At 28.5% G+C, this 52821-nt stretch overlaps 1 protein-coding gene across 1 annotated transcript; it reads left to right on the top strand.

Moving 5' to 3' along the window:
- The first annotated feature begins 16840 nt into the window (after positions 1–16840).
- LOC111622809 (protein argonaute-2-like) lies at positions 16841–33871 on the top strand. The gene is made up of 3 exons (XM_023365232.1): positions 16841–17276; positions 22383–22582; positions 32716–33871. The coding sequence occupies exons 1-3, from the start codon at positions 17079–17081 to the stop codon at positions 32822–32824; spliced, it is 507 nt and encodes a 168-aa protein (XP_023221000.1). The 5' UTR covers positions 16841–17078; the 3' UTR covers positions 32825–33871.
- Positions 33872–52821: the final 18950 nt, after the last annotated feature.

Genomic DNA, 52821 nt, shown 5'->3' with positions numbered 1-52821 from the left:
TGCTTAAAATTATTGTATGTATTAGCTATATAATAAATGATGTAAAAATTATTGTTTTTATAAATCATTAAATTCACTAAGAATAAGCTTAAAAGTGATATACCATATGAATCTTTTATATTTGTAATTTTTAATTCAAAATGGTCTTGGTCATCTGTTTTATCTGCATTTTTGGTTATCCAAGATAGCATTGGATCAGGGTTCTACTGTATTGTAAATAGAATTGTATTTTTAATCAAATATAAAAAATGAAGTTAACACATTCTTTACCATCCTTTATGAAATGAATGCTTTATGAACACTATAGGCTGTTTGAATGATTGCAAATGCTGTTTTTTCATATGATCTATAGTTCATTTGTTATCTGTGCAGTGAATCTTTTTGTGTATGTACTGTACAATTCATGTGAGCAATATAATATCACTGTGTTATCCAATAACAGATGAGTGCACAAAATTCAAATGTTTAAAAGAATATGAGTTAGATGGTTCAAATTTAAGTTTCACAAATGAGCACATTTTGTTATTGTCATGAAAATTCTCATTTTCAATTCACATTCTCAAAATTCTTTGAATTAATTAATTCATAGCTGCCCAGTAAACACACTTCAACACAGCAAAAATTTTTAATAGACATCAGATAAACTCCTAACACCTGATATTCCATTAAATTTTTGCTGTGTTTTAAGGTTGTTGGAGTGTGTACTTTACTAGGCAGTTGTAAATTAGTTATATTTGGCTTTGCCTGCCAAGACACACTGAAAGTTGGTGTTGAAGATTTGTAGGAACAATTCTAAACTTGCTTTTCTATTGGAACGCTAGGCATTAGGAGTTTATCTGAAGCCTATTAAAAATATTTGCTGTGTTTTAAGGTTGTTGGGGTATGTTTCCTTTGAATTAATTGGATTAAAGTCACTATAAATGACAATATTTAAATGTTTCAAAAAATTGTTTATGTACAGTGTTTAATTAAATATAATGGAGGTAATTTCTTGTGAGTAAAATAGTAGCTTCTGTATATGGAGTATGTGTAGAAAATATTCCACCATATTGCATTAGATTCATCCAACAATATGTGTTAGACAGCAAAAACTAATGCTAAATTACTAAGAAAGTATATACAGGAGTTTGGATTCTAGACATTTCAAGTAGATAGAAGTGTTCTTTATTGCAGTGTCCCACAACCTTTTTCTACTTGCGGCACACCCATGACTCAACATGGCACACCAAAATGTTATTCCCCTCAAAAACATATGATATGATATTATTAATAGAATTATGTAATGTCACTAACCTATTATTATTGTTATTAAAGGGGGGCGCTTCTGTCTGCCGAAGCTGCTGGCGCGTTTTACTACTCACTTCAATTACAGGTAAAGAACGTATCTTGTCAAATAATTTTACGTTAAATTTTTTGTTTGTGCTGTGTGGTAATATTATAAGTGTTGGAAAATTTATAAAAATAATTAATATGCAACATTTGCCAATTAAAAGAGGAAGACCACCACGTCAAAAGGCAAAATCAACTAGCAGAAAGGAAACTGTTTCGACCACTAATATTAGTTTAACCACAGATTATAGTGCGCACGTCGAAAGAACTTCTCCTGAACCACTCTCTGCAAATGCAGGTTTGAACCCTGAAACATCACTTCTAAGTTCACAAATATCAGGTGAGCCATTCGATTTTTTATCTTCTTCGCCAGGAAAATTGGAAGATTCGTCTGAAATGTCGAGTTTGGCACTATGGAATAAAATTTCCGAATTAATTAATGTTTCTAACATGAGAATATTAAATCAAATGACTACTATTAGAGAAGATTTGGACCAGATTCGTAATAGTATCCAAGAAACTAAAGTCCAGAATCAAAAAATGAATAGCCAAATAATTAATCTTGAACAACAAATTGCTAATTTGAAAATAGAAAATGAAAGTATACAATATCGTATGGACAATATGGTTAATGTGCAACATCGCAATAATATAATGTTTTATAGATATCCTAGTAAAACCTGTCCTACCAAGTTAGAAGTGTTTAATATTATTAAGGAATCATTTGAATTACATGAAGTTACAATGGACGATTTAATAGTGATTATTCCAATAACTAAATCACAGTATCCAACAATTAAATTAAGTATTAAAAATTCTCAAACAAGAGATCATATTTATTCGAGTTTTATAAAAATGAAACAGCAAAACCTATCGAACCTATGGAAAGAAACTCAAATCTCACAGGACCTCACTAAAAGATCTAGATTAAGACGAAAACAATTTAATTCCTTTTTTAAGCGAGTTAAGGAAAGCAGGTAAATATCCTAAACTCTGAGGTGATACTATACTGTTGGGCAATAATTCTTTGACGTATAGCTATGTGTTGAAGGAGCTGGTATACTTGGATTCTTTTACTCCGTTTACTACTTCTGAAAATACTCCGCAATGACATAATATTAATTTAAATACTCCTATCAGAGACTCATGCTTTGTGGAGTCTCAAATTTTAAGTTTCTTGCCTGCTGCATATAATAATAATGAAAGTTTACTCAATATTGCGTACAATTAAAAAGTCTCCCATTTTGAAAAAATGGGAGAAATTATATATTCCCAAAAAAGAAATAATTACATCATTGTTTATTTATTGATTAATAAATTAGAGATAAATAACCTGATAGATAAAATTTTGGTTAAAATTTAGGTATATGTACTTCCTGAACAATAGCAAGAAGTATTTTGTATATACGAAATTTTTGAGAAATTCTATTCTTTTTGATATTATGACTGGAGATTTAAATGCTCGTATTGCACAGTCCATGGTTTTGCTATATAAAGGATTGAACGTTATAATTTAAAACATTCGTAAATCCAAAGATGTTAAACAGAATAAAATGGGTTATAACTTTCTAAAATTAACGACTCAAGCTCAACTATATATTTTTAATGGCAGAATTGAAAAGGTCTATCCTTCTGAATTTATTTAAGCATTTACTTCGGGAAGCTCTACTATCGATCTGTTTATACGTTCAATATTTTTAGTGGATTTATGTTTGGAAATTCAGGTGTTAAATTGTGATTTATTAGACCAAATTCCTGTTAGTTCGTACTTTGGATTGAAAGTTTCGTATCATATTGATTGTGTTATACTGAAGTATCAGATAATTGACTATTGATATCAATGATATTAAGTCTTCTGAAGAATTGGATTTATCAATTCGTAAATTTAATATGAATACAGCTCCTGGAATGGATATAATTACCACTAAATTTATTAATCTTCTTCTGCCAGCAGATAGGCAAGTTCATCTTGATCTCTACAACCATTTTTATAAAATATTTGTTAATTTTTTCACTGAGTATACAAAGTCTGTTGAAGTGCAATGTAAATTAAATTAATAGAAACTTATGATTTAAATTAATAAGAAAATTTCAGAACCAATCTAGAAATAATTCTGTTGTGTAAGATGTATAATATTCATAACTTTTTTGTTCATATTTTAAAGATTTTGAAATATGATAGTGTAGAATGAATGATTGGTATGTTATGTTTATTGAGTTTTATGTAATAGGATATTTAAAACATGTTTAAATGAGTATTATTGTATTCTTGTAATTCTCTAAAGCCAACCCCCTGTAACAAGACTTTTCTTATTACAATAAAGCATTTGTAATTAATTATTGTTATTAAAAGACATCAACACCTGGAGCAAATTTACTTTACCTATAATTTCTTAGAATACATAAAGTGTGAGGCTTGTAATAAAGAATAAACAATCATGTAACTTATTTCATCAGTGCTGCAGTAGAGAATAAAATACAAGCTTAAGAAACACAACAACCGTGATAAAAATATATAAATAAAACTTGAAATTATCAGAATGTGTAAAAGTTCACATCACACCTTTCACCATGTGACAGCACACTGGTTGCGGAACACTGCTTTATTGTAATGTGTTCGACAAATTATTTTCTGCTAAAAATTGGTTTTAAATGTTGAAATGTCCTTATGGCAACATACAGTTCTATCAAATGAGCTCAGTTGAGCTACAGCTCCAAATTTTGTCAGCTCAGCTCTCAGTTGGAATCCAGAATTGCAGATAGTCTCACAGATCATCTTGATTTAAGGTGAATTTCTTCATGCTGACATGATCTGTTTCCTGTGACAACATTTAATTTCAATTGTTTTTTTTTGCTATTGCTACTGCACTGCTACAATGCACTATCACCATAGTATAACTGTGTCTCCCTCTTGAACAAAAAGTGGATTGTCCAATGAGGTCTAAAACTAAAATTAAAAGTTGTACAATGACTTCCTTTCACTTTTGGCACATGCTTGGAAAATCAACCCCCTTTGTTTAGCATGTTTCTTGGGGAAAACTTTAAATTTTTGTGAGTATTACGTCTTTGAATCAGTCATGCACAGAAACTAATAAATGTTTTCAATTTTGATATTGTGATTAATTCAGATTAGTTAAGAATCAAAAAATTATTTATAGTTCAATTGCTTAATGCTTAAGTATGTTTTATTTCAATGCTTTCACTTTAATAACAAATAAATGAAAACATATTTTAAGTGACCCAACATGCACTAAATGGGAATACAATGATGTTTTGAGTTAATGGTGTTGCTTTTTCTTAGTTATATAAATATCTTAAGTATATAAAGATATTCATTGATTTTCTATTCTGGTTTTTCTTCCTAGATGAATAAATTTCCTTTCTTTAGGAAATTTATTCATCTTTATTAAGTTGTGGAATGTCTTGAGGTTTATTTAAATTCAAATGAGAAATCCTGTATGTTCTAATGTAACATCCTGTGCAATGGCCATTTTTTTAAATACTAGAAAAGATTTTACTTAATAAATTTAGAATGTTCATTTTTTTTTTTTTAAATAGAAAAACATTGCGAATGAATATCTTTACTTTCTTTTCGTCACTTACACCAGTGACAGTCCAAAACAGAATTCTTATATATGGACATGTCCTTTCCTTTGAGGCTATGTTCTTGCAACTGGTGTAAATGACAGAAAGAATGCAAAGATATTTGCAGTGTTTTTATATTTTTTAAAAAAATTAAATATCATTGGCAAAGGTTTAAAATATTTAGTTTAGAATTTTTATATTTGTAAACGGATCTAAACATATGGAATGTGTTCTATTTATGAAAATTTGATCAGCAATATTCAATAACCACTTTTTGTCTTAAGATGAGCATTTAACATGTCTGAAAATGTTTGCATATAAAAATAAAAAGATTGCAGAGGAATAAGATGTCTTTGTATTAATAAGTAATTTTATAACAAATATAGTTTTTCTACCATTATAAACATGTTATCCATTTAAGAACTTTTTGAAACTATTGTGTGTGCTTGTTTTTATTTATTTGTGTGTAGTAAAACCTTAATATTTTTTAAACGTAAAATTTTTTATAATAGGTTTTATCACATGAACTTTTGGCTGTCAGAGAAGCATGCATGAAACTAGAAGGTGATTACAAACCAGGAATAACTTTTATAGTTGTACAAAAACGTCATCATACAAGGTTATTTTGTGCTGATAAAAAAGAACAAATTGGAAAAAGTGGTAATATACCAGCAGGAACAACAGTAGATGTTGGGATAACACATCCAACAGAATTTGATTTTTATCTTTGTAGTCATGCTGGAATACAGGTATCTTCCATAAAATTTTAGATTTTCTAATTAATTTTTCAAATATTTTTATAATTAATTTCAAACTGTTTTCAAATTACTATGAAATCAAGATCATAAAATCAATATTGGTTTTTGAGTAAGTATGCTCTTTGTTGGTTTTCTAACATCAGACAGGGTGGGTGAACTTAGAAAGGATATGTTCTTAATTGTAATGTTTTCTGTAAAATGCAAGATTGAAACATTTCTTATTTCCTCAATAATATATTAAAATATAATAAAACTTAATTTGCTTATCTATTGTTTAATAATGCCATTTTCAAAATAAAGTATGTATTTGTTTCTTTTTATATAAATTAAAATAAAATTTTTATACATATAGATAAATAGATTTAATGGTTTTGTAACTAAAATGTCAGCATTAATGGTGGAAGTTTATCTAATTAGTCCCAATGGTGGCACTTCCAGTCACTATCTTGTTTGTGGATGCAATGTTCACAAACAAGATGACGACGGCGCAGCTATTTACTACACCGACATTTAAAGAAATAATCTTTCATTCACCATTGACATATTTCTAATTCTTTTTCTCTGATTTTATTCAGTAAAAAACATGGTTTGGATGATTCTTTCGTAACTTTGTCCTTTTCCATTGTAGAAACTTTTTTCACATTCTTAACACACATGCCTATATCCTTCCTCTTATGATTTTCAGATTTATTTGGCACTTACTTTCAGGACTGAAGGTACAATATCTGGCTCTTTCCAAATTAAAACACATCTCGCTCCTGAACTAACACTTACTCATATGCTAAACAAACAGGTTGAACCTTTCTCCTAGTTTTTTCATTTTGCTCAAAACAATCTTGTCAATTTCGACAAGATTGTTTCTAGGTCCTTTCCAGGTCCATCCAATTTTCATTCCAGTAAAATTAGATGATGAAACAATTATAATGTGTCGTGTGAAATTTGCCCATTGAACAGCATTCAACTATGTCCACAGCCAAACAGGAGATGCTCAACATGCATTCTATGCAAATTAGATGCCAAATAAACAAAAAAGTAGTTCCCCAAGAAATTTTCCCAAATTTACTTTTAAAAATTACTTCAAATGACGAACTGTTCATCTTGCACTTGTGACATCCAAAAGAAACAGAATCGTGATCCTTTCAATAATTTAATTTACAGTGACCATCACATTTGAAAAAAACTATATCTGCAAGTTGCATTCCAAATTTTATGGCAAACATACCAACTGATGTATTTCTCTTGTCACAATTAAATTCCAAATATTCTGATATTATAAAATCCCTTGAAGCACACTTTTCCAAAAAAATTGTTGATGTTTTCCGAGCTCCACCATTACAACAATAAATGACAAAATATGAATTATAAACTTAAAAAAAAAAAAAAGGGACTACCTTTGGGACTACCTAGGTAAACTTCTACAGCATTAATTAGTAGTGAAATAGAATATAAACTAGAATACAGTCAAACCTTGATGTAAGTTAATTAATATTAATATAATTATTAATATTTGTACAAGATATCAGTCTAATTACATACTTCTAGGCTAGATTTTTGTTTTTTTATTGATTAAATATAATCTGAAAAGATTAAATGTTTTTCATTTGAAAAGTTATAAATAATAAAATCCTCATTTGTATCAAAATATAATAATGATTTTATTACATTAATTTTTGTAAAGAAGATAGAGAAGTTAGGTTTTAGGTAAATAACATAAAGTGAATATTTAAGTAAATACTTTAATTATAAATAACCCTTGTATAGCACAGTAGTTAGATTCCTATAAAATCTTGTAAAATCTAAAATTTATTCTTAATCCTGTTTAACATGGTTTAACACTGTGCTAAACCATGTTAAACAGGATTAAGAACAAATACAAAATGGAAAATTATATTCCAAATATGTGTATCTGTGCTATTCAAAATTTTTAAAAAATTTGTTTTGATATTTTTTGGAAGCTTCATTATCAGTTGATACACTTTTCCCTTAAATCCTTATGTTATGTAATGAGAAATAAATTTTAAATAATTATAAATTTTTAGTACCTTTTGTCTAATTATAGGGCTGTCTAATGGGATTTTTTTTTTTTACTGTTCTCATCAATCCAAATTTAGAGTTCTTTTTCTATTTTCTCAATTATTGATGCTGGGGATGTAATATATTTGCGGAAATGCAACAACACTAGTTCTAATTTTACGTTAATTTTTTTGTAGTCTTAATTCTTGCTTCATTTAAATTTAAACTTTTAGTAATGTATGATACTTTTTCCATAAGACAAAAATTGTATCTTTTGATTGTAGACAGTTTCTTTTGAAAAGGGCTGTTGTTACTTTCATTAGATATAAGTTAAGATTGGTGTTTAACTCAAAAAAAATAAATTATTCTAATATGTTTCTTAAGAACAAAGTTTAGTAATACATACCTGAAAAAATTTTAAACAATCAAATAAAAATCAAAAACATTAAGTCATAAACTGCACACATTTTGGTCATGACTTTTTATAGATTAAAACAGATGGTTAGATGGCTGAAGAGTAAGGCATCACCTTGTTATGTTACTCTAGGGCCTGGGTTTGAGTCATAGTCAGAATCTCAAATTTTCATGGGCAGTTTTGCACAGATTGTCTAGTTACTCCCATTGTAAGTCTGGCCAAATCTATAATGAGCAAGGATAAAGCTATCTTAGTGTTTGTGAGATAGAAAGAATTCAAAAATTAAAAGTAATGGACTCAAGTAAGCACAAGTCTAATATCACAGAACATAAAAACATTCACAGAAGCTGGAAATGAGAACTAATAATTTACCTAGCACTTCAATACTTCTTCCAGCAATTATTTTCTTAAAAAAACAAATGTTTTCAGTCTGTTGATTAGTCCTCTTCAGGTATACAAGCAGAAAAAAGGATTCAAAAGTTTCCAAAACTTCAATAGAATTTTAACATAGCTAATGATATTGGAGTGTTATATACATTTAGAAATTTAAATTGGGAGATATCCAACGAAATTCAAATATAGCTTTGAATTATTCAAAAGGTTTTAAAATACCTTCAAAATATTAATAATACACACACAGATGATGGCTTTTATATGTGTGAATTCCTTATAACCTCTGTAATTTTTGTCAATCCAGATGAAATTTTGGTTTTAGTCATCTTATGTTCAATTGAAATGCTTGAGACAGATTCTTGGTATCTCCCTTCAAGATCACATCACCAACAACGCCATCCGGGCCAGATGCCAACAGCAGCATCTGTTGAGACACAAATTCAACAGCAATGGCTGAGATGGTTTGGCCATGTGTGCTGAATGGATATTAACCGAATTCCCCACCAACTGCTCTTCCGACAACGTCCTACTCTGTGGAAAATCCAACACTCCGCACCTAAGAAAATGTGGACCAAACAGGTTGAGGAGGACCTCAGGAACCAACAGCTTGATCTGAGGCAAGCAAAAGCGGTGGCCATGGATCAAGGGCATTGGAGGGGCATTGTGGAGAAAGCTCGACTTCCTGCGGCACCCACAGCAGCATACTGGTTGCGCAGATGCCCACAACCAAATGCCAGCTAGGGACAAAAGATGATGATGATGTTCTGATAGAAAGTATAGGCTCTTTATTTTGTGAAAATATTGGCTATAGAATAAATGTTTTATTGATTTTAGATTGATGATCACACTTACATTGCAGTGATGTCAGTGACCTCATTTAGTTCATGCTTGATGACAGAATTTTCCTTAAATTGCATTTTAAAAGATTTTGGAAAATGGCATATTTTAAACTTACTTCATTAAATTTAAACTATAAAAAAAGATAGCTACATCATGTCATTTCTATAACAAACTTTTTAAAAAAGTCTTTCCATAGTGATCACATGACATTCTATTATCTAATCGGAAGTAACAAGCCCATTAGCTTCAATCTCTACTTTCTCATAAAAAGTATTCCATCACGCTTGATGGGGGAATTTCTAATTTTATATAAAATTCAAAAACTGGATCAAATAAAAAATGTGTGTACATATATATATATATATATATAAAATGAACATATTACATTACATCCACTTTATTCCTATATTTTATATATGTTTAGTAAGGTTTGCCAGCCCTGTGGGAGATTGTATAGTACAAATAAGGAGATTTCTATTTGTTCTTGCTTGTAAATTTCTATGGCCTCTGATGTTTTGAGTTTAGACTTGTCAAAGATTATTTTTAAAAGTTTAGTCTCACTCCAGTTTGGTATCACATCTATTTCACTGGCATATTGGACCAAAGTCATTGTGTACAGGAAGACCCCGCTTAACGTGGGGGATGCGTTCCTAGACGACAAAGCACTAAACGAAACAGTGTTAAATGAGGTCATTTTAACATTGAGTAAATAGGGATAGGGGAACACGCAACCAAAAATAAACAAATTTTACTTTAATTTTAAGTTATTTTTATATTGATTTGCATAATAATATATTTTAAATAACACACAAACATATGCACGCAGAAATGTAAAGTTCATTTTTTGTGACAAAGGTTCTGGCTTTTCTGAATTTTTTTTTTTTGCAATGAAGTCGTGTAGTTTCATTTGTTGCTTTTTTCTTTCCTTAAGCAAATATCGGTAGCAGAAGATCGCATCCAAAACGCCTCATTTTGCTTTTGCACTTTTTTCAAAATCTGAAACATTTGCTACAACTTTATCGATGATTTCAGTTATTGTTACCAAATTCTTACTAAGGAAATCCATAGAGAAATTCTTTGGATTCTTTGTTTTCAGAATCTATATTTTCCAGTTCTACATGAATTCCTTGTTCTGCCAGTTCTTGAATGTCATCGTTGGTAAGGTTCTCACCAGGAACCTGCTATAACTCCTCAATATCCTGTTCGTCTACATCTCCTAGTCCTGTATCGATTAGGTTGACAATTTCGTTAACCTAACAATACAGCGATAGGCTCTTCTCATTGAGAATTCTTGGATACCTTCAGCCATAACTTCTTCCACATTTTGTTTGTGCATTTATCAGTTAATTCTTGCCAAGCGAAGTCAATATTTCCTATGGCATCCATGATGTTATATTTTTTCCAAAATTGCACCAAACAAACATAGATTTAAAGAAAGTACACCTTTTTGCCACCTTTTTCTGATTGGTTTGTGTTTATAAATAATCGTATTATGTAGGAATCAATGAAATTCCACGATAATTTAAATCGGCATAAATTTTGAGCTTTTTTATAGCCTTCAAGCAGACTGCGTTATATCGAATCAGCATTAAGCAGGGTTTTACTGTACTACTATTTTTTAAATATTGTGCATGTGCTCATTAATTCTAGATGTTAGAGACCTACATGTAGCTCCAATGTAGGCCAGATGGGCATTAAATTTGCTGACACTTATTGATATTTTATATACTACAGGCCTCAGCCTGCTTATTGCATCTTCTTCATTTGTTAAAAACTTGAAAGCAGTAGGGCAGTGAGTGCAGATTATTTTACAGTTTATATTTCTGCAATCTTAGAGTAGATTCCACTTCAACGTCATTAGTTATGTTAAAATTCTATCAAACTTTTTGGAAACTTTCAAATTTTTTTTCTGCTTGTATACCTGAAGAGGGCTGATGAAGGATCAAAAATGTTTTTTTATAAGAAAATAATTGCTGGCACAAACAGAAAAGAATGTAGTTTAGCACATTAATTTCACAAATCTTGTCCAGACAATGCGCCATATGTCACAGAACTCAAATAATTGACAAATTCTCCCCTCTCCTTTCTCTTTTTTTTTGTGTGTGTAATGGCTAATAAATAAATAATGAAGATTCACAAATAAAAATTAACAAATCTTAAAAAATTACACTTAATATAATAACAGGGTTTTTCATGCAGAAAAGTATGTAACTATANCACTTAATATAATAACAGGGTTTTTCATGCAGAAAAGTATGTAACTATAATAATACATATTTTAATGCTTAAAATTATTGTATGTATTAGCTATATAATAAATGATGTAAAAATTATTGTTTTTATAAATCATTAAATTCACTAAGAATAAGCTTAAAAGTGATATACCATATGAATCTTTTATATTTGTAATTTTTAATTCAAAATGGTCTTGGTCATCTGTTTTATCTGCATTTTTGGTTATCCAAGATAGCATTGGATCAGGGTTCTACTGTATTGTAAATAGAATTGTATTTTTAATCAAATATAAAAAATGAAGTTAACACATTCTTTACCATCCTTTATGAAATGAATGCTTTATGAACACTATAGGCTGTTTGAATGATTGCAAATGCTGTTTTTTCATATGATCTATAGTTCATTTGTTATCTGTGCAGTGAATCTTTTTGTGTATGTACTGTACAATTCATGTGAGCAATATAATATCACTGTGTTATCCAATAACAGATGAGTGCACAAAATTCAAATGTTTAAAAGAATATGAGTTAGATGGTTCAAATTTAAGTTTCACAAATGAGCACATTTTGTTATTGTCATGAAAATTCTCATTTTCAATTCACATTCTCAAAATTCTTTGAATTAATTAATTCATAGCTGCCCAGTAAACACACTTCAACACAGCAAAAATTTTTAATAGACATCAGATAAACTCCTAACACCTGATATTCCATTAAATTTTTGCTGTGTTTTAAGGTTGTTGGAGTGTGTACTTTACTAGGCAGTTGTAAATTAGTTATATTTGGCTTTGCCTGCCAAGACACACTGAAAGTTGGTGTTGAAGATTTGTAGGAACAATTCTAAACTTGCTTTTCTATTGGAACGCTAGGCATTAGGAGTTTATCTGAAGCCTATTAAAAATATTTGCTGTGTTTTAAGGTTGTTGGGGTATGTTTCCTTTGAATTAATTGGATTAAAGTCACTATAAATGACAATATTTAAATGTTTCAAAAAATTGTTTATGTACAGTGTTTAATTAAATATAATGGAGGTAATTTCTTGTGAGTAAAATAGTAGCTTCTGTATATGGAGTATGTGTAGAAAATATTCCACCATATTGCATTAGATTCATCCAACAATATGTGTTAGACAGCAAAAACTAATGCTAAATTACTAAGAAAGTATATACAGGAGTTTGGATTCTAGACATTTCAAGTAGATAGAAGTGTTCTTTATTGCAGTGTCCCACAACCTTTTTCTACTTGCGGCACACCCATGACTCAACATGGCACACCAAAATGTTATTCCCCTCAAAAACATATGATATGATATTATTAATAGAATTATGTAATGTCACTAACCTATTATTATTGTTATTAAAGGGGGGCGCTTCTGTCTGCCGAAGCTGCTGGCGCGTTTTACTACTCACTTCAATTACAGGTAAAGAACGTATCTTGTCAAATAATTTTACGTTAAATTTTTTGTTTGTGCTGTGTGGTAATATTATAAGTGTTGGAAAATTTATAAAAATAATTAATATGCAACATTTGCCAATTAAAAGAGGAAGACCACCACGTCAAAAGGCAAAATCAACTAGCAGAAAGGAAACTGTTTCGACCACTAATATTAGTTTAACCACAGATTATAGTGCGCACGTCGAAAGAACTTCTCCTGAACCACTCTCTGCAAATGCAGGTTTGAACCCTGAAACATCACTTCTAAGTTCACAAATATCAGGTGAGCCATTCGATTTTTTATCTTCTTCGCCAGGAAAATTGGAAGATTCGTCTGAAATGTCGAGTTTGGCACTATGGAATAAAATTTCCGAATTAATTAATGTTTCTAACATGAGAATATTAAATCAAATGACTACTATTAGAGAAGATTTGGACCAGATTCGTAATAGTATCCAAGAAACTAAAGTCCAGAATCAAAAAATGAATAGCCAAATAATTAATCTTGAACAACAAATTGCTAATTTGAAAATAGAAAATGAAAGTATACAATATCGTATGGACAATATGGTTAATGTGCAACATCACAATAATATAATGTTTTATAGATATCCTAGTAAAACCTGTCCTACCAAGTTAGAAGTGTTTAATATTATTAAGGAATCATTTGAATTACATGAAGTTACAATGGACGATTTAATAGTGATTATTCCAATAACTAAATCACAGTATCCAACAATTAAATTAAGTATTAAAAATTCTCAAACAAGAGATCATATTTATTCGAGTTTTATAAAAATGAAACAGCAAAACCTATCGAACCTATGGAAAGAAACTCAAATCTCACAGGACCTCACTAAAAGATCTAGATTAAGACGAAAACAATTTAATTCCTTTTTTAAGCGAGTTAAGGAAAGCAGGTAAATATCCTAAACTCTGAGGTGATACTATACTGTTGGGCAATAATTCTTTGACGTATAGCTATGTGTTGAAGGAGCTGGTATACTTGGATTCTTTTACTCCGTTTACTACTTCTGAAAATACTCCGCAATGACATAATATTAATTTAAATACTCCTATCAGAGACTCATGCTTTGTGGAGTCTCAAATTTTAAGTTTCTTGCCTGCTGCATATAATAATAATGAAAGTTTACTCAATATTGCGTACAATTAAAAAGTCTCCCATTTTGAAAAAATGGGAGAAATTATATATTCCCAAAAAAGAAATAATTACATCATTGTTTATTTATTGATTAATAAATTAGAGATAAATAACCTGATAGATAAAATTTTGGTTAAAATTTAGGTATATGTACTTCCTGAACAATAGCAAGAAGTATTTTGTATATACGAAATTTTTGAGAAATTCTATTCTTTTTGATATTATGACTGGAGATTTAAATGCTCGTATTGCACAGTCCATGGTTTTGCTATATAAAGGATTGAACGTTATAATTTAAAACATTCGTAAATCCAAAGATGTTAAACAGAATAAAATGGGTTATAACTTTCTAAAATTAACGACTCAAGCTCAACTATATATTTTTAATGGCAGAATTGAAAAGGTCTATCCTTCTGAATTTATTTAAGCATTTACTTCGGGAAGCTCTACTATCGATCTGTTTATACGTTCAATATTTTTAGTGGATTTATGTTTGGAAATTCAGGTGTTAAATTGTGATTTATTAGACCAAATTCCTGTTAGTTCGTACTTTGGATTGAAAGTTTCGTATCATATTGATTGTGTTATACTGAAGTATCAGATAATTGACTATTGATATCAATGATATTAAGTCTTCTGAAGAATTGGATTTATCAATTCGTAAATTTAATATGAATACAGCTCCTGGAATGGATATAATTACCACTAAATTTATTAATCTTCTTCTGCCAGCAGATAGGCAAGTTCATCTTGATCTCTACAACCATTTTTATAAAATATTTGTTAATTTTTTCACTGAGTATACAAAGTCTGTTGAAGTGCAATGTAAATTAAATTAATAGAAACTTATGATTTAAATTAATAAGAAAATTTCAGAACCAATCTAGAAATAATTCTGTTGTGTAAGATGTATAATATTCATAACTTTTTTGTTCATATTTTAAAGATTTTGAAATATGATAGTGTAGAATGAATGATTGGTATGTTATGTTTATTGAGTTTTATGTAATAGGATATTTAAAACATGTTTAAATGAGTATTATTGTATTCTTGTAATTCTCTAAAGCCAACCCCCTGTAACAAGACTTTTCTTATTACAATAAAGCATTTGTAATTAATTATTGTTATTAAAAGACATCAACACCTGGAGCAAATTTACTTTACCTATAATTTCTTAGAATACATAAAGTGTGAGGCTTGTAATAAAGAATAAACAATCATGTAACTTATTTCATCAGTGCTGCAGTAGAGAATAAAATACAAGCTTAAGAAACACAACAACCGTGATAAAAATATATAAATAAAACTTGAAATTATCAGAATGTGTAAAAGTTCACATCACACCTTTCACCATGTGACAGCACACTGGTTGCGGAACACTGCTTTATTGTAATGTGTTCGACAAATTATTTTCTGCTAAAAATTGGTTTTAAATGTTGAAATGTCCTTATGGCAACATACAGTTCTATCAAATGAGCTCAGTTGAGCTACAGCTCCAAATTTTGTCAGCTCAGCTCTCAGTTGGAATCCAGAATTGCAGAGTCTCACAGATCATCTTGATTTAAGGTGAATTTCTTCATGCTGACATGATCTGTTTCCTGTGACAACATTTAATTTCAATTGTTTTTTTTTGCTATTGCTACTGCACTGCTACAATGCACTATCACCATAGTATAACTGTGTCTCCCTCTTGAACAAAAAGTGGATTGTCCAATGAGGTCCAAAACTAAAATTAAAAGTTGTACAATGACTTCCTTTCACTTTTGGCACATGCTTGGAAAATCAACCCCCTTTGTTTAGCATGTTTCTTGGGGAAAACTTTAAATTTTTGTGAGTATTACGTCTTTGAATCAGTCATGCACAGAAACTAATAAATGTTTTCAATTTTGATATTGTGATTAATTCAGATTAGTTAAGAATCAAAAAATTATTTATAGTTCAATTGCTTAATGCTTAAGTATGTTTTATTTCAATGCTTTCACTTTAATAACAAATAAATGAAAACATATTTTAAGTGACCCAACATGCACTAAATGGGAATACAATGATGTTTTGAGTTAATGGTGTTGCTTTTTCTTAGTTATATAAATATCTTAAGTATATAAAGATATTCATTGATTTTCTATTCTGGTTTTTCTTCCTAGATGAATAAATTTCCTTTCTTTAGGAAATTTATTCATCTTTATTAAGTTGTGGAATGTCTTGAGGTTTATTTAAATTCAAATGAGAAATCCTGTATGTTCTAATGTAACATCCTGTGCAATGGCCATTTTTTTAAATACTAGAAAAGATTTTACTTAATAAATTTAGAATGTTCATTTTTTTTTTTTTAAATAGAAAAACATTGCGAATGAATATCTTTACTTTCTTTTCGTCACTTACACCAGTGACAGTCCAAAACAGAATTCTTATATATGGACATGTCCTTTCCTTTGAGGCTATGTTCTTGCAACTGGTGTAAATGACAGAAAGAATGCAAAGATATTTGCAGTGTTTTTATATTTTTTAAAAAAATTAAATATCATTGGCAAAGGTTTAAAATATTTAGTTTAGAATTTTTATATTTGTAAACGGATCTAAACATATGGAATGTGTTCTATTTATGAAAATTTGATCAGCAATATTCAATAACCACTTTTTGTCTTAAGATGAGCATTTAACATGTCTGAAAATGTTTGCATATAAAAATAAAAAGATTGCAGAGGAATAAGATGTCTTTGTATTAATAAGTAATTTTATAACAAATATAGTTTTTCTACCATTATAAACATGTTATCCATTTAAGAACTTTTTGAAACTATTGTGTGTGCTTGTTTTTATTTATTTGTGTGTAGTAAAACCTTAATATTTTTTAAACGTAAAATTTTTTATAATAGGTTTTATCACATGAACTTTTGGCTGTCAGAGAAGCATGCATGAAACTAGAAGGTGATTACAAACCAGGAATAACTTTTATAGTTGTACAAAAACGTCATCATACAAGGTTATTTTGTGCTGATAAAAAAGAACAAATTGGAAAAAGTGGTAATATACCAGCAGGAACAACAGTAGATGTTGGGATAACACATCCAACAGAATTTGATTTTTATCTTTGTAGTCATGCTGGAATACAGGTATCTTCCATAAAATTTTAGATTTTCTAATTAATTTTTCAAATATTTTTATAATTAATTTCAAACTGTTTTCAAATTACTATGAAATCAAGATCATAAAATCAATATTGGTTTTTGAGTAAGTATGCTCTTTGTTGGTTTTCTAACATCAGACAGGGTGGGTGAACTTAGAAAGGATATGTTCTTAATTGTAATGTTTTCTGTAAAATGCAAGATTGAAACATTTCTTATTTCCTCAATAATATATTAAAATATAATAAAACTTAATTTGCTTATCTATTGTTTAATAATGCCATTTTCAAAATAAAGTATGTATTTGTTTCTTTTTATATAAATTAAAATAAAATTTTTATACATATAGATAAATAGATTTAATGGTTTTGTAACTAAAATGTCAGCATTAATGGTGGAAGTTTATCTAATTAGTCCCAATGGTGGCACTTCCAGTCACTATCTTGTTTGTGGATGCAATGTTCACAAACAAGATGACGACGGCGCAGCTATTTACTACACCGACATTTAAAGAAATAATCTTTCATTCACCATTGACATATTTCTAATTCTTTTTCTCTGATTTTATTCAGTAAAAAACATGGTTTGGATGATTCTTTCGTAACTTTGTCCTTTTCCATTGTAGAAACTTTTTTCACATTCTTAACACACATGCCTATATCCTTCCTCTTATGATTTTCAGATTTATTTGGCACTTACTTTCAGGACTGAAGGTACAATATCTGGCTCTTTCCAAATTAAAACACATCTCGCTCCTGAACTAACACTTACTCATATGCTAAACAAACAGGTTGAACCTTTCTCCTAGTTTTTTCATTTTGCTCAAAACAATCTTGTCAATTTCGACAAGATTGTTTCTAGGTCCTTTCCAGGTCCATCCAATTTTCATTCCAGTAAAATTAGATGATGAAACAATTATAATGTGTCGTGTGAAATTTGCCCATTGAACAGCATTCAACTATGTCCACAGCCAAACAGGAGATGCTCAACATGCATTCTATGCAAATTAGATGCCAAATAAACAAAAAAGTAGTTCCCCAAGAAATTTTCCCAAATTTACTTTTAAAAATTACTTCAAATGACGAACTGTTCATCTTGCACTTGTGACATCCAAAAGAAACAGAATCGTGATCCTTTCAATAATTTAATTTACAGTGACCATCACATTTGAAAAAAACTATATCTGCAAGTTGCATTCCAAATTTTATGGCAAACATACCAACTGATGTATTTCTCTTGTCACAATTAAATTCCAAATATTCTGATATTATAAAATCCCTTGAAGCACACTTTGCCAAAAAAATTGTTGATGTTTTCCGAGCTCCACCATTACAACAATAAATGACAAAATATGAATTATAAACTTAAAAAAAAAAAAAAGGGACTACCTTTGGGACTACCTAGGTAAACTTCTACAGCATTAATTAGTAGTGAAATAGAATATAAACTAGAATACAGTCAAACCTTGATGTAGCATCCTCCTAGATAGTGATACTTTGGCAAAGTGCCATCAAAAACTTCTGAAATGGATCTTTTTCATAAATATTAAGTAGAGGGCTCTTCAGTATCTGTAAATTACTAAATTTGTAATTTAATATTGCAGAGGACATTATCACCTAATCATATTTTCAAACTGTCAAACTCAAACTTGTGTGCAGACTTCATTAGCATATTTTTTTTTTTATTCAAAATACTTTGGTTTAGCACCATACTCTATTTAGTGTCAGTTTCAGAAATAAACAAGTAATGATGGTATATCTACAAAATGAATACTACCATTTTAAATTACTATAATTATGTCAATTATCTGCAAAGTATGCAATGTACACCAATCAATAGAGTAACCAAGTTTCATTATTAAGTTGGACTTTTTTTTAATTCTTGAAAAGAAGTCCAACTTAATGAATAGTATTTCATACAAGATAATTTCAAAATCTTTGAAATATTCTACCATCAAAACTGAACTCTATTGAGAATATCTAGTGTTAAACTGTTCACAAAATTTACTAGCTGGTTTCAGGGTTGGAATCCCTCAATACGTAAACTTTATAGTGGATTGTTTAATTTGGTGCACTCTTTGTTGGGTCAAGTTTTAATTACTGAATGCATGAATAGTGGAGAGTAAAACTGTCAGATGAAAAAACTCTGCTCAAAGAATCTTCTATCATTGAAAGAAATAACTGCAGCTCAAATTTGAAAGAAGAGAAGGAAGAGTTTCTTGCAAGAAAAATATTCTCTACATTTCAGAAACCAGATTCAAAAACACTACTTGTATGCATGTAAGTATCTTTTGAAAACTCTCCAGTGAGCACAATGATCCTAAGATCATTAAGGTGTTTGCAACCATATGAAGGAATTTTACAGAGAAATGTTGTACAGACATAACCAGGGTTGCAAAATGCTTACCATTTGATGTCCCAATAAAGTGCTTGACAAATGGAAGCTAGTTCAGTTAGAGCCTGAATCAGCTGATTAGAAGGAAACTAATAGAATTGACCATTACTGAAAACATTTTTTTTGGGTTGCAAAAACTTGCTGGGATACCAAAATACCCAACTGTGTCTAACATAATCAAAATTGAAAGAGGTTTCTCCATTTCTAGATGGGTTCTGACAGAAGACAGAGCAGCAATATCAGAATGAATGATGAATTCATTGTTGATAGTAAAAGATGGGCTTTGTATTTACAGCAATAATGCCTTTTTGATGCCAATTACAAAAAATTACTTGACTTAGTCTACAATGCACATGCTAGTTAAAAAGCCTTTTTGGAGAAGCACAGTCAATTTAAAGAACAAGAACAAAGAAAGTAAAGAAGAAGAAAAGAAAGAAAATTGATACATTTGAAGCTGAGTTGAAACAGAAAAAGAAGGAAGAAGAGATTCAAAGAAAAAAACAAAGGCTAAAATGTTTCAAGAAGCCAGTAATCAATTACAAAAGACAGTTAAAGAAAACAATGTTGTAGAAATCCATCTTGCTCAGGGTATGTGTGAAAAAAGTTTGATCAAACTGAAGAAGAGAAAACAAGAGAAGTAGAGGTTCCTCTACTTCTCTTGTTTTCTTGAACTTCAAGAAAAGTTAAACAAAAGAAAATCATATTTAATAACAAATTTCCTCAGTAAGAAACCAAAAAAAGTGACTTAGGATTGAAAATCTAATCAAGATATGTCAATTTCAGCAATTTTCCAACTAATCACATATTTGTTTTAATCTGAAACATGTAAAATGGTTACAGTAATAAAGGAAAGGTAACACACAACTTATTAGAATGTCTTCCTTTAAAATGCATGCATCTTGAGTCAACATTTTGGTTTTATATCCAAACTGAATTAAATATTGTAAAGCATGAAATGTGATGACATGAACGTGTACATGCACATTTTTGGTGTATGTTTTCATTAGTTTTGTAATAATGAGTCTCCCACAATATTTTTAACAGTACTGCTTTTTTTTTAAAATTTGGACTTTCTTTTCTTATTTATTTTTATGTCATAAGTGCTTTAAGGCCTGCAGGGATGTAATTGTAATTATTCTTTAACCATGAATTATTTCATGCATATAAAATGCATTCAAATTTTTTTGTCTTCATTGCTGTTTAATAAGTAGGCAAAAAATTGGAATAGTTTGTCAGCTGCATCAAAATAATGGAATAATGCAAATTAACATCTTGACAAATGGAAGCTACTTCAGTTGTAAATGTACCATTGCTATTACAAGGTATTTAAACAGCTTTATAAATGTGGGGTTGCTAAAATTTGCTAGGAAATCATATCCTTTTACCCACCTATTTTGATGTGATCTCTCAAATGATGCCAATAACCTTGCAATTTCTCTTCCCAGTGGTGGACATTCATAATGCAAAATTGCAGGAAAAGTCGACTCTGGCATCAACTGTCAGTGCAAAGTTCTCAAGAAAACTGATTCTTCAAAAAGAAGGAATTGTGATTAAAAGAAAATTGCAACAAAAGACAAGAATAAACATCAAGATTGCTTTTTATCTGTTGACTTATTAACTGTTTCATGCTAGCCCACTTTTCCTATAAATGTCTATAGGAAAAGTGTGCTAGCATGAAACATAGGAAATAAGCATTAAGTTTATACTTTTTTTCTTTTTTNTTTAAAAATAAATTTGCACAAGTGAATGAATTTGTATTTGTTAAAATATCAAAATAAACTTTTGAAAATTGAAAAGTAAAAAACAAACGATAATCACAGTTTCATATTATGTATGTTATCTGTTTATATAATTCTTTTCTTTTAAATTTATATTGTAATTATGCACTTAAAAATAGTTGCAAAAATAGATTCATTTGATCATTACTTATTTTTGACAATTATCAATATATGAATAATATTTTAGGAACAGCATTTAAATTTTGATGACAAAATCTTGGAATTTTTATTGGAAATACCATATCATAACCTATATAATCAGCTAAGAATATTTGCACAAAATACTTTAGGTGTATATATCACACTAACCTTATAATGCTTTGCAGTTATTTTGTAACAGTATTTTGTACTTTAGGTGCGTAAATCACATAGAAATTGTAAGAATATGCAACACAAAATTATAAAAGAATAATCAAATAATCACTGTTGTAAATTATGGTCTCTCAGACCAACAGCCTAACCTAATAAAAAGTTACTCCAACAATCCTCCTAAAATTAGATTTTAAAAAATAATTCATATTTAAACTAGTATTGTTGAATGATTATTAAGAAAATCTTTATTCTTGATCTTGAGAACAATATTTTCTATTGTACTTGAAGATACTTATACATATTTTATAAGATGAAAAATTAATGTATATTTAATTTCTTATTTCAGATATACTATAAAAGAAAATAATATAATTGGTAGCGATAGAATTGATAGTATATTTTTGTAAGCAAGAAGTTCTACACTGAAACTTTTTACTTACAAACCGGGCAAGTAGATAAAATAAACACACTAATCTTACATTTCACTCAGCAGAATGGTGAAAAAATTAACATAAACAAATGCTTTCAGTCTACTTATAAGACCTGCTTGAGGTTGATGAAATTGCTTCGATATTCAATAATGGAATGCACGGAAAAATAATTTTCTTAGGGAACAAGTAGACCATCACATTATCATGTATTATGGGATGATAACCAGTTTTCATCTGATGAACTTCAATGTTTAACATACCAACTTTGTCATACATATGTACGCTGTACGCGAAGTGTATCTATTCCAGCACCGGCATATTATGCGCATTTGGTAGCATTTAGAGCACGATATCATCTGGTAGAAAAAGAACATGACAGGTATTTATTTTTTATTTAAAAATAAATTACTGTGCTTGTTAAAAATTATGTAGTTAGGATTGAATTCATAAACATATTACTGAAATAACGATATGTTGTCAGATATAACAACCAGTGCCAGATTAACCAATAGACAAATAAGACAAATGTCTAGGGTCAATAATTTGGAGGGCCCAGCTTCAGTACAGAAAAAAATATAAAAAAATAAATACAGTAAGAACCCACTTAACACAGGGGGATGCATTCCTAGATGACAAAGCGCTAAACAAAACAACATTAAACGAGGTCATTTTAACATAGAGTAAATATGGAAAGGGGAACACGCGACCAAAAATAAACAGATTTTACTTTAATTTTAAATTATTTTTTTATATTAATTTGCATAATATATGTTAAATAACACATAAACATATGCACACAGAAATGTATTTTTTGTGATGAAAGTCCTGGCTTTTCTCAAATTCTTGTTTTTTGTGATAAAGTCATGTAGTTTCATTTGTCACTTTTTTTTCTTTCATTAAGCAAATTTTGGTAGTAGATCACATCCAAAATGCCTTGTTTTGCTTTTGCACTCCTTTCAAAATCTGGATCATTTGCTAGTTTGAGCAATGATTTCTGTTATTGTTACTAAACTTTTACTAAGGAAATCTGTAGCAAGTTCTTTGGGCTCTTCATTTTAAGGAACTCTATTTTCCAGTTCCACATGAATTCCATGTTCTGCCAGTTCTTGAAGGTCGTCATTGGTAAGGCTCTCACTAGAAATGTAACTCCTTAATATCCTGCTCATCTACATCTCCTAGTCCTGCTGTATCAATTAAATTGACAATTTGGTCAACCTAACAATATAGCGATAGGCTCTTCTAATTGAGAATTCTTAGATACCTTCAGCCATAACTTCTTCCAACTCCATTCATGCATTTATCAGTTAATTCTTTCCAAGCAAAATCGATATTGCTTATGGCATCCATGATGTTATATTTTTTTCCAAAATTGCACAAAACAAACATAGATTTGAGGAAATTACAGCACTACGATGAATTGCCACCTTTTGCTGATTGATTTGTGTTTGTAAATAATCATATTATATACAAATCAATGAAATGCCATGATAATTTAAATCAGCGTAAATTTTGAGCTATTTTTTTATGCTTCGAGCAGACCGTGTTATATTGAATTGGCTTTAATCAAGGCAGTGTTAAACAGGGTCATACTGTAAATACTTTTTAAATAAAAAATAATATAGAATATTTATGTTGTTAGTTTTAAATAATAAAAATAAATGTCATCATAATAATTCATGAAGTAATAAAATTGGATTTGGTGTACATACTATACCAGTGTATAGTGTATGTGAGTTTTTTATACACCATAACTCCAAATATGCATACTGTACCCATATGTTCACTGTTTATTTGTATGCAACATTTCTTGTTGCTATTGTAACAAGAAATGTAAAAATTTTTTCATTTATTCTATGAATTAGGACTTAACGAGTATAAACACAAACAGTTATGTTACAGTAGTATTCTATGAGTGAAAAGGTGAACATGTCTTTGTGATATTTATAATAATTATAGTGAATTAATTAGGGAAGAGGGCATTTTGGAGAGGGTCCCAGTTGTATTTAACTTTTTTTGGGAAATAAAAGAATAAGTTTAAACTTTATATATTTTTCATTATACCAGAAACTCTTTTATTATACAATTATTATTGTATTAGTATTTGTATTCTCTATATTATTAAAAATTTTAAGTGACATTATTTAAGATTTCTTTAGAAGCAACTTATAAATTGGGGACCTTATTTAAATAGGGTCCCCAATTTAAATTTTGTCTAGTGTTTGCTATAGACTTAATCTGGCACTGATAACAACATTTGAATGTGTTCATGAAATATGACGTTAATCTGCATTGCTATTTTACAAAAAAAAGCAAAGGTTTTCATATTCATCATTTCAAGGTGGCAGAAGAAACTTAACTCATGATTAATGTTTAGAATAAACAATTATGCTGAATCTATCAATTATCTCATCTATGTATTGATGATGATATAGTTTTTAAACTTATTAAATTTTATTCAGATTTTAAAAATAAATTTGCACAAGTGAATGAATTTGTATTTGTTAAAATATCAAAATAAACTTTTGAAAATTGAAAAGTAAAAAACAAACGATAATCACAGTTTCATATTATGTATGTTATCTGTTTATATAATTCTTTTCTTTTAAATTTATATTGTAATTATGCACTTAAAAATAGTTGCAAAAATAGATTCATTTGATCATTACTTATTTTTGACAATTATCAATATATGAATAATATTTTAGGAACAGCATTTAAATTTTGATGACAAAATCTTGGAATTTTTATTGGAAATACCATATCATAACCTATATAATCAGCTAAGAATATTTGCACAAAATACTTTAGGTGTATATATCACACTAACCTTATAATGCTTTGCAGTTATTTTGTAACAGTATTTTGTACTTTAGGTGCGTAAATCACATAGAAATTGTAAGAATATGCAACACAAAATTATAAAAGAATAATCAAATAATCACTGTTGTAAATTATGGTCTCTCAGACCAACAGCCTAACCTAATAAAAAGTTACTCCAACAATCCTCCTAAAATTAGATTTTAAAAAATAATTCATATTTAAACTAGTATTGTTGAATGATTATTAAGAAAATCTTTATTCTTGATCTTGAGAACAATATTTTCTATTGTACTTGAAGATACTTATACATATTTTATAAGATGAAAAATTAATGTATATTTAATTTCTTATTTCAGATATACTATAAAAGAAAATAATATAATTGGTAGCGATAGAATTGATAGTATATTTTTGTAAGCAAGAAGTTCTACACTGAAACTTTTTACTTACAAACCGGGCAAGTAGATAAAATAAACACACTAATCTTACATTTCACTCAGCAGAATGGTGAAAAAATTAACATAAACAAATGCTTTCAGTCTACTTATAAGACCTGCTTGAGGTTGATGAAATTGCTTCGATATTCAATAATGGAATGCACGGAAGAAAATGTGTATAAATTTAAATTCAAAGTTTAACCAATGGGGTGTCTCCACTTGTAGTTGATAGTTGATATAAAAAAAACTTTTATAATGACGTCATATATGGCCTGCCATGCGTGGGAAATTTGTTTTTCTTCTTTAAAGTTGATATGGGTTTCTTGCTTTTTTGCTTTAAAGATTTTTAGCACCTCCAATATCCTGAGATGTTTTGTTCAGTCCATTTTTTTTTTTTTTTAATTAATCTTGCTTGTTTTAAGTCAGCTTGAATATCATTTTCACTAGCATATATCAAAAGAGTGGTGGATTATGTTTGATTTTCTCTATCTGATTCATGTTCTGTTAAGCATCTTTTTCAAGTGACTTCTTGGTTGAACTTATGTATATTATGTCCTTTTGGAACCTTTCATCTTTAATAGATATTTTATAAATCCTAGGGTCTCTTTGGTCATCAATAGATGTCTTTTCTGTTGCAGAGAAGCTTAAAAATGTGCTGGTTTCTTTTGTATGTTATTTTAGCTCTTGTATAAGATCCAACTTCCTTGAATATATTTTGCATTTACCTTTATGATACCGTGTTTCCCCGAAAATAAGACAGTGTCTTATATTAATTTTTGTTCTCAAAGATGCACTAGGTCTTATTTTCAGGGGATGTCTTATTTTTCCATGAAGAAGAATTCACATTTATTGTTGAACAAAAAAATTCCCAAGTCTAACTTAAACGAGAGTGACGTATATCCGGTCGTGTCGAACTGAACTTACGAAGTTCCCATGCTGGAGTGGACTTCCCACTCTCGCTTCAACTTAACCTTTTCATAACGTGGACATCGGGCTCGATGGCCAATTAGTGCTTACTGAACCGTAGCACTATGCAAATGTCATGGGGCGTGATTCCCGGCCGACCAATTAGCCATCACCAGCCGTAACGTTATGCAAATCTGTGATTCCCAAGCCATAGTCTTGCAAATCATGCCGTGTGGTGTGATTGTCTGCTGACCAATCAGTGGCTGTACTTTCAAAAAGCCAACAGCCACTTTCAACCATCTGTCGATGACCGTTACGACTAGAAAAAAAAACTTTGCTAGGTCTTACTTTCGGGGGGGTCTTATATTTCGCAATTCAGCAAAACCTATGCTAGGTCTTATTTTCGGGGAAACACGGTAATTTAATCAACATAAAATTATCATTTATGAATAAATGACAGATTTTATGGTATATTAATGAGAATCTCCATTTGATGTATTGTACATGTGAATAGTGCTATGTGCTTCTGGTTCCATTGTTTTTTGTCTTGTGCATGTGGGCTAATATGTAAATTAAGCTCCTATGTTGTAACTATGTCTGCTATGTGTTCTAGTTCTGCCTTTGTATCTTCTATTTTATTACAATGGGTGTAAGCCCTTCTTTTGATGGTTTTAAAGGCAACAATTTTTATATCCAAATAGTCATTAGAATCCACTGGTATGTAATGGTGCATATAAAATATATACGATGAAGTTGGATTTTATTCAAGAACTAAAATAATGCACAAAAGGAACCCTCACATTTTTTATCTTCTCTGTAATGGAAAAGACCCTGTTGACTACCAATGAGCCCCTGGAGTTTATAAAATATCTATTAGGGACAAAAAAGCTTAACTCAAAAGTTATACAATCTAGTAAAAAAGTAGGTTTCAAAAGAACCTAATACAGGTACCCTTGATTAGCACAATTAATTAATCCCTTGATGCTACCACATATATCAAAATTGCATTAATTAAACAAATACTGTACATTGGTACCTTAGTACTCAACTGAACAATCACAATCTTCCTAGAACAAATTTTTAGTTAAAAACAAATACTTTTATTTTAATTTTGTCATCTGTAAGAAATATTCTATGATAAAAATGAGTAAGTTAAAAAGGAAAATGAAACCTTAGGGTTGCTTACCTTCATCAGATAAAATTATATTCTAAAGTTAGTTAGTTTTTTTCCACTTAATGCAGTTGGAACACAATCGTTATGTCAGTGATACACTAAGATTTGTTTGAGTTCACGAGTTGTTATTTGTCAATTTTTAACAATTTTTATCTGAAATTTTTCTTTGTCAACAGCTTTTGGACACCCTGTATAAATGTTTTGTATTCTTTAGTTCAAAACTTCCTGAACAAAACTTTCAAAACCACATTTGACATGTCTGACATTTAGGAGCATCTCTTACAGTTTGTATATCGTTTACAAAACTAAAAAGCATATGTAATATGCCTGATTTTATAAAAACAAAATGTGAAGTAAAGTTTTAAAATTATCTTCTAAACAAAGAATAAAATATCAAATTAGCAGTAATGTGTTTAATTTTACAACTATTATAATTAATAAATGTTAATTGTTTTATGACTCTATTAACAAATACTTTTTTCTGGATGGTAAATCTACTAATTGACAAAATTTTTATTTCATTTTATTCATAAGAATGTTCTCTTCAAAATTTAACAGATAGTTTTGTTAGATCTTTACATATTAACTTTGTTTTTCATTTTTTTATGTGATATAATCGTGTGTTAGCCTTAACTTGATCACCTAATATCAAAAATTGACATAGCTCAAAATAATACAGTAGAGTCGTTTATCCGAATCAATTGGGGACTGGGTTGTTCGGATAACTTATTTTTCGGATAACCAATTATGTACGAAAAAATATATTAATTTATCCTGTGTTGACATTTTTCTCTGTTGCGTGTCGCTTCGCGTTGAATTTTTGTCGATGTTAAGCCTAACGAAGACTATTGTATCGTTAAAAATTATTTTTTTTATTTTGTACAAACAAAATAAATATATTGAAAAATATAAAAACAATAAAAAATTATACTTCAGAAGTTAATTTAGTATCAAAAACGTAAAATATTTGAGTAGCCGAAGACATAGCCAAAGATTACAGCACCACAGCACTGGCGAAAATTTAAATTAGTCGACTGGAATTCTTTCGGATAACCGACATTTCGAATAACAGACCTTCGGATAAACGACGCTCTACTGTATAGAAAACATCAAAATTCTTTGCTGATAGTTTAGACCAGGGGTCACCAAACTGTGGCCCACGGGCCGGATCCAGCTCACAAGGTCAGCTCATCCAGCCCACTGCCACACTGTGCCACAAATGAGCTAAAATATAATTATTTATATGGAAATAGCATAGATTGTAGATACATTTACTATGTAGAAAAAAATTAAAATAAGTTTAAGTGAAAATGCCAAAATTGGTCCAATCTGATTTTTGCATCTGACAGTAATATAATTTTTAAGAAAATCAGTGAAATAAAAAATTTGGTGACTTTTTGCTACTTTTGATATCAGATCACTTTTTGTGTAAGTAAGTACCTGCAATGAAGTTTGTAATAAATGTGATTACGAGCTTGCTGCAGCAATTGTGTTTGTGAATTGGTAAGTAAATATGTTGGTTGTCTTCATTTGTGTATTCAGTGTACTGTATTGAACAAAATGGTTATGTGGCATGTGCTTATCATTCTCTCAATTATGTGGCCCACTGTGAAAAAAGTTTGGTGACCCGTGGTTTAGACAGAAGTGTTTTCTATGTATGAAATGAAGCAATCAAAAAATAATGGGTGGACCATCAAACATTTGGTAATTTATGACATGTAGCAGATTCTGTAAATTGTTCTTATAATAATATAAAATCTTTACATAATAATACTTAAAAAATTCATCCATATCAATTCCTGAATGTTATAAAAATGCAATTAGTAAAAATTTTACAATTTTCACAATTCAGATTATCATAATTTATTTTTATATTTTTTGTCACGTTGAGCTTTGCGTGACAAAAAGTAATGACACAATCAAACACAGCAATTTCATTTATAATTACTTGGAATTTAGCTCAGCCTGCCTTTTTAGGGTTTGATATAAATGCAGATTATAATTAAAATTATTTTTAGAAGATTAATTTAGATTACTAGATTATAAAAGAATGATAGTTATGCGACAATCCTGTTGCGTAGCTATCATTCTTTTATTTATATGTAATTCCATAATAATTAGGATCTAATTAGCTAACTTCTAGTTGTTTTATTCTGTTTGAACGAGTAAGCATTTTAGAATTGTCTGGTGGAAAATTGACTGCAATAAAAACTCTCCCTCTATGTAAATCAAGGTAAAGCTGTAAACAAACATTAGATAATTGCTATTTTCATCATTTTTCCACTCTAATTTAACTAATTTTCATATTTATTGACGTTATTTAAACAAATAAATGTTTTGTCAGAAACATTTAGTGGTAAAATTGCCTAAAAAACTAAAATATTTGTGGTTTAATTTTTCCTGCGGTTACTCAACATCAGGAAGTAATGAGTTTCCTGGTAAAATTTTTTGAATGGAAGCTTTTGATAAGACATTTTCTAGTCTAAGTAAAGTCAAATAACATGAAAACTAATTAAATTACAGCTAAAAAATGATGAAAATAGCCATTTTTATGTTTGTTTATGTTATGACTCTGTGATCTTGAAAGCCATTGGTTCTTCGCTGTAAAATCCTGAACAGATGGTTCAGAAAGAACGCTCAATCATTGAAATTAATTCAGTCATAATAGGAATTACCAATTATAGTATAAAAAGAGTATAAACATAAACTTTAAAGCCAGTTAACAGCAAGATCTTTCATAGACTTACTATAGGAAAATGGAGTTTTTCAAGAATATTTATTGCTAGATGGTTTTGAAAACATGTTTACTCCTCTAAACGCTGTCAAACAACATTTAATTAGCAATTTATAGCTCATAACACAATTAAAACAAGAGAATTTATAGCAATTGTTTAATTTGATTTTCAATATCATTGCTGAAGGTAGCGAGACTTTTCCTATCAATTTATAGCTAGACTGTTTTCACAAGTTGCTGATTGTTAGTATATGTAAAAAAAAATGCCAACCAGAACTTACATTGCCTAATATACGAGAAATAATCATAAATTAATAATAAAAGTGATAAATAAAAATTATATAATAGACATAAAATAATAATTAAAATAATTAATTACACATTACATTTGAAAACAATATTATAACAAAAAAGACAAAAATACCAAAATATAAATAGATAAATGATATTATAGAGTTTAAAAGACACTGTGCGACAAATTGAACATGATAAAAAAAATTGTGATGCTGTAAGCAACAGTGACAAACAGTGACTGATTGGTTTTTTTATCATAATTTGCATTGGGTCTGACCCAAAGTATTTTTTATTTAAATAAGCATGTCTATGCAAAAAGTTTTAACAGCATGTTTATTGGGTTGAAAAGTTGGAAGAACATAAATTTTTTTAGATTTTTTAAGGTATATTTAATATTTAAAAATCTTAACTAAAGACTGCACTGGGTCTGTGAAACCCACTGTGACTCACGGAGGGTTTTAAACTACATATCTATATCAGAAATCACCTTCAGCATGAAAATAGCAAATACACCAACACCCTTATTTGCTGAGAATAACATATATATGTTAAGTAAAGACAGCTGTTAAAGTTGTGATAATTAAAACCTCTGCTGCATATAAAGGAATTGCCACAATTCACACATTAATCAAATCCTGCATTAAGCAAGGGATACCTGTATACATGGGTTCAACCAAGAGGTCACTTAAAACAATGCATAATGGATATTGACAAATTGGACATAGAAAATGAAAGGCAATCTACCACCCTTTTGATATATGCTAGTGAAAACGATTTTCAAGCTGATTTACAACAAGCAAGATTAATTATAAAAAAAAAAATGGATAAAACAAAACATCTCAGGATATTGGAGATGCTTTAAAGCAGTGTTTCTCAACCTCTAAAGAATCGGCATCCCCTTCAATAAAACTGTTACGTAGTATCGCCCCCTTCACTTCAAAAATTCCGATGCTGAGGGACAGGGCTAACGCCAAATTCGTACTGCATTGAATAGACTAGTGACTAGTATAATGTTATTTGTTTAATTATTGTATGATATAACAAATAAAATATCTAATTAATCTTAATATAATGTTTTACTATATCGCTCAGAGAATTGTTTTTCGCTCCCAAAATATAAATTGTTACAAATCGCCCCCTCAACATGGGAAAAACACCCATATGGGGGCGATATTGCCCCCATTGAGAAACACTGCTTTAAAGCATAAAAGCAAGGAACATGTATCAATTTTAAAGAAGAAAAACACATGGCAGGCCCTAATATAACACATCACTATAAAAGATTTATTGCATCAACTACAAGTGGAGACACCCCATCGGTTGAAATTTTTAAAATTTATACAAATTTTCTTTGGTGCATTCCATTATTGAATTTCAAGACAATTTCATCAGCCTGAAGCAGGTGTTAGAAGTAGATCAAAAGCATTGTAGTGCTAATTATTTTTGCCATTCTGCTGGAAGAAATGTAAAGTTAGTATGTTTGTTATCTTGTAAGTAAAACTAGGACATTGCATGACTTTGTTGTATCATAATAGAATTCTGGCAAAACCAGAAAGAAAGAAGTGATTCTTGCACTTGTAAGACATAAAAGAGGCTATCCTTGCTCTTGTCTGACATGAGAGAGATGATCCTTATACCTGCTAGCCATAGGCAAGGCAATCCTTGTACTTGCTAACATGGAGAGGCAATCCAAGTGTTTTGTTCATTTTTTGCATCTATTTTCTGTTAGCATATGCAATGCTGTTTTTTTATTTGACCCCTAAATTCTATTAGGCACACTCAAGGAGCATGGACATTGTCACTTTGATCCCACAGTATATTGAAAATGAAGTCATGGACCCCTATTTTCTACATTTACATGGATTCTTATACATTTTGGACTCCTCATTGCAATTAATAGAAAATGGCAAAGTTTAATCAAAATTGATCAAACAAATTTTGAAATTGCAATTTTGTAAGCCACATTGAAGAGGCTTCACTAATGCTCTAGCTCAATAAATTTAATTAACATCAATTCCATTCTTTCTGGTATTTTCAAAAAATAGCCAAATCAAAATTTTCCAATTGGATATTTTTGAGAACTTATAAATAATATGTAAATAACATATAAAATATTTCATTTCTAATTTTTGAAATTTATTTTTCAGTGGGGATGGCAGCCATCAATCAGCTAATGGAGAAGATCGAACACCCACTGCAATGGCTCGTGCAGTCACTGTACATTCAGACACTAACAAAGTCATGTATTTTGCTTGATGTAATTTGTTACATAGTTTACAACTTTTAACCCCAATGGAATCTAAATCAAGATAAACTTACCAAGAATTGGCAATTTTGCCAAATATATAGTTGACCTTCACCAAGTTATCAGTCAATTTAATGCCATAGGAAAAGAAGACTGTCTCTTTTCATAAAATTTAGTGACTAAAAAATCTAAACTAAATGCATCTAATTTGCCTCAAATCTTGGTGAAGCCAATTAAAAAGTGAAAAAAATCATATTTTTAACTTATAGCTGCTGCACTTAGCAACGATCAGACTTTTACCTCATTGAATGTTGTGGAATTGAAATCTATGTCCAGTCATTTCATCAGAAAAAAAGGGTTATTAGAATAGTATGGTGGATACTCAATTGTGCACCTTTTCTAAGCATTCCTCATAATTGTTGCAGTTTTAGCTCTCATATTAATATTGTTATTATAGTTATTAGACTACATATCTATTCTTATATTTATCTTCATATGATTTTAATCTCATCAGAAGTCTTTGTCTAAAGCACATGTTGTCACATCAATTATCTCTGTTAGAGGTAGAAAGATATTTTATACATTGATAATTTAGGATATAAGAAGTCATTTGAGAAATTGTTTGGTTAAATTTTTTGAAAACAATTATATATGATTACTTGCAATATTAGTTGCATTTTATATTCTTTATTCCATTCAAAAAATGGAATAAAGTATATAATTGATGACATCATGTTTAAATTCAGAAAATAGTGATAGAATTATGAAGCTGAATCATGTCATGATTATAAAATTATACTATGGGCTAATCTGGTTCAATTTGGATTATGGCATCATAGTCTAATTTGATTGACTTTTTCAGAAAAAATTTAATATGATAAATAGTTGATATTATAGAATCTAGATTTAGTAATATTTTTAAATGCACCTTTTTATTTATGCTTTAAAATTTTAAGTAAAATATATTATATCTACACTCAAATATTATGAATATATATGAATATACATACACACATACTAAGAATTAAACCTTAATATTGTGTGTAAATGTATGTGAATATATATGTTTATATATTTATCTGTATTATATATACATACACACACGCATACACCTGCAAACTGTATATATATATATATATATATCAATATACACTATTATTTTATTTAGGCACCTTTAAGATTTTAAATTTATATATAGTTTAATGTAGCAAAAATGTAAATCAATTTTATGAAAAACCCAAGCCAAAAGGAGCAAATGCTCTTTAATAATTTTAAAATCATGATACCAGGAAAATAAACTAATAATTCTAATAATTCTGATATGAATTTAAAAATGTACTTTAAACATTACATTTGCATTTTAATGAAAGAAGAATATCTAATAAATTAAGGTACAGAATGAAATATATAAATATATTTTCACAGTTAATGTTAGTCTTTATTTGATAACTGCTTTTGGCAATTTATTTTCATTTAGAATAAGCAAGATAATGATTGACTAGTAAGTATTAAAATTTTTTAAAATATTTTTTATCAAATATAATTAAAATAAAAATAAATTTAAAAGTTGCACATAATTTTTGGAAATTGATTTCAATACAAATATTGAAAGTTTCATTTAACAGATAACAATTAAGTAGTTGCATTTTTATTATTAGAAATTAAACTATATTATAAAAAGAATGAATTTGTATACTTAATTTTGCACTTACACAATTTAAGAAATTTCTATACATATACATATAAATGATTTTTATATTTTTAAAATATATAAATAGGTTTGATAAAACTTTATGAAAATGACTAAAAAATGAAATTAGAATTACTAAAAGTATTAAATTTTAGTGTACTGTAAACCAAAATGTCTTTAATGATATTCTATGCTTATATTGGTAATTAATAGAAAATGATTGTTCTATATTGTGTAGTGCATATTTAAGTACATCATACAAAAAATTTTCTCCTTGTAACTTTCTATATTCAGATATTCTTTTCATAATTCTCCAAAGTCAAAATGCAATAATGTATTTCTGATCATGGATAACAAATTATGTAATCTCACATTTGTGATTTTTGTTTTTGTTTTAAATTATATGTGAAATTATATCTGATGAATTTTGACTATAAAATCATTAATGTCATTTTCTAGAATATGTTAATGTATTTGGACTTTAGAGAATTTATATTTTATAATAAACTGTCAAAGTTGCCAATAATTTATTTTGTTATAAATCTATTCTTAAAATAAATGTGTAAAAATGTCTATTTGTCTAATTAATATTTCAATGTAATATAAAAACAAAATGAATGTAAGTACTTCTGTGTTTTGAACTAATGTTTAAATATGTGAGAGTCTGTTTTTTCCATTTGAAATAGAAAGTAAAACATTCAGGAATTCAAAGAAATCATTATTTTGGTTAACTGTTTATTAATATAACATTAAGAGATTCATTACATCATTCATGCATTTCAAATTTTATTGAACTATTTTTGTTCAGATATTCATTCAAAAAGCTTTTTATATGAATTATGAAATGATGAAATCTTTCTAAAATACATACATTCTTTTTGTTTTAGTTTAAATTCATTCTTTATTACTTAGTATTACTTAATCAATATAATAAATTAATCTGTTTAATAAATTCAGTGACAAATCATCTTAGATTTTGATATTTAAAAATGTCAAATATTTGAATACTTATGTTTTTGTAAAACAAATTTAGCAGTAATTTATTTTCCATATTATAAATACAACAAATCAAACAATATTTCCATACTAACCATCAAATTTCATTCTTCAGGAATTCAAAGTTGTTTGTTAATCATAGCAAAATGTTTAAGATTATAAAGACTTGATGATAGGATTTAAAGTTTATATCTGGCTAGTTTTGAATAATTTAGAAACATGGTGTATACAAACAAATCTGAAGCTTCAAAACTCAAATTTTAATAAATTATAATAATTTTTAAAAATTTTAATCAAATATTTATGGATTATACATAAATATCCTTAAGAAAGCATTAAAATGTATAGAATATACATAATTCATATGTGGTTGTACTATTTTAAATTATTACAAATAATTTGAATGTAAAAACTAAACAAATATGGTACTTTTAACTGTAAGCTTTTATTTGTTTTATTTAACAAGAATTCAGCATAATACATTTGCTTGTAAAACTCATTTCTAAAAGGAAATTCTGACATCCTCAAAAAATAATAATAAAAAAATAATTGTGTATGATTTAATAAATGATTTAAGGTACTGTAAATGGATTTAAAGTTTGAAATTGACTAAATTTGACTGTATAAAATTCACTCATCTTAAAATTGTCCCCAATACTCATTAATTCTATTTAGTTTATTTAACACTTTCATGTTTTAAACTGCATTTTCAAATTTCTATAACTTTTAAAGTGATATAATTTCAGTTTTGTTGTAACTTAATAATTATGATAATTTATTCACTATGTTTTGTTACTTTAATAATCTATTAAATTAAAATCATATTTTGGCATAGTATGTCTAAACTTTTGATATTTATGGAAATTTATGCATCTTATGAATTAGCATCACTTTGTTAAAATAAGATTTTTAGCTTTCTTAAAAAGTTATTATTAGCTAAATTATATGTACAATTTAAATTTCAAATGGGTAAACATAAAGAAAATTCAAAATTATTTGCTCATAATTACACAATTTACAAATATTAAAACTTTTAATAACCTTTTATGATACTTAGAAATTCTAGTCTGAAGAAAAATCTCTATGCATCAAATTCACCTCAGAGTTGTGTCAAATATATAAACAAAATATGTGAGACAAAGCATTAATTGACATGAAATTTTTACCACACATAAGATGATATATTCTTAACAAATAAATATAAATTATGCATATAATTTGGCTATTTAATATAAAGTTGGTCTTTTTAAAGAACCAAAGTCAGTTTATTTTAATAAAAAAAGATGCTGGATTTTGTTAGGCTTTTAAAAAAATTGTTATGTTGCTATCATGATCATATCTGAAAATTCATAAATTATGACTGCCAATTTGACCAGTATAAATACATTCATTTTCAACCATACATAATTCATATTTGCTGATCTCATCATCACTGAGGATAATGAAATAAAGTATATTGAGTGTAAAACATTTATTTTTGAGTTTTTATAAAAATTTACAGTGAAGCATTTGTTATATGAAAAAATACTGTTTTATTTCTCAAATACATTAAATGAACATCTTTTATTGTGTACTTTATTTTCATTGAAATATTTAGTTTACAAATAATTGGATTTTTTTGTACATTTTAATTTCTTTGGCAACTAACATTGTCAGTAATTTCATAAAATGAAGACTTATTATTGCTCTTCTGTTTTCAATTAACTAACTTTTGACTGAATTCTCTTCCTCTTCACAATTATTATTTTATTCAGTTAAAATGTCATTTTTACTGGATCATCTTATGCTATTTTATGCTGTTTCAAAAGTTTTGTAAATTTTTAAAATTTCAAAAATCGAATAAAGCATTTAATATATGAAAAAAAATAAAATTTTGTGTATGGTTATGTATCTGCATTTATCATATATTTTAAAATAAGTAAATAATGCTGTGGTTCTTTCTGTCAAATATTATATTAAAATTTTGAAAAAATTTAAAAGCTCTTCCAATTTATGTGAATGTACTGAAATTTTAATGATTTAAAAAATTTTAAGACAGATCTATAAATAAAACTAATAAACTAATATAATAATTATTTTATTGGAGCATTTTTTATGAATTATTTATACATTTATTAAAGATTCATTTTAAAATATTTGATTACTATTGTATAATTCTATTACTGTTAAACTAACTGGAGTAAATCCAGTCTAAAGAAAAATTAATTCTAGTTTATATATTAATGTGAAAACACTATTCTCTTAAATAAAAAACAAAAATAAAAAATATATTCTCAAAAATATAAAATCATTCTGTTCTGAAGATTTAGCCATCTAAATGTGAATTACAATTTTTTTAGAAACATGTTAAATATAAATTTTCATTTTTGGCTTATAATTATTTTAAGTTACAAGAGTAAATGTGACTGTCTTCAGGTTATCTGAAAAGTTACTGTGCAGTGGAAAAGTGGTAAAGTTTTAATAAAAGTGAAGTTTACATATAATATTGCAGTTTCTTCTATAGCAAAAGCTGAAAATTTCTCCCAAAGGCCCCAAAATCCAGGGAGTGAGGTTCAGAGACCTAGTAGGCCAAATTCCATGGGAGATTATGTGGTTGACAAAGAAGTCTTCCAAAAGCAGAATATTGTGAGCAAGAAGTAATGCCAACTACTGCAAAGTAGAAATGTGGGACTTGCATGTGCTATACATGTAATTTTAATATCATTGTGAATTTCTCACTGCACAGTAACTTTTTGGACATCCTATATTAAATCTCTAAATAAATTTTTTCTCAAATTTTATCTAATAATAGTAGGTTACTTTTGTTTACTAAGATTTTTCTGCTTGTAATTATTTAAAGTAAATCGATTTAATCACACAAAAGCTGTCTTGATATTTTTGAGCTTACCACAAATGCTTTATTTAGGATTTAACAATTGTTGTTAAAATATTCAAATAGTTTCATCTTCAATGATTTAACATTAAAAAAAAGACATTCTATATTTGGCTCTATAATAATCAAATTAAATATGTAAGTGTCTATAAGAACACTTATGCCATCTTGGTCTTATGGATTCAAATATGAAAATTTTTTTTCCTTTGTTATGAAAATTCTTGAAAATTAGTCTATTTGAATTTATAAAAGTTTGGAAAGTTTTATATTAGTTAAACCAGTGAAGAGCAATCCTTTTTGGATGCAGACTACATGCATTTTTTTTAAGGAGGTGCAGGTTTAAGGCCAGTACACTAGGTACCAAACCTACAATTCACTTGGAACGAATATGCTAATGATGATAAACTCATGACTTACTTCTGACTCGAAACCAAAACAGTGCTTAGTTCAATATAGCTTCACTAACGTTTTCGAACTTAGTTCTTCTTCAAGTGAATAAAAGAAAATGGGCAGAATCAATGTTATTCGAACATATCAGTTTCATATGAATTCTGAAACGCAGTGTTCTAAGGAAACCCGTGTTGATAAACTCAACAAATAACCTTTATAAGCAACACAAAAAACTTTTAATCACAACATCTCCTAGCCTATGAATACAGCATCAAACTATCTTTAGTCCTTCTGGAGCAGCTCTAAGATCTCATACTTATGGATGAAGAATTTATTACAATCCTGAATTTCGAGGTTTTATATCCTTCAATAAAGTTTGAACCTTGCTTCTGCCACCTCCAGAACTTCCTCTTCAATAAGCTTGACCACTTGGCTACATTATTACTTTAAATTTTGGAACTGGCTCACCTATCCATGTATTCTTTATTATTTTCATTTTATGGCTCTAGTTACATCCAGAACAGGGGTGTACCCACAGACAGCCCTTTCAAGAACTCTTTGTGAGATGGTTTTGAGAACATTCGAAACAGCAGTCTTGCTGAGATATTCCTCCAACTTCCAATTATATGCAACATATATTGATGATGTTTTAATCATTTAATCCTGACATGCATTTATTGATGACATGAACCATAAAGTAAAAGCCATACAAATAATAAGATTATTATCTGTATGGCTTTACTTTGAAATTGGAACAGGAAAGTGGAAGTGAAGCACACTTTCTTGATTATTCTTATTACACTTAAGGTGGTGTTATTAACACCAAACCACAGAAAACCTTCTCATAACCCACTCTTTATCTCACGGCCTTCATATAACCCACTTAACTATAAGAATTCTGCCTTCAGGACCTTAATTAGAAGGGCCCACACCCATTTCTTTGAGATCCATGACCAAATTGAAGAGCTGAAGTACATAATACATAAATGCACAGCATTTATGTATTATGTCAGTACTTATTAGTGACTGTATAGTTCTGACCCACACAGAGGAAACATGATATATCTAATGGTAACTATGCAGTAGTAAAATGTGTGAAACCACTTCACAACATCTTTAATGAGATCAGTAGGTCTTGGGTAGAAAAATTGTTTTCAAAAGCAATCCCACCATCTACAAGATTCTCCATAATGACACCCACTGGATCCCATGAGTGTTCCAGGAGTATATATAGACCCCATCAAGAGGATGATAATTACACACAATTTATATTATATTGATTCCACCTTAAGATCCCTTCAGGCAAGATTGAAAGATCACAAATGTAATATATGGACATCATAATCCATTACAGCCCTTACAGCATACACTTTATTGGATATTGTCCAAGTGCAATGGGATCAAGCCAAAATCATTAAGGAGATTACCAATAGACATTATATTTTTCATGTGGAAGCTTTACAAATATGTACAGTGGGCATGCCATCTTCTACAAAGGATCTCAACATCCTTTCTACAGCATAAGAGAGCTTGATTTGAGCTATAATCTATAAAACTGGAATGGCATTTCTTCTATACTTATTGGCATTTGGGTCATTACCACTCTTCATTATTATGTTTGTTGTTATTTTTCCTATATATATTATAATGTTTTTATTATATAGTATGATTTTATCTGTTTTTGGTATATTTTACATTTGTTCACTGTTATATTATGTTTTTGTTTTTGTAATTTTATTCCTACATTTATTTATTTTTGATTTATAAATGGTTCTTGTTTTAATTTGAATTATGAATTTGTTTGGCATTCTGTTATTCTAAACATTTGTTATATTCTACTGTACAATTTCATCCGTTACCTGAGGAAGGTCATTAAAAATGACATAAACATTAATGATTAAAAGTTTTCTGTGCTACTTATAAAGGTTATTTGTTGAGTTTATTATCTTACATAGCAGTATTTAATTGAGATAAATTATTTTGCATATCATTAGCATATATATCTTTATCTTTTTACTGGTCAGGTGTAGTTTGAATGTTCTTAATTGCAGACATTGGCTTAATTAGAGTTGTGTAATGACATGAACAGAAAACAGGAAAATAAAATTATGTTGCTAAAGCCATTGAGCTGCATGTTAGGACCTCATGAGTTGCATGTGGTCTGCAGGCCATGGGTTACTCATGACTGAGTTAAACTTTAAAGCATTAAGTTGTGCAAATACTTAACACTTTACTTATTTATGTAATTAATTCAAATATTAAACAATAAACTTAAACATTTATTACGTAAATATTTTATTATAGAATGTTTTGGTTTATTTTTTCATATTTGAATGCTAATTCATAAACTAAAACAACAATCAGATTAATACTTAAATGTGTATTTTACCATTCATTTCTAAATTCAAACAGAAATATAAAAAGTTGATCCTGGTTCCAGTTATTATTTGAATGGATATTATTGTTTTTTTGGTTTTTTTTTATTAACTATATTATTGATTAGAATTATATGATGATTAGCCAGTATTTTGAGATACAGAATTTTTTATTTATAATAATCTGAAATCTTATCTATAATATTAATAGCATGTGTATTTTCTGCATAATTATTTATTAAATATGTCTGTAATGTCATTTTTACAACACAATAAAATTTGTATAAGAATTTGTTAATGGATACTAACATAATCAAATGATCACCTTAAATAATAGGGCTATAACTCCAATAATTAGCAGAGTTATAGTCCAATTATTTAAGGCGATTATTTGGTTCTGTTTCTGTATACATATCGGCCTTTGCGATGTTTGATATATTGATAATTAATGGATACTATTATGAAAATACTATAGTATTTTCTAGAATCACATCTAAATGAACTTATAATTCTATACAGGATGAGCTGGAACATATGAATAATAAATCATACTTTCCACACCATTTCAAGTAAAAACAATTTAATAAAACTTAATGAAACAAATGTTTTTGGCTACATTAAATGGTCAACTTCAGGTTTTAATATTCAGAAATCACACTGAAACAGGCCACTTAATGAAACAAACATTTTTGGCTAAATTAAGTGGCCTTCTTCAGTATGATTTCTGAATATTAAAACCTGAATTGGGCCATTTAATGTAGCCAAAAACATTTGTTTCGTTAAGTTTTATTAAACTGTTTTTACTTGAAATAGTGTGGAAGATGTGACTTATTATTAACACGTTAACTGCCATGTGACACGCTAACTGTCGTGCGGTCGTACAGAGCCGTACGAACGCCTGCCGTCAATTAAACAATGTAGTTTCACTCAAGGTTAAATTATCCTGGCTTCGTACAACATTTTTCTGCATGCTAGTGATGGCCGCTTGTGGACGTCTGTGATCTTGGTTTCAACCGCCGGCAGTCGAGCTCTGACTGCTGGCGCATTGTAATGGCCTCATGAAGTGGTTCAAGGTCAGCGGTTGTAGTTTTTTTTTTAAATAAAAAGCTATTTTATATCTGATAGCATTTTTTAAATAGTGAAACGGTAAAAAAAAGGATAAAAAATGAAAAATAGTTTAATTATTTGCTTTTATTACAGAACAAAAATCGTATATAAGTGGAAATAATATATATTTAGAGAAAAAAATTTATAATGAGTTTAAAAGTATAAAAATCAATATAAAAGTTTTACATACATATATAATATTCATTTATGAATTTTTACAAAACAATTTGAACACATTGCAGGTTTTCCTGGACACTGCACACAATATGTAGCAACTCGTGGCGTTACGTTTGCTTTATCAGCTTCACGACTTCCAAATTCCTTTCTATTTTTAGCGTAGCAGGATGCACAATGCTTCCTTAGTTTTCTGTTTCTTTTATCGACATCACTAACTGTTTCCAATGTGTGAAGTTCTTTCAGGTTTCGAGCTGCAGATTCTTGATGACTTTCATCACCATTTGAGTAAGCTTTTCACTAAAGACTCTTTGAAGGTGGTAATAGATACCTTTTTATCAGATATTTTATTGTAAATAATATGTGCATTGACAACGGTAGTCCCAAATATAAGCTCCATTGCAACTTTGTGATACCATTTTACCGACTTTCGTACTTCAGTGGAGTAACTAGAGCAGGGTTTGCCAAACTTTGTTCGGGATGTTCGGATGCGACACATCCAAACATCCGAAGATGAACAATAGTGGGGGGAGAGTGAGTAATCAAGAGTTGCATGGCACTCAAACAAAAGACGAATCGACGAGATTTGAAAATCGCGTAACTCCGGGTTCGCGTAAGTCGGGGTAGCATAAGTCAAGATACTACTGTACTAAATATTAATACCTCTAACTTAATAGACAAACTGTTAATACTAAATATTAATATTGCTTACTTAACTATACAGAGTTTTTACTATAAATATTATTAAAGTTCCTGCTCTTATTTTAAGTTTTTAATTGCAAACTTCCAGCGGAAGGAAGACCCTCTGCATCTCTTGCGTTGATGCAATTTCCTTTAAGTTTGCTTTTATAAATTTCTAACTTTTCAGCTGTTCTTGCAGAGGGACTTCCTTCCGCCTGGAAGTTTGCAATTAAAAACTTAAAATAAGAGCAGGAACTTTAATAATATTTGTAGTAAAAACTCTGTAAAGTAAGCAATATTAATATTTAGTATTAACAGTTTGTCTATTAAGTTAGAGGTATTAATATTTAGTATTCACAATTTGTTTGTTATTTTTGACCATTTTATTTTATTTTTAGTATTAGCAGCATTTGTATTAATTTTATTATTTACAAACATTATTTGGCTATTAATAGCGTATATGTTATCGGTTAATATTTATATTTTGTATTTTGAACTTGTTGTTCTATTTTGAAGTGTTCCATTTAGCCTGATGATGATCCATTGATTGAATTGAAAATGTTTGTTTTAATAATAAATCTCTCAGCGAGTGATTAGGTGTTGATTAAGTTATTATTTTCTGCTGAGTATGCTTTGGTTGTTTGTCTTGAACTATTTTAGGTTTAAAAATTTCTTCTTGTTTGTAGTTTCTTTTTACAAAAATATTTAATTTTCAAGTCTATCCATTAATCCTTTTAACACAACCACAGAAGTACCCATTACATTGATTTGAAGAAATAACTACATTAAAAAAACAAATAACAATAGGTAAAAATTTCACATTATTAAAAAACAATCAAACGTCAGCCTTTTGTTTGAGGATCTGATGCTTTAACATTAAAAACAATAAGTAAATCTTCTCACCCTATTATCAAGATTTTATCCAATTTGTATCAGGTCCTCTAATGGTATTGTTTTTAATGTTAAAGCGTCAGATCCTCAAACAAAAGGCTGACGTTTGATCATTTTTAATAATGTGAAATTTTTACTTATTGTTGTTTGTTTTTTTAATGAAGTTATTTCTTTAAACCAATGTAATGGATGCAGTACTTCTGTGGTTGTGTTAAAAGGATTAATGGATAGACTTGATAATTAAATACTTTTGTAAATAGTTTTAACTTCTAATTTGAAGAATTCTAATTGGAAGAAAATATCCTGAGTTCATCATAAAAATTAAATACTTTTTTATTAGTTGAATTTTATTAATATTCTTAATTTTCCTTTTTTTCTAAATTTTTAATAAACTTTAAGAATATAATTTTTTTTCCATTGATTTATTTGGAAGAATTTCAATGTTTAATTGAAAATTGTATCAAATGGTCTCTATACAAAATTAAGATTATATTATTATTAAGATTGGAGTTTTGGGTGCAAAATTTTATATAAATGGGTGCTGAATTTTGTTAACGTGTATGCAGATGTCCAAAAACAATCATGCTTTGTTACAAAAGAAATGTTATAAATAAATTAATAATTACTCTGTTAGACATAAACTTCCAAATAATGTTCACAATATATTTCAATATAGTCAAGTAGTATTCATCAGATGGTCATTTATCATTAGAGATCACATCATTGCTAGTTTCTTCAGTGTATCAGGGAAAGTTATTGTAGCTAACTACATTCAATTTCTCTCTATTTTGAAAGAAAAGTCTTTTTCTTTTGTCAGTATGTCCCGTTATGCTGAAAATGAGCATTCTATGTCCACTAATATGAGTGGCACAAACTTTGTCTTAACTTGTGTCTCAAAATACAGATCTAACAAACATTTTCAGGCTCTTTCTTATCTCTGCTTCAGTTTTCTGCATTCTCTGAATGGAACATGTATCAAAGACTTTGGTTGAATTCAAATTTAAATCACTATATAGCCAGCAGATCTATGATGTGATCAAACCTATATCATTATGTAAATGAGTGGGTGTGTTATGTTGATTGGATGGCATCTTATTGATACTGATGGATTGTACATTGCTTGCCATGTGTGTGAGATTTGTTTTTCTTCTTTATAATTAATACATATCCCCTCTTGTCAGCTTTAAAAATTTCCAGATCCTCTATATCTCAGATAAGTTCACTGTGCCTGGCTGTACATACCAGTATCACTTGATGTAACATAGCCTCTGTGTCATTATCCGAGGCATGTGAAACCAGGGGAGGGAGAGTTTTCCGTTATTTATATCATATTGGTGTTCCTTTATTCTCAGTTTCATAAACCTAGTGGTAGAGTCAACTTATATTAGGTCTCTTGTGATCCTGTGATCTCTTAGGAGTATCATATACGCCGCTCAATTGCCAAATCGATTAACTTCATAAAACAAAAAGTGGAGAAAGTGACAAAGTAATATACATTCATTTTTAAAATTCCTGTTAAAATATAAATTCAAATAAACATTGTAGAATGTATTATTGTAGATAAAGCTTTTATGTCAAGACATTTAAAATGTATAAGATTGCATAAATATGCTATAATTGTTGTTGTTATTACGATTTTGGTGTGATTGAGGGAGTTATTTGATTTGGCAAGTGAAAAAAGTAATATCATCAAATTCATTCTTCAAATTGCATTTTATTATAGAGAAACTTTATCATCATACATTTTTTTATTCAAGATTTTTTGCAAAAATGAATAATAACTGTTCTATTACTATTACAATGGTTGTTATAATTTTATTATTTTTTTTTTTAAATTGGTTATTCCTCAACATAAAAGATGTCTTCTTCATCACCTGAATTTCAGCTCCCATCACATTGATTTGTTCTTAAATTTTTATAATAATAATGTTTAATTGGAGGAATGAATTTTAACAGGTCCATATCTTACCTCTTTGCTCTTGTCATAGTTCTACCTGTAGGATATAACAAAGGCTGGTCAACATTTTTCAGACCTAGTGGTCTATCTGCTAAAGATTTTCTAATACTAATTGCATTTTCAGCCAATTTACTGGTAACTATTACTTTTCTGTTAGTGATAGCATTTTCTAAAGGATTTGTTGAGAAAAAATCCAGATGAGTCATTTGAATCACATTAAATGGCGTTTTTCTTTTTTTTTACAGGTTTCGATTATGTTGTACTAATCATCTGATGAGAAAACGTTTTGAATTCTTTTCGCTTGTGACTCAGTAATGGCAAAATTTGAATCATTAGGCAAATAACTATGCCCACTTACCAAAAATTTCATTTCAATAGACTCAGCTCTAATTTCTGTGTTTTGAACCAATTTTAATAAACTTAAAACAGTTTTGATATTTCTATTTTGTCCAGTACAAGAATCTGAATAGGTTATTATTTTTTCATAAGTTTTAGCACAAGTCTTTATATATCTTATTAGACATGATGAAATTTCTGAAACCCATGAGATCCTTTAGTTTCTGGCCAAACAAACATGTGGCTTATAATAGACTACCAATGTAGTAAGTTTAGGAAAGGCTAAAGCTTTTTCTAAATCAAAAGAAAATACAAAAATTTCTACAGATGCTGTTATTTGATCTGCAGCCATATGGCTATGAGCCTGTTCAGCTTCTTGTAAGTGAGCATCCTTTTCAAATTTCACCATCCGAATTTTCTTACTATCCAAAGACTGAATTTTTATTTGCAAAGAATCACAAGTTTGGCATGTATCTTTAGACGGTTGCTTGAAATGTAAATTAATTTTATGGAGAATACCTTATAGTAATATTTTTCTTTCACTGGCACTATATCTTCATTTTCACATTGTACAATGTACAATTCACACATTTTTTTTTAATATTTAGGTCTGGATTTAAATATTTTCATCTTGGATTGTGAGCTCTTGCATAGTAACTAGTGTAGGCGGGAAATGATTCTATATGTTTTATGACATGAATGTCATAGATTTTATTGCCTGGAACTTGGCAACCACGACAATCAATCAAAGACGAAACTTGCCCTTTATGACAATAGTCATATATTCATCCGTCACTTATCTGATAAGTATCCTTAAAATATGTTTTACAGAAATATCATGATTTTGGCTTTTTTGAAAATAATATTTGAAAGAACTTGGCCTTGGCATTTTACTGTTATTGTTCAGCTGCTTTCTTTTTATTTCATTAATCTTAATGTAACCTCTTTAAAAAATATTTTGTTCAAGTTGACTGTTTAAATTATAAAATGCCTTCATGGCAGCTTCTCTTTCATTCAAAGTCATTTTTTTCATAGCACTTTTTACAACATTGGGATACTACATCTACAAATGTTTTTAAATTTCCACTTCTATTTCTGTGTTCCAAACCTTTTATTCTTCTACACTTTTGGACATTTTGGACCCTTTATCGAGATTACAACTTCTTTTTTGTCCAATCAAATTATTTGCTGTAATGTTTTCTCTGCTATAATTCGATGACGAATCTGGAGAAATAGATAAACGTGTTCCTGAGCTGATCTTTCTACTAATGAATCATATTGAGCAATTGTCAGATTCATCACTTTCCACATCCAAAACATTATTTTTAGTTTTATCTATCTTGATATTTTCTTTATTCTGAAAACAGTTGCCACCAAAATTAAAACAATCATTCAATAATTCACAAGTACTTACTTCTGTGGCAGTTGGATCATAACTAATTTCTTTTACTTACTTTTTGTGATGAAATAACATTAAATAATTTATAGTTATATACAAAGCATTGGTCAGCGCAGACCGTGATTGCAATGCTGCAGTGTGCACAGGCTAATTTACATATCAGTTTTAGAGTTAATCAGATTAGCTTCTGAAATAAATATTTTTTTCCAAGGCCAATAAAATTTTGTCATTAAATGATATTGATCCTTATTATTAGGAAAACTTATTAGGAATATAAATAGTTAGGAGTATATCAAGTGCTTCGACATTAAAATTTTAAAAAATTCAAAATGTGGAGTTAATTGATTTGGCTTGTGAATGACTCACATATAAGAAGAGCTCAGAAGCCCAAAAACATTTAACCTTTGAAATTTGTCTATGGACATCAGTGAGGTTTGCAGAGGTATGTTATCACTCAGAAGTGAACTTGGCTGAGAAATGACATTGTACTGTGATTGGTTGGAGGATAGAGGACAGATTTATGTAATTATTGCAGTCGTGTTGAATCTCTAAATGCAAAATTAGGCAAAATTATTGTTCTCACTCCCAGCATAAGTTTAAAATACTTAAAATATTGCAAAATGGGTGTATTTCGAGTGCAAAGTAATAAAATATGTGTAGAATTATGATTTGGGTGTATTTATTTTACCTCCTCCTCAACCAAAAAATATATATCTATGCATTTCTAGTGTCAGTTTTTTATGCCCCACCATTTTATGAAATGGGTGTTGCATCCAAAATTCCAAACCTTAGTTATTATAAGCTAATATCATAATCACTTTTTTTCTGTTAAGAATCATCCAATTTCATTGTTTTAAAATTATTAGGAAATTTGTTAATTTTGCTTTTTCCAAATTTTTAAGAAATTTAAATTAATTATTATCGAATAGTTAATTTTGTTTTTAAAAGTTTAAACAAGGTCCATCATATACAACTTTCTTATAATCAAAATAATCATTATATACAGTATAATAGCCTGATAAATGAGAAATGAAACTTAACTTTATTGAACTAAAATTCTTAAAATATTTTCAAAATACTAGGTTTATTGAAGAACTAATTATATGACTGTAAAATAAGGATATAATTAATATTAAATAAATAGACTGCAATTCATTGATATGATAATTTGAAGAAATGAAATATTATATTAGATAACAAATATATTCAAACAACCTTGAAACACAGCAAAAATTTAATAACAAACCTTTATGGATGTTTTTAATGACCTCCTTTTGTTATAAATGTCCGAAAACGTTTTAGTTATTAAATTTTTGCTGTGTTTTATGGTTGTTTTAGTATGTTTTTTTTTTTTTTTTTGTATAGCAACTGTGAATTAATATTATATTAAAATCTTAGTGATGCAAAATAAATTTAATATAGAATAAAGACTAAAAATAGTAAAAGTTTGTAATTAAAATTAGTTTTGATTTAAATTTAGACAGAAGAATTTGATTTTATTTACCTCTATTAAATTTTGTTTTAAACAGTATGCATCATTGAAATTTGTTAGAATATTAGGAATGATTTTGAATATTTAGTACAGGTATGCACTACTTAATGACAGGAATATTTTTCAAGAAAAATGCCATTAAGCAAACACCATAGAACAGTGTTTTTCAACCTTTTTTATTAGAAGGTTGAAAAACATTGTTCTATGTATGAAGTGGCCCAATTTGGTAATTTTTTTTTTCTTATATCACCCCTACTTCTTTATCAATGTAGAATTCTTGTGCTTTTCACACTTTTAGTAATACACATAAGGAGTATTATGGCACTGCTCAGCACCATATTTTGCATTATTCCTAAAATGCATCCAGGTTGAAAACTGGAAAAACTAGCGAGGTTGCGGCTGAAATTTTCATCTCTAAAATATTAATGTCGAATGTTAAGCACTGCTTACAAGATAGTTACGTTCAATGTTTGTGTTTTAAAGTTGTAAACTTCAGCCGCAACCTTGCTACTATATTATGTAAGGTCACATATACTATCATAGAAACCATATGTACTATAGTCTACTATTAATACATGCTATGATGTTTCATGTTTGGATACATAAAATAAAAAGTACAGCAAAATAAGTATTTATGTTTTGATGTTTAAAACTGGTTTTATTTATTTTTTAAAATTATATTCATTTATAATGAATGATACAATAAATTATTGTATGTCGTTTAAAAATTTTCTGAAAATAACTTGTCATAAAGTTTATGGAAGGAAGTATGGTTACTTTTACACAATTTGCTGAACTTTTGTTTATGCATTAATGCATTGTACAGTGCTGCTGTCAGCATGTGCCATTACTTTTTGTGTCCATTATAATCTTACAGAACTTTCATTGTTAAGTGGTGCCTACCTCTAATTTAATGTATTTTTGTTCTAGATTTAAAAAGAAGTATATTTATTAGACATTTTAAGTTCTTGGAAGATGAATTAAAACTCCAAAGACATTTCAAGCTGAGTATTTGATTCCTTGACTGTTATATCAAATTATTGTTTATTGTATGAGTACATTACATTTGATCCATGTTTTAATATCAATAACTGAGAACTAGGATCAATTTTTAAAAATTACATACAATATTTGATATTAAAGATTTGAAAATGAATTTCAAAATATATATAATGAAATTTTNTCGAAAGAAGTATCGATACCGCATGCTATCATTTAAATATGTCATCTATCGACTGGAAATACTTTTAAAAAACCTTCTCCGTATAAAGATATGACAAACTGATTGAAAAAGTCGCTAGGTATTAATCAGTATCGAAATAAAGCCACGACATCTTTAAAAATGAAACTGGAAAAATTTTTTCAAGTGCCAAATGACAGTCCAAGGTTGTCCAACAAGCAATTTGTAGGGTGAAAAAATTATAACTTACTCCGTAATTTTAAGAGCAATATTTAGATACACATCGATTATTATTTTTGTTTAATTTTCCTCAACAGTGTCTTTCGTCGTCTTTTCACATTTTAAAATAATTTTCTAACAACTAATATGAGAATAAAAATAATTAAAATCTGATGGTTATTTAATGAGGTTATATTCACAAAATCTTTAAAATAAGGGGACTAGATAGAGCCTTCATTCAATAAAGGATAGCACAAGTTCTAAATGACCAGTATGAATGTGATAGTTATTTTTTCCTTATAAGTAGAATTAGTTTTCTCAGATAAATCTTATTGCATTCAGTATTAGGACATGCAAAATTTTAAACTTTGAAACTAAAGAATTATAAATATTTTTTATAAAAAAATTTTTTTTTGTATTATTATTATGTTTGTTTACTTTGATGAATAAGAATAAACCACAGCTAAATAAAGCTAAATATTTAGTTAGTTTTAATAAAGGTAAAAACTGTTTTCATATATTAATGAAAATTATACATATAATTGGTATACTAAATTAATCAATTCACTTTTAATAGTGAAATTTAAGGAAACTAATATTTTTGACCCAGTTAATGAGCCCTCTTTACACTGGACAGTTAAAGTGGAATGACAGTGTCAGGAAGGAAGGAAGATGGGATAGAGTAAATAAGCAGGGCAGCAGTTAATGTAAAAGATTAAGATAGTGTCAAGAAAGAGGTAGGGAGTCCTCCCTAAATGTGTTGTAATGATGTGGTTATAAATATAACACTTTTTTGCAATGCTGGCATAGGAGGGATGAGAAATTCTGATGATTTTGACCACCTGCTAATCTACGTCTATACTGGAAAGTTGTATGAGGGAAGACAGAACTGTAGCAGATCTTCTTTTTTTTAATATTGTCTTTATGCTCATTAAAGACAGCCACTATTAAAGGTACATTGATTAATTCAGCAGAGTAACTACAGTGACCAGTTCATCCTCAAAGTTTATACTTTCCATTTTTAAAAATTTATAATTTTTGTATTACTTTGCATTACGTTAATTACATTTAATAGTTTTTAATAGACAAAAATGATTAATATCTATTTATTTAGCACTAAAATTTAGATTAAACAGCTTTTTTTATGCAAATTTGTTTAGAACAAGATCAAGGATATTGAAAAATGATATTAAGGATATTAAAATCAATTTGTTTTACACAATATTTTAAGAAATATATGTAAAGAACTAAGAAAAACACTACTTTTTAAATCTTTGAATTCTTCCCATCTTGTAGGTATCAAGCACCAGCTTTTAAAAGTAAATACAAATAGTAAATAAGTTTTTGAAACACTGATCAATAAGAAATTAAAGATACTAAAACAATTTATATCATATTAAATTCTCTATTATCATTGATGGATATTTTAATTTTATATACTGTTATTAATGAAATATATTTGAAAATAAATATACAAAGTATTTCAAAAGTTTTTGATTTTCCTTAAATTCCAAGAATTACATGGAATAAATTTGATTTTTAAATATATGAATAATTACTAAATATTTTAGTTTTAATATAATTGAAATATCAAGTTTAGACAATAGACATTGATAATTTAATGATTGATAATGATTAGGATTTGAAAACAATTAGTGTTTATGTTTTAATGTTTGTTTTCTAAAATATTAACCAAGAAAGGATTAATTCATAAAATCTGTTCCTTTTTAATTTACAAAGATTAACATAACAAGTGAAACAACTTTTTTTTAAACTGAGTTTTGAAGCATTCAGTCTAACAGTAGTAGTAATTTATATACTGTATTTTAAGGCATATAAGACACATCCCCAGTATAGAATATTTAGTAAAAAAGTATTTCGTGTATTAAAGCCATACTACCCTTTAGTACTTGCCAAAATTTTGTTTTTACTGTATTCTGTTTAAAAAAAGTAAAATTAGAATGTACACTTCTATTTATTAAGGAAAAAGAAGAGTTTAAAAGAAGTCATTTACAATTAAAATTTACTATTAAAATATTCAACATAAATACAGTCGACCCCCCCCCCTATAAGATCGTTGATTTTTCCGTTTTATCTGAATTACATGTTGTACGAGTCACTTAGATTTTACAAATACGTGTGCCGGGCTGTGAACGGCTCACATATTTGTAAAATCTAAGTGACTCGTACAACATGTAATTCAGATAAAACGGAAAAATCAATGATCTTATAGGGGGGTCGACTGTAAA

The sequence above is a fragment of the Centruroides sculpturatus genome, unplaced genomic scaffold (genome assembly GCF_000671375.1).
Source record: "Centruroides sculpturatus isolate CEXI.00-Female unplaced genomic scaffold, Cexi_2.0 scaffold331, whole genome shotgun sequence".
Classification (NCBI taxonomy): domain Eukaryota; kingdom Metazoa; phylum Arthropoda; class Arachnida; order Scorpiones; family Buthidae; genus Centruroides; species Centruroides sculpturatus.
This window is presented reverse-complemented; position numbering and strand designations above follow the sequence as displayed.

What these genes read in the sequence shown, in the direction of transcription:
- LOC111622809 (XM_023365232.1), top strand. Translation starts at nt 17,079, where the DNA reads ATGAAACTAGAAGGTGATTACAAACCAGGAATAACTTTTATAGTTGTA. An exon ending in GTAGTCATGCTGGAATACAG is followed by an intron (nt 17,277 to 22,382) that starts GTATCTTCCATA and finishes TAATTTTCTTAG; the next exon opens with GGAACAAGTAGACCATCACA. An exon ending in GTAGAAAAAGAACATGACAG is followed by an intron (nt 22,583 to 32,715) that starts GTATTTATTTTT and finishes TTTATTTTTCAG; the next exon opens with TGGGGATGGCAGCCATCAAT.